At 34.9% G+C, this 71,492-nt stretch overlaps 7 protein-coding genes and 1 pseudogene across 7 annotated transcripts; 1 reads left to right on the top strand and 7 right to left on the bottom strand.

Moving 5' to 3' along the window:
- LOC114735945 (ABC transporter G family member 7-like) overlaps positions 1-33 on the bottom strand; it is a 5,826-nt pseudogene extending 5,793 nt beyond the window's left edge.
- A 1,481-nt stretch (positions 34-1,514) lies between these two features.
- On the bottom strand, positions 1,515-3,585 carry LOC114735942 (pentatricopeptide repeat-containing protein At1g71060, mitochondrial-like). Its single transcript, XM_028923727.1, is given in 2 exon segments — positions 1,515-3,476; positions 3,479-3,585. Coding segments are annotated over 2 exon segments (1,410 nt in total). The 5' UTR covers positions 3,564-3,585; the 3' UTR covers positions 1,515-2,151.
- A 5,638-nt stretch (positions 3,586-9,223) lies between these two features.
- LOC114735939 (pentatricopeptide repeat-containing protein At3g56550-like) lies at positions 9,224-12,929 on the bottom strand. Its single transcript, XM_028923724.1, has 2 exons — positions 12,773-12,929; positions 9,224-11,155 (listed from the first exon to the last, which is right to left on the bottom strand). The coding sequence occupies exon 2, from the start codon at positions 11,073-11,075 to the stop codon at positions 9,318-9,320; it is 1,758 nt and encodes a 585-aa protein (XP_028779557.1). The 5' UTR covers positions 11,076-11,155; positions 12,773-12,929; the 3' UTR covers positions 9,224-9,317.
- Positions 12,507-25,839, bottom strand: LOC114735941 (heavy metal-associated isoprenylated plant protein 21-like). Its single transcript, XM_028923726.1, has 4 exons — positions 25,653-25,839; positions 25,440-25,515; positions 23,856-23,965; positions 12,507-12,524 (listed from the first exon to the last, which is right to left on the bottom strand). Exons 1-4 carry the CDS (start codon positions 25,725-25,727, stop codon positions 12,507-12,509), a joined length of 279 nt encoding a protein of 92 aa, XP_028779559.1. The 5' UTR covers positions 25,728-25,839.
- Positions 25,840-27,916: 2,077 nt separating this feature from the next.
- LOC114735943 (mediator of RNA polymerase II transcription subunit 21-like) lies at positions 27,917-30,903 on the bottom strand. The gene is made up of 5 exons (XM_028923728.1): positions 30,604-30,903; positions 29,586-29,837; positions 28,807-28,884; positions 28,563-28,614; positions 27,917-28,217 (listed from the first exon to the last, which is right to left on the bottom strand). The coding sequence occupies exons 2-5, from the start codon at positions 29,790-29,792 to the stop codon at positions 28,141-28,143; spliced, it is 414 nt and encodes a 137-aa protein (XP_028779561.1). The 5' UTR covers positions 29,793-29,837; positions 30,604-30,903; the 3' UTR covers positions 27,917-28,140.
- A 7,263-nt stretch (positions 30,904-38,166) lies between these two features.
- LOC114735940 (CWF19-like protein 2) lies at positions 38,167-45,014 on the bottom strand. The gene is made up of 11 exons (XM_028923725.1): positions 44,936-45,014; positions 44,252-44,818; positions 43,537-43,740; positions 43,285-43,449; positions 42,837-43,110; positions 42,231-42,274; positions 42,064-42,147; positions 41,010-41,089; positions 40,108-40,471; positions 39,293-39,505; positions 38,167-38,740 (listed from the first exon to the last, which is right to left on the bottom strand). The coding sequence occupies exons 1-11, from the start codon at positions 44,978-44,980 to the stop codon at positions 38,405-38,407; spliced, it is 2,376 nt and encodes a 791-aa protein (XP_028779558.1). The 5' UTR covers positions 44,981-45,014; the 3' UTR covers positions 38,167-38,404.
- Positions 45,015-48,037: 3,023 nt separating this feature from the next.
- LOC114735946 (uncharacterized) lies at positions 48,038-51,784 on the bottom strand. The gene is made up of 6 exons (XM_028923729.1): positions 51,196-51,784; positions 50,757-50,902; positions 50,145-50,313; positions 49,211-49,309; positions 48,667-48,749; positions 48,038-48,570 (listed from the first exon to the last, which is right to left on the bottom strand). Exons 1-6 carry the CDS (start codon positions 51,583-51,585, stop codon positions 48,450-48,452), a joined length of 1,008 nt encoding a protein of 335 aa, XP_028779562.1. The 5' UTR covers positions 51,586-51,784; the 3' UTR covers positions 48,038-48,449.
- Positions 51,785-66,535: 14,751 nt separating this feature from the next.
- LOC114735947 (heavy metal-associated isoprenylated plant protein 21-like) lies at positions 66,536-68,229 on the top strand. Its single transcript, XM_028923730.1, has 3 exons — positions 66,536-66,758; positions 66,842-66,917; positions 67,760-68,229. Exons 1-3 carry the CDS (start codon positions 66,687-66,689, stop codon positions 68,050-68,052), a joined length of 441 nt encoding a protein of 146 aa, XP_028779563.1. The 5' UTR covers positions 66,536-66,686; the 3' UTR covers positions 68,053-68,229.
- Positions 68,230-71,492: the final 3,263 nt, after the last annotated feature.

Here is a 71,492-nt window from a genome sequence, read left to right as displayed (position 1 = left end):
GAAAGGAGTACAGGGAAGGACGGAAACGACATCGTTTCGTCGGAGCCTTGTTCGGCTTTTCAAGACGGCATCTAAGCTAAGCGGCCATTAAGTGACGCGTGTCGATTTCCAGATAAGATATTATGATGGGTAAAAGTGGAATTTGAGTGCCGTAAAATGCACAATTTGATGCTTTTCTTTGCTTATATTCCATATTTTGGATTTCCTTTGCCTCGATCAGGTTTTAGGAGATTGGTAATGGTTTGGCGTTATGAACTGAAGATCGATCCTCAAATGGCTTAAGTGATGGATCTCTAATTAGTTTTAATTTGAATTATCAAATTTTGACTTAAAGGTTCAAAATTACACTAAAAATATAATACTACCTCCAATTTTTGATATACGAGTTCATTTTACTTTTATTTTATTTAAATATAAAACCCCAATTTATTTTATTATTTATATTTATTTATTTTTTAAGTAGTCTTATAATAAGAGATAATTAATATACAAATCCTTATAGTTTTGACCTATTTGTAATCAGGTCCTTATGATTTCTTTTTCTTTTTATTAAGTCTTTATAATTTCATATGTTTTTAATCATGTGTCTTATAATTTTTTTCTTTTTATCAGATCCTTATTGTTTTATCTTTTTTTTAATTAGGTCTTTATAATTTTTATTCTTTATTTTATAAATAATAAATTATTATAATAATCTTATATTAATATTTTTTTAAAATTTTTAGTTAAAAGTATATATTATTTATTTTTCAATTTTCATTTTTATTACTATAAAATTCAAATTATAGTAGTAAAATTTTCTAAAATTAGAATATAATTATAAATAATTTATAGTTAAGTATAATTGATTATTCCGATTAATTATTAATTACTAGATGATTATATTAATTATTTAATCTAATTATCTAATTATTAATTTAAAAATAAAATCAAGTTTAAAGAATAAAGTTAATAAATAATTTGTTTAAAACTAAAAAAGACTAATTAAAAAATAAGTGAAATTATAAGAACTTGATAAAAAAAATAAAGAGACATAATTAAATACACGTGTAAGTAAAAGAATCTGATAAGAAGAAATTTTTTTTATAGAAACCTAATTAAAAATCATATGAAACTATAAGGACCTGGAGATTAATTATTCCTTATAATAATAATAGTTCTATCCAATATATTTTATTAGCAATAATATTTTAACAGAAACATATATTTATTACACATAACCAATTTAACTAATTTTTTTTAATCTACTCAAATTAGTCAATTATCTCTTATATTAAGAATCGAAAGTAATACTATCTCTGGTTCTAAATATAAAATTTAATTGACTAATTTGAATAGATTAAGAAAATAAGTTAAATTAGCTATTTGTAATAAATATGTATTGTGTTTCCTAAAATATTCCTAATAATCAAATTTGTTTGTTAGAACTATCATTATTAGAATGATTATTTGGAAAAAAAATGAATAAATATGAGAGATAAAATGGATTAGGATCTTATATTTAGGATTAAAACAAAAATTAAATAAGGTCTTTTATTAAGAACCGGAGGTAGTAACGGAGAAGAGATTTTGCCAACCAGTCCGTGTGCAGGAGCTGACTTCACTGCTATAAGTCAGATCTGAACATGCCAATCAGCCTCTAATTTCATTTATCAGCCGCCGGAAAGGGTCTTACTGAACTATAGTCCCTACCGATTTGCCATATATCTACCGAAGATATCAATGGAGATCAGAGCCTTTATGGAACCTTCATTCCATGCAGAATGCAAACAGTGATAATAACCCGCAGTTCAGCTGTTGTCAACAGAAGAGAAACCACAAAAGCTGATATTTTCCGGAGAAAACATGTAATGCAATGGTGATTGGAGATGGGAAACAATGGAAGAGAACTCATCTCTAGGGTGACCAACTTGGAGGTTAGAACGGCTGAAGTATTCAGTGGAAAGGCAAATGTAAGAGAAGGGTCAGTTGTTTGGCAAGATACAACGGATCAAATTTCCGAAAAGCTTCTTCCTTTGGCCCTCCTCAGAGGCCGCCCACCTAGGCAATGATCCTTAGTGGATCACACACCAAAAATAGCTCAATGACTGGTACAGATGGATGAGATGACCTTAGGCGTCCCTTGGGATTCTTGTGATGTATATTCCAGCGTCATCCAATGATAGGAGTTTTCCTAATTTTATCAATCTGTTGAGACAATAGTTTAGCTGTATTCTCCCTGCCTCCATCAAGAAGAGCGTGTTTCAAGTTACTAAACATTGGGCCAGGAGGTCGAATGCCTACATCCAACATCTCTTGAAAGTATCTGCAAGCGTCGTCTAATCTGTTGTCAAGGCGTAATGCATTGATTAAGGTGGAAAACATATGCATTCCGGGAAGAATACCCTTAATCTTCATCTGATCCCAAACTCTGATTGCCATATCAACTCGTTCTTCATTACAAAACATCCTCACTATGATCTCGTAAGTGCTCACAGTAGGCTCACAACTGGAGTCACTACTCATTCTCTGGAAAACTAAGAAAGCTTCCTTTGTTTTTCGAGCCTTTATCAAGTGATGTAGAATTATGTCAAATGTTCGAGAATTTGGACCAACCCCACATTTTTTCATTTCATCAATCATCCTGTATGCCTCATACATCTTCATTGACCAGCAATAAGCCCCAACGACAGCATTATAGGTTGGTACTTCTGGGGCAAAACCACTAGCCTTGAATTTTTCAAAAAAATTGAGAGCCTCATCCAATCTCTTATCAGAACCCAACCCATTAATCAAAGTACAGAATATATGGGGAGTAGGCCTCAAATTTTTGGCTTCCAACTCATGATAGAACTCAATAGCTGCATCATATTTTCTAGCCTTACAATATGCACTGATGATAATGCCATAGCTAACAATATCTGGCTCAAAACCTTCATCCTTCATCTCCCGATAGACCTCATTGAGCCTCAGCAAATTTTGTTGCTGACCCCACCCTTCTAGCAATATTGTGTAGGACTTGACATCAGGTGCAAACCTGTTTTTCTTCATTTTGTCAAATAACTCTTGCGCTTTCTCAATACACCTTGACTTGCTCAAAACATCAATCAATCTATTAAAATCTGAAACTTCCAGCTTCATCCCAAACTGCTCCATCTTCTCAAATGTCTCCACTGCTTCTTTGACTTTTCTAGCCCTTGCATATCTCCGTGCAACCAATGCAAAAGTGTCTTTAGTCAACAACTTTTTATGTTTCATGTCATTAACCATATTCCATACCATCTTGAACTGTTTAATCTTACCCAATGCCTCAATCAAAGCGTTGTAGCTCTCTGTACTGTATTTGAACCCTTTTTGCTTCTCTGCCCAACGAAAGAACAATAGTGCAAGAATACCAGCATTGCTTAGCTTCTTTAAGACCTCAACTACCAGTTCTGGTGAAACCTCCACTGAAATATTACTGAGAGACTCCTCAACACTAGAACTAGTCTGCTTGATAAAATTTTACATATCGATTCAGCTGTGAGACCTTTAACATTATCTGGGTTCATGTCTTTGGCTTCAGAAAATGCTTCTGCTTGCATTATGCTATCACTAATGGAGGTGTGGTAGCCCTGTGAAGGATGATTTCTTACAGATCCAAATGTGTTTTGCTCCAGGGTTTCACATATTGATAGAAAATTGAACTTCCTACAGAAAGTAGGGAACTAGGAATGGATGGAATAGAACAACAATGAGAACTAGGAGCAGGGAAAAGATTTGGAGAGTTGACGAAGCTGGTAATGGTGAATCTTCTGGATACTCGTGCTAGCTGGATGAGGCCCATTTGAGAGGAGTTGCAGATTGACCCACTTGCTCCAGAGTTCAAGCTATGCTACAATCTTGCACACCAAAGCTGCTTCAAATGAAAACAAGAATGTAGAGACCAGGTTAATTTGATTTAACAAAAGGAAGTGAGCAAAATCATGTGAAACCCATCCATGCTTCCATTTCCCCCACTCCCAATAGACCTGTACACAATTATGCCACCAATTTCATTTAAATGTAGGTGTAAGAAGTATCAAGTACTGGTTAACAAATCATATATACCAACCCTAAGATCCAAATGGAAGACCATAATGAAAAACAATTCATGGAAGATAGAATGGCAATGGTAACAAGTTAAAAACAGGAAAGATGTGAACAAAGTGTCTGCATTTTGCTCTCAAGAAGAACCATCAAGAAAGGAGGAAAAAAACTATCTGAAAGCAATGATTTGTGCAATTCATAATTGGGGGAGAAACAAAAAGTCCGGGAAGAAAAAGGATAAAAACAACTTTTAGCGGTTTTGTATGTTGCATTCCCAACGTCATTACTAAAACTTTCGTAGATTTTACCAAACAGAAGGAGGAATAAGATACAGGAAGGTTCCAACTCAACTACTTCCTCCTCATTTCCCAGGTTCAGTTTTTAGGTTCTGTTGATGTTTTGATGTAGAGCACCCAAAAGTCGCGAATTTGAGCTATACATCGGAAAGCTACGCCATCAAAACTCACTATTGCCAATGGCGAATCCAGAAGTTCAATTATTACAACATGAAAAAACAATTGGATTGTCGTGTTATACTGAGGAGTCACGGCATCGAAGTACCCGGATAAAGGACGAGAGAAACACGCAAACACATGTTCTCGCACACTGAGGAGACGGAACCCTGGGGATTAGGGGCTAGCAGTGGCTCCTTGGAAAGGGAAGACTGAAAGAGTAGCGTCGACGTGAGAGGGTGGGCGCGCGCGAGGCCAAGAGCTGGAGGGGCGTGTCCGCGTGGGCGTTGTTCCAGTACAGAATCGATAATGGTTGGGACATAGAAGACAGAGAGAAGCATCACGATGGCATATTGGTAAAATCACTCAATTCCAGAATCTTTGAATTGGGTTGATTGGCCTTTTGGGCTTTTGGCCCATGAAATATTAGGCTTAGGATTTTACCATCCCTTTCACTATATATTTCATGTACCCCACATCTTTCACCCGGCCGCCGGCTCCTCAGTTACCACACGGCATTTTGCCATTTTCACAGTCTCACGTCTTCTTCTTTCCTTCAGATCTCTGATCCATTCCTATCTTCTTAATCAAGGAAATCACAGCCGAGAATCGGGATCCAACCCTAGAAAAGCCGTATCTCTACTGTGTTTCCTTGGTTAAGGAGATATACTGGATCATCCATTGTCATCCTCAACGACAACTCGTTGATCCCTATTCATCAGATTTGCTTGGTTTTCGTCTTCATCTGTTGTTACTTTCTGCAGAAATAGGGTTCTTATAAGAACATCAAATCATTGCGTGAACTTGCCTTTCCACTCTTTTTCTTCTAATCGCTGCAAAGAGAGAGAGGTCCGACGATGAGATCAGACTTGTCTTCTGAGCCGGGATACTGAGTCTATTACACTGAAACGGGTTCCAGATATGTCCCATTCCCATATCTATTTATTCGTTTGCGATGGATACTGTCTTTTTTCAATAGGTTTGGCATCTGAGTTATTGACTTCGAATAGAAGAGCCTGAAATAGCTGGGTTCTTAACACTGTCAAGCTCTTGCTAAGTACTCAGTTTCCAATTAACAATTAACAGATCTTACAATAGCAAAAAAAGTTAACGAATACGCAATCACAAGGTGAAGTCCCACTGGAGGTAGTCGCGTGATGGGTGTCGGAGTTGACAATCACGCCGACATCGGAGAACACAAAGGAGGGGATCGATGGTTTGTATTTCTAATTCTTCCGATTTCCAGGCGTCTTCGTTCATGATTCCTGCTATCCTCGGGGGTATTGAAATATTAAAAAAATGATTTATTATTTCAGGATATATTATTCTTATGTAAATTAAAATTTAACTGATAAACAACTTGTGACAATACCTCATTTTACAACAAATAAATATCAGTGAATCAAGTTAAAGCGGACATTGCTGAATGCTAGTAGATAGTATGCCAGGTTCAACGACCATGCAATTTCAACAAGTTGAAAGAGAAACAAGAAGTTCTAACCTGGATGATAACAATTTTGCTGCGAAATCTAAACCAGCATACCTCAGGTCATGTACAATCCGCATTAGGTGCTTATTGAGATCATCTGGCAAACAAGTTTTTTAAACATGATTTATGAAATACAAGATAAGTATATGAAGAGTTTTGTCTCAATTTATGTGAAAATGCTTATAAGCACTTTTACAACATTGATCCAAACAAAGCCAACGTTCTCCTCATTCCTCCTTGCGTCTTCATAGACTTTTGGCTCTTTTATTTTTTTTAAAATTTTAAATCTATTTATCAGTGACAAAATTAAACATTGCAATTAAGGGTTGAATCAAGCAAATTTTTTTAAAAGTAAAATCAAAGATTTAAATGTATTAAACAAAAATAAAAGGACCAAGCTGGGAAGACGGTGCTTGGTGCTCTGGTGGGATGGAGGAAAAAATTGGAAATGTTGAAGGGAAAATTACAATAGAGTCCCACTCAAAAAAATTAAATACAAAAAAAATCTCTTAAAATTATTAAATTATTCTGAAATTTTAAAAAACCTCATTGCAAGAGAATTTGTTTGTTCAATTACCAAATTATTTTTTTTTTTAAGGTACCTCCTATAAAAGTTATTAATCATTACATTTTAAGTTGTCAACAACTGTTCTTTAAGTTGTCAATGCAAACGTAAAAAAAATAATTTGATAATTAAATAAATAAATTTTTTTACAATAAGGTCTATTAAGACTTGAAAATAATTTGATGATTTTAAAGAATTTTTTGTATTTAATTTTCCTGTGTGGGTGGGATTTTATTATAATTTTCGCAATGTTGAGCGTGGTATGATAGATCGCAGGTCATGTACTCTAACCCTTTTTTTGGTTTTTAGGACTGAAGTACTCTAACCCATTTATTTGGAAGGCTTCGGCCTGCATTTGGGGTTCAAGAAGACAAGCTCATGCTTTTTCTTAAAATTCACCTCAATTCCTCTAGAAGTAGGATTATGTCCCGTTGCTGTTGCTGTCCTAGTCCTGGTCGGGACAGTCCCATTTTCCTTTTGCTTTTTTTTTTTTTGAAAAACATTTTTGGCTCATGATTAGCTTATTGCAATGGATTTTCATTTTTTTTTTAATCTTTCTATTTCTAGTTCTTTGGGTTTTGCTTTTTTGAAAGTATCTTTTTATTTTTTTAGGCTTAGCAATCTTAAACAAAAACCCAAATAATAATAATTGGTAACACAATAACTCTAAAATTCATTTTCACCATTCCAAAAATCATAAGCAATTATAAGAGCTCTAAATAAATAATAGCCATTCAACTACATATGTGCTAAAAGCTACAAATATAAACATTTTATATTACATATACCTTAAACATTGTGTTTTTAACATTTAATAATTATAATAAGATAAAAAAATAAAAAAATTACTACCACGATAAGACCAGGACAGAAAGACCTCGTCTCATGTCCTGTCTATCCTGGTCCTATTTTTTGTCCTGCTCTGGTTTGTCCCGCTCTAAAAAATTTCAAGACGGGTTCATTCCATCCCAATATGATCAGGATTGGGACAGGCTAGTCAGGACAGGACTATTTTGAACACCCTATCTAGAAGCATCCAAAACAAAAAGAAATTGCTCCAGTGCTTCCTTCTTACTAATATGCAAGTGAATGTTGCATCAGCCATAGGATAAATGAAAAGAGGTCTCTGCTATGTCACTAAATTAGAAAAAAAATCATGATGTTTTATTTTATATATATATTTATATATATAGAAAGCTAAGAAGGAGAGGAAAAAAATACAAAAGAATTCAAAAGGAGAGTTAATGTGGTACTCTTCCTTTCAAAGTAGGACCTATTGGGAAGTTGATGTTAGCCTCAAGACATATTTAACATTTTTATTAATTTTTTTTTTTCAAATCAACCATATTGATATTCTCTCAACAATAATTAAATAAGAGAGGAAGGAAAAGAATTAATGAAAATGCTCAGTGTGTTTTAGGGGGAAAAATCATATTTAATAATTTAATTAATATTCTTAATATATCCAAATTAGTTAATTAAGTCTTACATTAAAAACCAGAGGAGTATTTAGCTTACCAATTAAAAAGGCTAACTACATAGCTCAATGATCTCTGCTGTGATGTTCATACTTCACATAAAGTGGATTGGTTTGGGCTTAAAGAATATACTCCTCCAATATATTTCAGACATGCTAATAAAAATCTTAAATTGCATTAACTCTTTTTTAAAATATAACAACTAAGGATAAAATAGTACATTCATATTAAAAATTTAATGAGATGACTTATAAATATGACCAAGAAAAAACCTTCTCTCTCTCCCTAGGACTAGAAGAGTACTTCCAAGTAAAACTCCACGATGGATAGGGATACCAATAAGGCAACCTGATCAATGATGCTTGGATTACATCAAAAGGTGCTAAGTACTCAGAACACCATTATCTGTTTGATTTCATATTCTTCCTTCAGCTATTTGGTTTAGAGTGTTAAAGTGAGTGGGACAGATGTAATAGGTAGCAATGTAATGGGAGAATGACTAAAACTTCAGAATAAGAGGAGAAATACACAGGGAGAGAGTAAGAGGAGAAATACACAGGGGGAGAGTAAGAAATCACCAATGAAATAACTAACCAATTGTGCAGATACAGTAAAATGCATTTCAATCTACATTTTGTGATATCACCATTCATGCATACGTAAAGGAAACACAAATGAGTATTCATAGTTATAACCTGGCTCTAAAGTCACAAGACCCTCGGATTCAAAAGCAAGAAATCAAGCTCCAGGGTCTCCAGTACCTAGTTTGATTCAATAGTAGCTGTCCTGAGGATGAACCTGTTAGTGGATTTTTCCAGAGGTGCGAGTTCAACCTCCAAGAATGCTCCTTTGACTTCTAGTGAGGGTGATAATCGGAAAGCAGCCTCTTCCAGTATGATGACCTTCGATAATTTGGCTACTTCTGAGCATGGATCACCAAAACAAACATCACTTCATCCAATCCCAGAGGCAGCCTAATATAGGTCCTAACATGAAGTTACAAGCTCAACCACCAAGGGACAACCTTCCCGTCCAAAGTAAAACTAGCTAATCATGGGAATGATTCTCATAATAAGACACTTTATAGTCTCCTTCGAACAAGAATCAAATGTGGAAATTATAAGCCTGTCATAATCTTGGGTTCTATCATAGTAATCTCTAAAATAATCAATAGTAGGAAGGATAATGATTCGTGCAAAGCTGAAGTTCAGCATCTCAGTAATTATAAAACCATGTCATAAAAGTGGATAAAATAATTAAGAGGCTTTGAAGATAAATATGACTTTTCACCAATAGTCTCCACATGAACATGATCCATTACTGAAGTGATGAAACCTGACTCTATCCCTAACAATAATTTCCCGATCAAATGCTTTAGAAATATATTTTATAAACGTATGACAATCATTACAAACCCTCAAATTCTTCATTATTCGTAAACATGATTTGGCTGGTGTTTTTATCAACCCAAAGGCAATTGCCAACTTCTCACTATGTTTAGAACTTGAACTCCCCAAACTCATTTCAGTACTAAATAAAGGATATGTGCCCATAACCTCTTCCTCTTGTACATAGCCAAATAAGGCAGCCTGATGAATAATGTCCTCTAGTTTGGCATAAATGTTGTCAGACTCAGGGTGTGAATTATCATTCACAAGAAACTTGTAAATTTGATCTTCAACCTCAATCCAGCTCCAGGCCACGGTGGTCTTTATTCCTTGGCTTTGCATAAGTTTTCTCATCCGTGCGATCCCTTCTGTATCCTTAGCTCCAGCGTATAATGTGGCCATTAGCAGATAATCACCAGCATTTGACATCCCAAGTCGGACCAGATTGTTCATGGCAATTTCACCAATCATCACATTTCTATGAATTTTGCAAGAGCTGAGTAATGTGCGCCAAAGCACCGGAGCATCAAAGAAAGAAGATTTTATAAGCTTAAGTGCCTCATCAAGTTTTCCCGCTCGTCCAAAAAGATCCACCATGCAACCGTAATGCTTGACTTCGGGTTTCAGCTTGAAGTCGGAGCTCATCAAGTGGAAATATCGAATACCCTCCTGGACTAAACCCTGGTGACTACATCCACATAATAAACCAAGAAATGTGATAGAGTTCGGCTGGATTCCAGCCATCAACATCTGCTTAAAAAGTGATATTGCTTTATCTCCGTGACCATGAACTCCGTAGCCAACAATCATCGAGTTCCAAGTAAACACATCCTTCTTCTTCATCTTGTTGAAGATAGAAAGTGCATTGTCTAAGCTTCCACATTTTGCGTACATATCAATAAGAGCGTTGGCAACATAAATGTCATACATAAAACCCTTTTTACGAGCAATTTTGTGCATTTGAATCCCAACATTTAAAGCTCCAATATGAGCACATGATGCAGCCAAGCCAACAAGTGTAAACCCATCCAAGCCAACATTTTTTTCCCGCATTTGATTGTACAATGTCAAAGCATCTTGATGAAAACCTGCTTGAGAATAGCACGATATCATACAATTCCAAGAAACCAAATCTCTGTCAGACATATCATCAAAAACTCTTCGTGCCCCCTCAATCAATTCATTCCCTGCGTATGATCTCATCAGATTAGTACAAACAACAATATCTCTCTCATACCCTCGTCGGATTATAGATCCATGAACTTCTCTACATTTCTTTTCATCCTTAGTCTTCTCACAAGCCTTGAGAACAAATGAGAAAATATAGCCGTTAGGTTGAGAAACTGAAGCAGAAATCATGGCGTTGTAGTAAAGAAGTGCTTGGTGAGGTGACGAGCCCTGTGCAAAGCCTCTGATAATGGAGTTCCATGCTTCAGTTGAAGGGTTGTCCATATGATGGAACAGATGTTGAGCATAAGACATGGAACCTGTGACTGAGACAGCACAGAAGTTCAAGAGTCTGTTGGAAATAGTAACATGGTGCTGGAGTCCACTAATGATGACATGGGCATGGATCTTTTTAAGCCTTTTGATATTATTGCACCCTTGTAAGATGGTAAGGATTGTGCTTGGTTTTGGGCCAAGACATTTCAGCATATTGTAGTCAAGACCCAGTTGCTGCAATCATAGAAAATCTTCATACTTCATTAAATAACGCAGCCAATTTTGATTTTCAACTGCATTCAGCCAGACAATGCAATTAATAACAACAGAGCGTGCGTGTGCCCTAAACTGAATTAATATCTCATCTCAGAAAATATAATAAAAGATGATATCCTAGTTTTTTCCATTAGTAAATATACATTTCAAAGGTTTTCAACTATATATAAGAAAATAACAATATCATAAGAGTAACATTAATTACTGGATAAATCAATGCCACATTAAGCAAATCAGTAACATTAATTACTGGATAAATAGGTTCAAGTAAATGCTAAAAGATTTCCGCCAAATTATTAACAAAGCACGACATTTAAAAATGACATTGACCCTAAGCAAGCAACATTCAACATAAAAATTGACAGCCCAAATATTCAATTTTTATTCTGAAGGGTCTAGGAAGAGAGTTGGATGATAGGGAGACTGTGGAGTAGTCCTTATATGGTAGTTTTGCACTCTTGTGGCCAGCATACAAGTACTTCCCTCATAATGAGTGGGTTTTGGAAATTCTATAGTTCAGTTACATATTGATTTGAAAAGCAGACAGAATCAGAGAGAAAAGTGGTGTGAAATTCGGGACAGGCTAGCATCTTAAATAGATAGAAATTTTTTTACACAGATGGTTTTTCTTGTGTTCCAACTCAAATTTTTTTGAAAAAAAAATTACTTGTCAAAACTGACCAAACAAACAAAAGAAAAGGGCATGTATATCATGGAAATAGAGAGAAATTTATCGGTCATGACAGAGACAGTTGGGGATAGACATGGTCAAAGGAATGGTATTAAAAGGTTACATTTCCCAAGGTCTATGAACCCCTTGAACTATCAGCTCACAAATTCTAAAATTTGCTATTATAACCAGCAATCGTTCAATTCAATCACAAGAAGAGCACACAATATACAAATAGTTAGAATACGAATATGCTAACAGTGCGATGCTAAGTTCAAAGCACTCTGTATGTTGCATTCAGAACCCATCATACTCCAAACATCTCTCCTTAAACTGGAAAAGAGAAATGCATCGTTATACTCCCACAGTACACGGGAACAATGATGGCGTTGCAAATGAGGATACAAGGGCGTGTGCTGAAGAAAACAGAATTACGCTTGACTGTAAAAGGGTAGCTCGAAGAATGGACAACGGTTAAGACGGAAGCGGGGCGCTCTTCCGCTGAGGAAAACGTAAATGAATGGCATTGTGAGTGTTGGCCGGTCATGCCACCGTTCTCATTCGAGAGATATAAGAAGCTAAGCTCTGGTTTGAGAAGTCAGGTTTTATCTTCAGGCCAAAGAAAATAGAGTCAGTCCAGAGCCTAACATCACCACTTAAACAACCTGAAATTTTATGCAGTGTTTTAACACTGGACCTTACAACCCAATCTTGCTCTGAAAAGATCAAACATTAAGAATATAGTGTTTTAACAGCATTTCGAACCAGAAACAATTTAATCAGAACTAATACACAAGAATCATATACAACCTGAAATTCTGAGCAGCCATTTGAAACCAACAACATTTTTCACAGGGACACGCCGTGACAATAGACGAAGCCGAAAGGCGGGAAAGCTTACCTGAGGCCACACACGAGCTCAAATCTGCCAGAATCCAACAACAGAGGCGGGCACGAAGCTTACCCGAACACGAGGCATACAGCACACACGAAGAACAGAAAGCAACGCGCAGACTGGAGAGATGAAAGGAGCAGACCGAGGCCGTGCGGTGGAGACTGGAGAGGACGAGCGGTGCTGCGGCGGCCACTACTTAGAGCTCAGGCAAGGCGGAGAGAGAGCGCGAACGAGTATGAACTCTGGAAGCTAGGAGCCGAGATGGCAATGCGATGTAAACGTGCCGAGAGACGGCCGGAAACCTTGGACTACCGTCTGCTGAAATGGGAAAACAGTTTAAATGTTTATAATTAATAAACTTAGTTAAATATATTATAAAAAAATTTTCACAAATTATTAAAATTATTTTTTAATTGCAAAATAGTTTTTTTTCGGAGAACGATATGACAAAAACAACCATTAATTATGCTAAGAATATTAAAAAAATGATTTAAAAAAAAAAAAGAGACAGAATATTTTATTAATTTTTGCAACAATTTTCTTAAGTCTTCTAAATTGAAACAAGACATTAGTGTCAAACTCCCCCCAAGTCTTGTAAATGAAAGTAGAGGGAATATCTGGAAATACTCATTTTTATTTTTATTTTCTTGCAGTGGTAACGGACAAACGGAGACCCTAGGCGTTGATTCAATTTGGTTCGGTCATTCTTTTAGGCCAATTGGGCTGAACCCAAACCGTGAGCCCCGATGCATGCCCTTTAGTCGCCTCCATCGGCTAATCATGGACAGAGAAAGAATTAGTCCTTCAGAACATTACGGACAAAAATTTAAATTCCCATTGAAAGAAATATTTATATTTAGTGCCTGATCATTATATCTTTCAGGATCACCGGCATCCCACAACATCTCTTTTTATCATCAAATTTGCAGATTTTGATTAGATTGGAGTTGACATATACTACCTCCGGTTCTAATTATAAGACCCAGTTGACTAATTTGAGGAGATTAAGAAAGTAAGTTAAATTAGTTATTTGTAATAAATAAGTATTGTCATTCCTAAAATATCCTTGTTAATTAAGTGTATTAGTTAGAACTATCATTATTAGAAGGGCTATCTTGGAAAAAAATGCATAAATATGAGAGACAAAATGGATTGGGGTCTTATAATTAGGATCAAACTAAAAGTCAAACAGGGTTTTATATTAAGGACCGGAGGTAGTACAAAGCTTTATGTGCTTCTCCTATTCTCTCCTATTCTCTCTTTCTTGTTTTATTGTTTGTATTATTCATCTTCATGCTTTCTCTATGTCTACTACTACCTTTAATCCTTGTAAAAACTTGTTTGAGTTTTATGTTGATCCTAAATATAAAACACAAATCCATTTTATTTCTCATATTTATCTATTTTTTCCTCAAAGTATTCTTTATAATAATAGTAGTTCTAGATAATACACTTAATTAACAAGGATATTTTAAGAAAGATAACACATATTTATTACAAATACTAGTTTAACTAATTTTCTTAATATATTCAAATTAGTCAATTAGCTTTTATATTAAGAACTATTTCACAACTTCTATTATTCATAATAATACAAACTAAATAAAAAAAGTATACTATATATTTAAGGATAAATATCAATGTTGTTCACTCTGTGAGAAATTAGGGGTCTAGTTTTGCATAATTAATTATCGTTTATGAGAAATTATACCTTGCACATTTTTTTTTGAATTCTAATTAAAGTGACATTCATATGTATCTAGATTTTGTTTTTGCATTTTGGGCGAATACTTATTGATATCAGCATAAAATTTACAATAATAACACTTTCTACAAACTACGCAAATAAAGTCTCATCTTATCTTCCATACAATACATAATTAAGAAACATATCTAGTTACTATCTCATGTTCTTAATATAAGATATAGTTTATAGTTCAAATTGAATTACAAACTATATGTTATATTAAGGGTCGAGGAGGCAGTATAATTTTACATGATAGAACATGCATTAGGGTTATCATCATTGAAGAGTACCATAAGCTTCATCTCAGGAGTCTTAGGGTCTCCAAGTGCTTGAGGCACATTTCTGACAAAACCAATAGGAGCTTTGATGTCATAAACTCCAACTTCATAAGGGAAAGTGACTAACTCATGCACTACAAGAAATTGTAAAAGTAGCAGCGGAACCTTTCTAGCGGTTAAAGAAAACCGCTAGAAATTTCAGATATTTCTAGCGGTTCCTACAAAAACCGCTGCAAAATACAGACGGTTTGACCATTAAACGCACATTTCTAGCGGTTACCCCTAACCGCTAGAAAATTAGAGCTAGAAAACTCCCCGGGCTTTGGCGGGAACTTGGCGCCAAATTTGTAGCGTTTACTTTCTAGCGGTTCAGGCTAATAAACCGCTAGACACTGAAAAATTCTAGCGGTTGATGCATGAAGCGCTAGAAATTTTTTTCATTCCCCGAGGAGTTTAGAAATTTCTAGCGGTTCACGGCCGAACCGCTAGAGATTTCTAGCGGTTCGGCCGCGAACCGCTAGAAAGTCTGGCGGTTCACGGCCGAACCGCCAGACTTTCTAGCGGTTCGCGGCCGAACCGCTAGAAATCTCTAGCGGTTCGGCCGTGAACCGCTAGAAATTCCCAACGGTCATATGACCGTTGGGAATTTCTAGCGGTTAGGCACAAAACCGCTAGAAATTTCTAGCGGTTTTGTGCCTAACCGCTAGAAAGTTTCGGTCTATATATACCCCCCCACACTCTCACTTCTTCAATCGTTCTGGAAGCGAAGCTCTGCTGAATTTTCTTCACAAACATATTTGAGTTCTGATTCAGTTGCAGATCCTTATTTTCAGGTAAAAATAGTAATTTATTGATAAATAATTTTTATTTTATGTTTTATTTTATTAATTTTATTATGTTATAGCTTATAAATTAATTTTTTTTATTTCATTTATAAATAATTACTATTTGTTGTTATTAGGATGCCTCGTCGACATGGGAAAGACCCAGTTGATCCTGAGAGAGCTGGACCCAGTGAGGTTCATCATGATGCTGATGAGCCATTTCCCAGCATTCATGACTACGATTTGAGCGAGGAGGATATCCTCAGTTTTATGGAGCAGGATGGTATTGAGCGGACTGAGGAGGCTCATTTTACTGGGGATGAGCAACCCCATGCTGATGCTGCTGACGAGGAGGAGGAGGAGGAGGAGCAGCAGGATCAGGGGAATGAGTATCCCCAGGCTGCACAGCGTCCTGCTCCGAGACGTCAGGCTGGTTATGAGGTGGAATTTGTCGGTAAGTATTTATTTTAACTTTTTAAAGTTTTGATCAGTATTTAATTTATATAGAAATTATATTAATTTATTGATATATAATTTATTTCTTAATTAAATTTTGTAGACACTGAGGGGAACAGGTCCTATCGGAGGCTGACAGCCAGAGAGCTGTCTATGATGACGGGCGGACGAGTGGTTGTGCCGCTCAATGAGTTGGGCCAACCGACGAAGAAAGGTGGCCAGTTGTACAACAAGTACGTGCGCCTCCTTGGTCAGCAGTGGACGCTGTTCCCCATCTACGTGCAGGACTGGAAGAAGATCACCTCAGACAAGAAGCAGCAAGGCTGGGAAATAATGAAGGTAATATAAAATTGTTATTTATAATTTTTTTTAATTTAAATAAATGATTATATATTTTGTTTTCAAATAATTTAATTGTTTGATTATAATTTTTTATTTATTTAATTTGTTTGTTATTTATAATATTTTTAAAAGTAGTTAAATGAATATATATTTTTAATTTAAATTATTTAAAAGTAGTTAAATGAAAATAATTTGTTATTGATTTCATTAATTTATTACTTATAATAATTTTAAATTTAGTTGAGTAAAAATATTTTTTTATTTAAATTACTTAATTGTTTAATTATTATTAAACTTTGATTAATTTATATTTTATTTATAATATTGTTAAATTAGTTAAAAACTAATTATTTGTTTTTAATTATTGAAATTGCTTAATTATTTGTTTATAATTTGTTATTTAGTTAATTTATTATTTTAATCATAGAGTAAATTTATTCTGGGGGAGGAGTTGAGGGCTGACACGATCAAGAGGCTGGGGATGGCATGGAAGAACAGGAGGGCCGACCTGTGGAGGGAGAAGAAAGGTGACGGGACGAGGCCCCTCCAGGAGATACTGGCAGATGTACCTGGTGGAGTCCCGGACCAAGACTGGTCTACTTACGTCTATTTTAGGATGACGGCTGACCAGATGGTATGATAATATTGTATTAATTATAATTTCTTTATTTTTTATCCGACTTGACTCATTTAATTTAATTTTTTTACATTTTGCTTCAGGCTCTTTCTAGGAGAAATGCTAGGAGCGTCAGGCATCAGACGATACGTCATAGGGCTGGATCCAGGAGCTTTGCGATCACTTATGACGAGATTGTGAGTACTTGAAATAAATTTATTAAATATGTAGATGTATTTAATTTGTAACTAATTATTTCTTTGATTTCATTTACAGATAGAAAAGACGCAGCAGGAGCGGGGATACACGCCCACTTATGGCGAGATGTGGCCGATGGTGTATAGACCCCGAGACGGGCGTGCGTCGGATGAGGTTGAGGAGATAGCGGTAAGTAATAAATTAAATATTAATATAATATCACAGTGTAGATATCATTATATTATAATTAACTTCTTTATATTAATTTTGGTAGGCACGGATGACTCAGGTCGATTCCGAGTTGCGTGAGTCTCAGGGGTCTGCCTTGGATCCCACCGCCTCACTTTTAGCGGGTCTTGGCCGGCCGCAGCACCCTGGTCGAGTTAGCGGGCTTGGACTTGGACCTACACCGACTAGGCTGCCCCGCTCAAGTGGCGCTGGCCCTTCATATACTGCTGGGAGCTCTCATGCGAGTGCGAAGCGGCCGGGTTCCTCATCTTCAGAGGAATTGCGAGAGGAGCTCAGACAAGAGTTCGAGGCCAGGATCGTGGAGCGTGATCGTCAGTTCCAGGAGCGTGATCGTCAGCTCCAGACGCAGCTTGACCAGCTCTTGGCAGCTGCTACGGCTCTGCGTCATGTGGTGGTCAGTATAGCTCCAAACATCTCGGTTCCTGACATCCCCGACCTACACATGCCACCAGTCCCGCCCCTACCCCGCCATCCGCCAGTCCAGTCCCAGCAGGTTGAGCGGCCTGCCCACCGTCAGCCGGAGGATTCAGCAGAGGATGATCCCGATGATGCTGCTTCTGCCCCCCACCCATGATTTGCTTTCATTGTATCGGATTTTATTAGAATCTTAATTTTACGGTTTTATATATTATTTAGATATTTATCTAAATTTTATATTTATTTGTTTCCTTTATTGATTTATTTCTATAATTTTATTTATGTCAAGTACTAATTAATATTGAAATATTTATTTATTTATTACAACATCAACATTACAATTTATTAAACACGTTAAACATATTAATTACTCGAAATAATTCTATAATCATTTATTAATTTAATAAATATTTTTAAAACTGTAGAATTTTCTAGCGGTTCTGGTGAACCGCTAGAAAATTTAGAATTTTCTAGCGGTTCACCAGAACCGCTAGAAAATTCTCAAATTTGACCGAATTTTCTAGCGGTTATAAAACCGCTAGAAAATTCAAAACAGATGGAGAGAAAATTCCCGTTAAACCGCTAGAAATTTCTATCGGTTTGTAACCGATATTTAGAATTTCTAGCGGTTAATAACCGCTGGAAATTGAAATTTTCCGTTAAAACCGCTACAAATTTGTAGCGGTTTTGTAACCGCTACAAAAAAATGACCGTTCCTCCACCCTCCTTTATAAGCTGAAGCACTTCAACTGAATTTCATTTTAACTTCTCTTTGAGCTCTGTGGCATATTTTCACGAAATTTGAGCATTATTAGTCATGGATAGGTCGTGGATCAACTTGCACCGGTCGACTCCGCAATACTTGGCTGGTCTAAACTATTTCTTGGATTTTGCTTTCGCCAATGCTGCCGTAAATGGTAAGATTCAGTGTCCCTGTCCTAAATGTAATTTCAAAAAGTGGCATCCCAAAGATATTGTTAGGGAACATTTAATCTTTAAGCCTTTTCCGCGAGAGTACGTATTTTGGCAACTACATGGGGAACGGCTAGATATGGGTGCTGAGTCAGTGCCAGTAGTTTCACGGATGGGAGTTCGAGTGGATGAGGCCGATGCCGTGAATGATGCTGTGCGTGATGCTTTTGGTGTTCACGAAAGCTCGAATCCCAACGAAGATGAAGTAGAGGGACCTCAACCGGAGTTTCTAAGAAACGAAACTGCTCGGGAATTTTTTGACCTCATGACCGAAGCTGACAAGCCTCTTTATTCTGGGTGTACAAAGTATTCGAAGTTGTCATTCTTGGTGAGGCTGTATCACATCAAATGCTTGTGCGGTATGACTGACAAGGCGATGTCTATGTTGCTGGAGTTACTGGGAGATGCTTTCCCCCAAGCTGAATTCCCTCCGTCTTTTTACGAAGCAAAAAAGATTATTAACAAGCTTGGCTTGAACTATAAGAAGATAGATGCATGCCCAAACGACTGTATGCTATACTGGGGAGATGATGCCAACAAAGAGATTTGTACGAGATGCAAGACGTCACGCTATAAGTCGGTACGAAAGGGCAAGAAGCAAAAGAAGAAACCGGCCAAAATTCTCAGGTACAAATTATTACAGCGTGTTACTTGTTCCGTCTCTAAAAATATTCGGTATTTTAAATTTTTAATATATTATTTTCTTAGATACTTTCCTTTGAAACCACGGTTGCAAAGAATGTATATGTCATCAAAAATGGCTCAGCACATGAGGTGGCACGCGACTGAGGAAAACCTAGATGGTAGGTTAAGGCACCCACGAGACTCGGAGGCGTGGAAAGCGTTTGATGCGAAATTTCCAGACTTTGCCAATGATCCTAGAAATGTACGTCTTGCATTGGCAACCGATGGTTTTAATCCCTTCGGAAACATGAGCACAAGTTACAGTATCTGGCCGGTGGTGTTAATTCCATACAATCTACCACCTTGGATGTGCATGAAGCAGAGCTCCTTTTTGCTTTCCATGATCATTCCTGGCAAGAAAGCACCAGGAAATGATATTGACGTATACCTGCAACCGTTGATACACGAATTGCTCGACCTATGGACGAATGGTGTTGAGGCATATGACTCACATGACAAGCAACTATTCAATCTCCGTGCAGCCTTGATGTGGACAATAAGTGATTTTCCCGGTTTGGGAACTTTGTCTGGCTGGAATGTGCATACTGGGTTGGCCTGTCCTGAGTGCAATTTTGATTCTGTGCCATGTCGCCTTCCACACAGTCGCAAGTGGTGCTTCATAGGACATCGACGGTTCCTTGATTCCAAGCACAGACTTAGATTGCAACGGATTCGCTTCGATGGGAAACAGGAGAAGAGAGATCCTCCTGTTACTTTGTCTGGTATGGATATTTTGCGGCAGTTAGAAGATGTTCATATCGAGTTTGGTAAGAGTGTGGATCCCGAACGATTGGGACGACGATCTCGTGGGACATCTGATACGCAACCTATGCAATGGCGGAAGAGAAGCATATTTTTCACTCTTCCTTATTGGGAATCTAATTTGCTACGACACAGTTTGGATGTTATGCACATTGAAAAAAATGTGTGCGATAATGTGCTATATACGTTGCTCAATGAAGCTGGAAAGTCCAAAGACCATCTCGCAGCTAGAAAAGATTTACGGGCCTGGGGAATTCGTGAAGAGGCTTGGCCTGATGAAAACGACAAGTTTCAGCCAGCTAAATTCACCTTGACAAAGCAGAACAAGGATATCTTCCTCTCGACGTTGAAGAACATAAAAGTACCAGATGGATATTCTAGCAACATCTCAAGGTGTATCGATCTGCAGGCTCGAAAGGTTACTGGGTTGAAAAGTCATGACTCTCATGTTCTTATGCAACAGTTACTTCCATTGGCCTTGAAAAACACACTTCCTTCTGATGTATCGGTGGTTTTGGTAGAATTATGTTCATTTTTCAAGAAGTTGTGTGCGAAGGTCTTGGTAGCGGAAGAGCTTGATCAGCTGCAAAATAAAATTATTCTTACACTTTGTCACTTGGAGATGATATTTCCTCCATCATTCTTTACTGTTATGGTTCACTTGACTGTCCACCTTGTTCGAGAAGCAAAGGTTGCTGGCCCAGTTCACTATCGATGGATGTACCCTATAGAGAGGTACTAGATTATCTTTTATTCCCGCCTCTTTAAATTTCACATTGTTCTTTCATTTACTCGTAATTATTAATGCAATTTTAACTTACAGGTACTTGGGAAAATTAAAATCATATGTTAGGAATAAGGCATGGCCTGAGGGGTCAATAGCAGAAGGTTATTCCGGAGATGAGGTCCTAACTTTCTGTTCGAGGTACTTTGATGACATGGAGACATCTTTTAACCGCCCGCGTCGCGTAGATGATTCTCCTCCCGGTCCTTCCACGTCAACTTTATTTCCTCCTGTTGGGAAACCAGTTGGAGGATATGAATTCTTCAGACTCACTCCTACAGAGAAACTCCAGGCACACAGACACGTTTTGATAAATTGCAGCCAAGTTGAACCCTTCATGCAGTAAGTATATATATCATATAAGCTCACTAGCTTTTACACTTTATATTTGTTTCTTATTGACTCTTCTAACAAATTACACTTTACTATAGTGAGTTTAGGAGTTATCTCAGGCGTCAGCTACGGGGCCGTGCGCGTTCTGCTGACATTGATAAAAGAGTCCACAAAGAGTTTCCCAGTTGGTTTACACGTCGAATACGTAATGACAACAGCCCATACACAGATGAATTCAGAGCTCTTTCTCTCGGTCCGTTAGACCATGCACGGAGGTTTACCGCGTACAATGTCAACGGCTTCAAGTTCTGTACGGTTGCACGTGATCAGGGATTGCTCACACAAAACTCTGGAGTTTGCGGGACATTCGGAACGAGATGTTATGCTAGCAGTAGTGATGGCGATATGCGCTTTGGAGGCGTCACTTACTATGGAAAGCTAATTGACATTATTGAGTTGACTTACCAGCTTTTCACCGTGACACTGTTCAAATGCTCCTGGGCAAATACGACAACTTCACGGGGACTCGCTACTGACCATTTGGGCATCACCTCAGTCAATTTCTCAAGACTTATTCATACGGGGGCATCTGAAGATGATGAGCCATATATCCTTGCTTCTGAGGCACACCAAATTTACTATGTCGAGGACGAGAAACATAAAGACTGGAATATGGTCGTTCACCTCAAGCCACGGGATCTTTACGATATGGGTGATGGTGACATTATTTACGACAGTGAACCCTTCCAACCCTCGAATTTTGAAGACTTCTTTCCTCAAGGAGATGATAATTTGCCACTTATCAGGTACACGTCTTTTCTTAAATTATTTAAATAATTAACTACTAATTACTAATTTTTTCCAAATACAACATAAATTTAACAAATTTTTTTAAAATATGTCCTTTCAGGCCGGATGATGATGGAGAGTAGCAGCATCCAAAATAAATTATTTAACAAATTTTTCGTCCATAAATACATATGTATAAATTAAAATTCGTAAAATTTTTTTAAAAATAAAAAAATTTTCATTTGTAGCGGTTCATAACCGCTACAAAGTTTTTCACGAAATTGTAATTTGTAGCGGTTATTAACCGCTACAAATTACAATTTCGTGAAAATTGTAATTTGTAGCGGTTAATAACCGCTACAAATACAATTCGTGAAAAAATTTGTAGCGGTTATGAACCGCTACAAAATACATACCTGTAAATTAAAATTCGTTCAGATTTTAAAAATAAAAATACTAACTTTCTAGCGGTTAATAACCGCTACATATGTAACCGCTACTAATTACTAGCGCTTTTATATACGCTAGAAAATGAATAACAGCTACAAAATGTTATAAAACGCTACAAAAACACCGCTACAAATGTGTCGCTGATCTCTATAAATACCATATCTTCTCTACATTCATTTACTCCATCTCTTTCCTTCCTCTCCTATTCTTCTTCATAATTCTCTCTTTTTTTCTTACTATCTCATATTGTGATTTTTTTCTCTTTACTCTATGGTAAGTGAATTTTATTTTATAATTCATTGTATCTTTTATTTGTTTTTATTTAAAATTTACTAACATATTTATTTCTCCTTTCCTTTCAGATTTTTCTTCTCCACATTTGTCATGCCCTCCTCAACTGATTCAAATACTCATCAACTTAATACTATAGGTTCAATATTCCAAATATATCATCTTCAATTCAACTATCTTATTAAATATTCAATTAAATTATCTTGTTAGATTAAATTCACTTCTTTTAACACATTCATAATTTAATTACATATTTTTTATTACAAAATTTGAATATATAAAATGTAACATATAACTAATTATACAAATTAACAAAAATTCTTCAAAATAATTTATTTAATGGTTTTTAAAATTATAATATGAAAAACCATAAATTTTTTTTTCTGGCACGGTAAACATTTCTAGCGGTTCAGAACCGCTAGAAATATTTCGTCAAATTTAAATTTCGCGCCAAACTTTCTAGCGGTTAAGAACCGCTAGAAAATTTTCCCGCCATTCTAAAAATTCAATTGGTGTGAAAATTTAATTTCCCAAAGATTTCTAGCGGTTCTATAACCGCTAGTAATTTTCGCGCGCTACTGAAATTATTTAATTCCCGTTTAGCAGGTTTCTAGCGGTTACAAAACCGCTAGAAATTTTTTCCGGGGAAACTTTTCTAGCGGTTATAAAACCGCTAGAAACGTTTCCCCGGAAAAAATTTCTAGCGGTTTTGTAACCGCTAGTAATGTGTCTCCTTCAGATAATTTCTAGCGGTTCGTAACCGCTAGAAATGTTCTATCGTTTTGACCATGATGTGTAGCGGTTGAGATAACCGCTAGAAATTTTTTCTAACACTGTTTTTCTAGCGGTTTCGTTAACCGCTACAAATGTTATTTGTAGCGGTTAAAACCGCTAGAAATGTAACACCATAACCGCTAGAATTAACATATTTTTGTAGTGATGATCCACAAATGGCCATACTTCTACTCTCTTCCCTGTGCTCTTCACTTCCTCTATTACTTCTTCTGCATCCACATGCCCCTTCACTGTCACCCTTTGTTGCTTCTGGTTTATATCCACTGATTCCACCCCTTCATTTCCACAGTTTCCCCCATTTTAAAACATAATACCCAAAAAAAATCATTATGAATTAAAAACATTCATATTATATGTATGATCCCATATTATTTTGTTTATATAATATAATAGGCTAATAGCCAGTTGTTTTCAAAGTAAACGTAGATGTTATCTTGACTTCCATACATATCTCAAAATATCATCTTTTCATTTCACCCAAAAAAATCATCTTCTCAAATAAATTAAAAAATTGATATTTGTATTATTTTAATAGCAAGAAGGATTGATTATTGAAAAGTAAAATTAAAAGAAAGTTTCAAAGGTCAAACATGGCTTGAGTGCATAAACAAACTAATGCGATTCCTTTGAACAAAATGAGAAGCTATCTGTTCACCAAATAAAATAAAATAAAGACACGATAAGCTAAGAAGCTAGCTACATGACGCTTTTTAGTTCATTAATTATTATGACTGAGATAGCATTAAAAGATTTTTAGATGATATATCTTTTTCATCTGTGATTTTTTATTTGTGTTCATATTTGGCTTCTCTTTCATTAAAAATTGTCTTTCCTTCACCTGTTTAGAAATTGATATGTTGACTTAATCCAACGGCTAAAGTAGGAGTCTGACACAATGACACATGTAATATAATACACAGCTTTCAAATCAAACCACTCTCTGAATCTTTAGATGAAATTAGCTGGTTAAATTTCAGAGAAATAGAAATGATGACAGCTTGTGGCAAAAGAAGTGTGCATGCATGTGTGGATGTAACTCAAAACACTCAGACCCAAATCCTAAATGTGTTAGCAATCAAAACAAAATCGATTTTTTTTTTTTTAAATTTTGGTCAAAAACTAGTAACCCAAAAAAAATCTAATGAAACACTGATAGTTATCTGTGGAAGCTGATCTGGGGATTGAAAGTGGTCCAAAAAATTAAACATAATATGTGGTGAGCAGTATTTGGTAGTTTGGTCACTAGGGAAGCATTATGCAGAATGCAGTATGTCTTGTGGATGAGTATTTGGAAGCAAATGGCTTATTGAAAGAGGGGATAGCTGGGAAGAAGACAAAGTGAGGTGGTTAGAAAAAAACCTGAGAAGAATCAATTGAAAATCAACATTGATTGTTCTTATCAGCCTAAAACAAGCATGGCTGATGACCTTATAGCCTAGTGGTATAAATACTCCCCTGTAAAGTGAGAGATCACAAATCCAATCCCGTTTGTAATCTCATACTATTAGTGCATGCCCCCCTAATTGAAACAAATAAGAAGAATCTATGAACTTTAGGACCGTTTAGTAGTGAGTAGCTCAAAGGAGGTGTGTCTTAACAATGGGGTTCAAGTTCCCCCACCCTCTTCTTATTTTGTGATTAATGGAAGTGACTCTTTTGGCCCAAAAAAAAAAAACTGTAAAGTATGAAAATAAACTCTTGTTATGGAACAGATGCATATATTGAAGAAGAAAAAGGTTGAAGAGAGACCTTTCAAGCCTTCCACAGCATTCCTAACTTTCCTGACACAACCTTGGCAGTCCATTTTCACCCTCAGATTTACTGTCTAATATATCCTCATCATCAACACAAAGAGAAATGATTTTAATTAGTTACCTATATATACGGTATTATATTGAAAAACCTCGTGAATACATAAAGTTTAAAGATGTAAAAAGGAAAGAAAGATGTATAGGTCAAAACCTGCAAAGGAAAGCGTTTATGAAGGGGGGAAGGGGGACAAGAAAAGCATTGAGGAAGATGGTCTAGAAAGCCCATTTTTGAGAATGCGATCTTCCTTCTCAATCACAATGCTGATTCTCTGTAGGAAACCCCATCATGTTTGAATGGTCTTTTATAGTACTAAAGTCTTGTTCTATAGCAATATTCTAGGGTTTTCCATTTTGTTTATGCTAGTACTTCATCCGGTTCTAAATATAAGAATTAGTTGGAGATTCAATTTGGTCATAAACATATGAGCTTAATTTGTTTTGTTTTTGATATTTATTCATTTTTTTCAAAGCAGTCCCCATAATGATTATACATGTTAAATAATTTTTATTCTAATGCATATGATTAATAAGGATATTTTAGGAAAGACAATACCAATTTATTTATTACAAATAATTAACTTAACTAACTTCTTTAATATTCAAAAATTAATTATCTAACTCTTATATTAAGTACAAGAAGTGGTAATATCTATTATTTGTCGCCGTTGAATACCAATTAATAAATTCAAATGTGAAAAAGTGACATATCAGATTACATACAAATAGGTACTTATCCATTTTATGACGTTTTAGGCTGTCGTCACCAAATTTAAATATGTTATTGTTTATGACTAATGATTGGACGCAAGCTTTCCTTGTAACTTCCCTTGATGGGGGAACCTATGACTTCCATAGCATGAAGTAATTTGATTAATTCCACCATGCAGTCTTTCACGTCAGCCCATTTTATGAAGTTAATCTTATTAATGTTAAAAAAGTATTTAAAATAATCAAATAGAAGTTGCTAGGAAACAATCATCTAAATAAATGGACACGCAGCTTCAGTCTCTATTATATTAACTCCGGTCCTTAATATAAAATCTTGTTTTATTTTTATTTTGGTTCTAAATATAAAATCTCAATCTACTTTATCTTTCATATTTATACTTTTTTTTTCCAAGATAGTCTTCCTAACAATTGTAGTTATAGCCAATACACTTAATTAGCAAGGATATGTCAAGAAAGACAACACATATTTATTATAAATAACTAACTTAACTTCTTGTTTTAATCTTCTCAAATTAGTCAACTAACTCTTATAATTAGGACCTGAGGTAGTATTTGGCAGGATAGAACTTTCAGCCAAAAAGAAAAAAATATCGGGTAACACACAATGGATAATTTAATAATGATGGGAAGAGTCAAAAGACGTGTTTGGTTGGATGAATAAAACGCCTATGGAAATTTTCCCTTCTTGCCATGAAGAAACAGAAATTCTCGCCATACCTAAAATCTGTGGAATGTATAATAACAATTTTTAAGTTAAATATGTATGTTACTTCTATTTCTTTTTCACCTTATCATACATGCATCCTCCCTATTACACCGAAGCACAGCATAAATACATGATTCCTGTGAAGCAATGGAATGGGGTTTACTCTGCAATATGGTCTGCCACGTGGCAAATCTGCCAACAAGCCATTTAACAGAAGATTTTAATAGAGGGAATGGTCGGAAAAATGGGGGAACGGATTCTAATGCAAGCCGCTCAAGTCTGTATTTGCGTATGTATGTATTTAAATTGCATAAAATTAAGAAAAAAAATTATTAACAAAGAAATAATGGATGAAACTAACTAAGAGCAGAGTCTCTCCATTACCCCTTCTTTTTAGGAGATTAAAGCTGTCAAATATCTCCCCGACTCGTTTGGGAGGTTGAGGCAAATGAATAGTTCTAATTAAGTTTTGGGAGGTTGAGGCAAATGAATAGTTCTAATTAAGTTTTTCTTTCTTTTGATCAAGATCAACCTCCACCCCAGTGGCCCGAGGTGATGGATGATGATAAGAGAAGATTAATAAGTCTTACTTTCATGTAATATTTTGCTGGTTTCCGCCTTGGAATTAGAAAAACAAAGTTCTTACATTCATATATGAGAGAAAATGAGATACTCAATGGCACAGTCCAGAATTTACATCTCATTTTACACGCATCATTAAAAGACTTCTTTTTTTTTTTTCCAAAAAAAAGAACACACAACAACTTACACATTTGTATATGTCAAAAATTGGAATCAATATGGTCACTCTGGGTGTTCTTGAGGGCCGGACATTCTTGTTCTTGTTCTTGTTCATATAAACATAATAAGACATTTTAGAAGATAATAAGATGAAAGAAATAATTATAAGCCTTTTTCTTTATGGTAAAAGATGAAGAGGTAGATGTTATCACATTTAAAAAACAAAAAAAACAAAAAGATGAAGAGGTAGAAATATTCAACATATCTGACCACTGCTAACTCAGTTTCTAGCACAAATACCATCTTCATAGCATGTACAGATCACATCAGAGAACGAAGGTCAAGCTATTTTCGGCAGATTTGATGTTTCATGTCAAGAGAAAAGATAAAGTTCGCGCCTCCATATACAAAGTGCTAATCTCCTAGCCTTCTGCAAAATAACACGAAGAATTGAATGGACGCTTTAATCTGGTTTCTTCAAGTTCAGGCAGTTATCTGATGCTTGCCTATACAACTCCTGCACTTGATTTAATTCCTTCTCTGACATCAACAACATACGAAGAATGTTAGGCAGTCACAGATCATATTCGCCAAGAAACTAAAGTATCATCCTATCTTTGTTGTAATTCTATTAAGAACTGATATATGTGGATCACATATACACAGCATTATTCGACTACAAATGGGGGGGAAAAAGTGCAATGCCATCTATAGATCCATGAGACAATTTATTATTTGTTTGGCTTTCTTATACCAACTCCTTGAATATGCTGTTTGCTACATAGAAGTATTTCATATTCTCGTTTGGCTATTTAGAATTAATATACCTTCTAAATAGCAGAGAAGGCAAATACTAGAGAGATAAAGTGAAGAAGGAAAACAGACCTGCGGCTTCCAACTGCTTCTGAAGTTCTTGGCCTATTACATCATTTTCAGCCTGTGAAGATTAAAGAACAGTGTAGGAATATGGATTAGATTTAGCAGCATCGCACTCTCGCAAGGCATGGAAATTATCAGACAACAATATATTCCCGTGGGTTTTTCAAGGACAAATGCCCACATAAGATTACTCTTACAAGCCAGGAAACAATAAATGCTATATGATTAACAAATAACTTGAGCTCCATACCTGTAATTCTGCAATCCTCTTAAGTTGTTCTTCTTCCCCTCCCTCAGATATGGGAAGCGCAGCAACCAATGCATCAAACTGGACAAGAAACAGATGACATACTCAGAGAATCACTAGGAAGTCATGAAATAAAGTCACTTCGGACCCTTTAAGGAGGGACACACAATAAGAAACAAAGGTTGCAAGCCTGCAGGGAAGAAAAGATGCCATCTTATACAGCCTTGTGAGCCTTGACAGACAATCAATCAACTATTTTACAGAATAAACAATAAGTAGAACTTATTTTCACTCAAATGCTCATATAAGCATGAAGGACAAACACTTGAAGAGCAGAGTCATGTCTTCCTAGCAAGGATACCATAACATACATCTTAAGTCTGAACTGCGTTATTTTTTATGTGCATAATCTCAATACTATTCTTCATACCAAAATACATGAGATTCATGTAGTCAACCCCACCTAGTAAGATAAAGCTTGTTGTTATTGCTGCAATTTCTTCAGTACTCAACACATAAACATATATTTGACACACTTCCATATATCAGTTGAAGTTACCTAACTTATATCCATCAATAGTGATGTATTAATATGATTTTTCAAGTCCATTGCATTACATGCCCTTAAGCTTTGAATTCTACTGTACACCACCGCTTACGTCATGTTCTGTTGTGTTTGATGTGCTTCAAACTCTTAAATTCCCATTCCTACTGCATATGAGAGAAATCTGGTCCTATATACTGGCCTTATTCTTTTATACTTTGACTAAAAATGTACATACCTGCTTTGCAGCCTTTACCAATGCAGCACTCATAAGCTTGGGTTGTTCTGCAAAATTTGCAGCATCCTCTGTAGGATGCGCAGGTGGTTCTGGATAATTTGGTGACAGCCGATTAGGAGGAGCATCCCTTTGCAATGTCCCAATGGTATTAAAAGCAAGATGGGCAAGTAAATTAACTTGTTCTTGAAGTTGAGAGATTATATCCATTACGTAGACCACTTGTAGAAGAAAAATGTCTCAAGTAAAGTTTAACTGCAGAAGAACACAAAGCAGTTATATGTATATTAAGTATAAATAAACACTTTTATCTCAGATATGGCAATTTATCCCAAAGTTACTGGAAACATTGACACTTAGAAACTGCATCCATTTGAACCTAACCCATGCTTACACAGTTACAAGACCCTTCTGCATATTAATCCAGAGATTACTGTTAAAAATTGTCCGGCTTCTCTAGACACTACACCAAGCCTAATCACAAGTCATATACCGAATGAAAATAACTGCTTCAACTAAAGTCAATCTGTCTCATGTATACTACCGATACAGCCAAAACCACCAACCCAAGATAAGTGATGCCAATTACAAGATTTGACATTCCCTGAATCACATAGTGAAGACTTGGTAGTTAATTGATGTTCAATTACTGTCCAACATTCTTATAGTTATCTCATCATGGCTTCAAGGAGTTTATGTTATGGTTAATTAAATTCCCAAGCAATACAAGTATACCATATAAATTAAAAAAAAAAGGTGCTAACACTGCATTTGTAACTCTTCCCAGTTACCAATAACATATATATAGCAGAGCAATCGCAGAGAGTGAGTTTGTGTATGAGTGAGACTTCGCAGTACCAACCAATCCCTACCAAACAGGCGCCAAATCATGTACATTCGAGCAAAGAACCAAACAGAAGCCAAAAAAATAGGAGGCAGATCACTCGAAGAGGGGGATTTGGGGATTTTGGAAGGATATGGCAGAGTAGTGTGAAAGTTCGAGAGAGAAATTGAAGCTTACCCCGGCGATGTTGAGCAGCGAAAGCAGCGTAGAGAGGGGATGCGGCGGCCAGCAACCTTGGAAAGGGAAGAATGGAGGAGTAGCGTCGACGTGAGGGCGTGGACGCGGGCGAGGCCAAGAGCTGGATGGGAGTCGTAATTGGGACCACCTTTGATCCTAACTCGAGTTCGCGAGAGTGTCAGCGTCCGCGTTGTTCCAGAATCGATTCGATAATAGCCGAGAGATATCAGCTTCAAGAGGTCCGAATCGAACTCGAAGCAGAATCACACGGGAGCGAAGGGGAGAACCGAGAAGCATCAAGAGGACATATGGGTAAATTTAAAAGCGTGATCTGTTATTTTCTTTGCTTTTCGTTGTTGATTTCTACCTCGTATTGCTCCTGTTAAAGTAATAATATCCGGTATTTATTCAAAAAAAAAATAACAGCCTTTGGGTTCCATAGACATGGAAAAAAAAAAATTTGCACAGTACTTCCATCAATTTATTTATATTTATTATATTAATTTTTTAATGACATATGATTATATATCCTATTTTTTAAATATTAGTATTTAATAGCATTTAATTATAAATTTACACAAAACAAAAAAATAACACATAATCATGCGTGATTAGAGAATTTGATATACTCCTAATGGATATTGATATAAGCTTTTTCCCAAAAAAAAAAACTACAAGATAAATATATATAACTATCAAAAACCTCAATTGACAAATAAGTAGCATAAACTTGTTATTTTTTATTCTGTGACTTCTTATTAAACTTTTTAGTAATCATAATTTTTTTTTCTTAAAAGCCCATAATAAATTTACCCAAAAAAAGGAAATTTTTGGATGGATTAAGAAGGTGACTTATTATATAAAAACTGTATTAAGGAAAACTCAAATAATTGGTAAAATGAAAAAAAATATCTTTGAAATTAGTAAATAACAAATCAATAATCCTAATTTGCAAAATGTCAAATTAAACCCTTTGTGCTAATTTAAATTTTTTTTTTTTGAGTTATAAGAAGGCAGGTTCAAACTCGCAACATGTACCCCACACATGCACACATACCACTTGGCCAAGCGGCCAATGGTGCTAATTTAAAATTTTGTAACGCTGCTTTTGATTTCCAAAGTTTAACACCATGCAAATATGCCCCAACACATATTTAGTTGTATATTTGATGCTACCTCTGATTCTTAATATAAAAATTCATTTGACTTTTATTTTAATCCTAAATATAAGATCCCATTACATATTTTATTCTAATAATAAGTGACCAGTATGAACTTGTTCTCATTTCCTTTTCCTATCCTAAAACCTGTCATTACATACTTTTTAATTGTCGATAGACTCTAGGTTAATTAAATCCGTTCCTTAAGACCTAATTGTAATTCCCCTAAAAAAACATAAAACCTTCGCAATTATTTTTATTTGCTACAATAAATGTTACTTGGCAATATCAACAATAAGCGCTTGATCAAAGATGGTAGATGGTTTTTGCTTTGTAATGCCTTACTGCCTTTTGTTGAGTAATTGATATACAGTTGCTATTGGAAAAATATTACATAACAAGAAGTCAAGAAGTATTACCTCGAAACCTATACAATTTTACTTGCTACAATGAGTGTTACTTAGAAATATCTACAAGTCAAAAGTATGTTAGAAACAGAGGCGCAGAGGTGTGATCACCCTTCATGGACCTGTTTTGTCCAGTCGAAGGGCTCCCACTCTTTCAAGAATCTGGCAACAGCTTGTTTCTGCATGAGCATTGAACGAAATACTGCAGTTTCAGAGCTATCATTTCTTTAAACAGATCCCCTGCATTTCATGAAATAGCAAATAGATTTGCAGGGGTCACTAAAAGCAACGAAAAGCCAAAAGTAGAGAGTAAATGCATTGGAGACATTATGCAGAAAGCAATAAAATAATAATCAGATAAAAAAAAATGTGATCACAGCAAATAGAAACATAAAAATCAGTTTCTACCAGCATTAAAGGGCTCTTGATCACTGATAGCAATATCATCCCACTGCTAACACCGAATACCCCAAAGAATAAAGAAGCTACAAAGGAATAGCACTTTCTGCACTCTCCATGTAAAATGCCCAGCAAAGTGGAGCAAATATCATCTATGGTTAAGTCAGTCATGGTGTCAATATATAGTACTACCTCGTCTTTAATATAAGATCTTATTTGATTTTTATTTTAATCCTAAATATAAGACCCCAATCAACTTTATTTCTCATATTTATTCATTTTTTTTTAATGTAAACCTTCAAATAATAGTAGTTCTAGCCAATATACTTGATTAGCCAGGATATTTTAAGAAATACAATACATATTTATTAGAAATAACTAACTTAAGTTATTTTCTTAATCTACTCAAATTAGTCAACTAACTCTTATATTTAAGATCCAAGGTTGTACTAGACAAAGAAAGTGTTCGAGATCTAACCTTCTTGAAGTATGAAGGAGCCGTTCTGGCAACATCTTTGGGTACTGGTATGCACTCAATCATGCAATGACGGCGCTGTTGCGCTAATCCAATCACGGTTTCAAGAAAAATCAACTCCTTCTCTTGCTTTGCGAACATCATACTTGAGCATTGCTTGAAATTATGAACTTCAATCCACACATCATCATCCACAGCTCTTGTAGCTGATTCATGCTGTCAAGTATAGTAGGCAAATACACAATTTAGAGCTGAACGGTTACTAACATTATTAATAGTTATTACAACACTGTCTTATTTTACAGATCCAGAAACTCAACTTAGTTCACCATATTTCAATTAACAACAAATTTGCGATGAACAACAAACAAAAATTTAAGGTCAGGTTATAAAAATTGGCGTTGCTTTCACTTTTTTCCAAAGACAAGCAATAGGACAACCAACCATGACAACCATAATTTCTAGTCCTTGTGACTACAATCTCATCTAAGACTTTCATCCTTCCCCATAGTCTCAATAGAAAAAGATAGTTCAAATCTTTAAGGATAAGCATTTGCTTCAGATGCCTTTAAAGAAACATGTGACCAGATCATTATTGAGTATTAATACCATTGCTGCTTTAAACCAGTAGAAAAAGTGTGTTGTAAGGAAGTTAGTTAAAAAGACAAGAAGCATACCGACATCAAAGGTAAGCTCACCAGAATGGGTAAAATGCAACAATGAGCGGGCACCACCGGCTGCCAATTTGGTTAGATATGTGCAATTTGCAATTGAAATCACAAGATGCATTGGACGATCTGTATTTTCCAGGCAAAAGAAGCAACGCTCCTGCTGTGTTGAAATATGCTTTGCATGATCATCATTCTTTGGAAGGCCCTTTTTGCTGGGTCAGAATGGGAAATGTCAACAGCAATCTTAAGTGTTAATGGTAATTGAGATAGAATTCTAAAAATAGAAAAATACCTGCCTGAACTTCCTTCAGTTCTTGGACTGATTATGTATCCTTGATTCCCCTGCTTTGAGCTCATACCCTTTGCCCACATAAACAAGAGAAGATAAAAAAATGGAATCAGGTTATCTAGTTTAGAGATAACTTTTTCTCAACTCACCAATAATTTCTCAGCTTCGTCATGCTTTCCCTTCAAACGTAGCTGCAAAGCCTTAGCTGTTAATTGGTTTTCAGTCATCCCATCCTTTTCATTTTGCATAAAATAAGAAATCTTACCAGGGAGCAGAAAAGAAGGTAACAAAAAAATAGGGGAATAAGATATTGAACTTAGTAATGAAGAAAATAGAAAACAAACAAAAGTGACAAGGCCAGAGAACCCCGTAGAACTCACCACATTTTCCTGAATAACTCCGTGGAACTCTTTTTTCTTCTTGGAACCATTATCTGCTGCAAAGATCCTGGCATCCTCAGCTGCCACAGCTTGAGTTTTTCGTTTACCCCATAATAAAGAATCTTGAAGTTTAGGTGCCTGCATTCTACAGTGCCCGACTGATGCACCCTCTAGTTATGTCAAATTCAGTAACCTCTACAAGAATTTGTAAAATGAACTGCACATAAAGATAATATAACCATTGGTAAACCAAATAATCAAGATTTTATAGGAACTTTTCTGAATGTCTATCAAGTTTTGCACTTAAATAAAAACTCTAGATGATAACATTTAGGGCCTGTTTGGATGCTCTGAAACCGTGGTTTCAGAAGTACTTTTCCGCAAAACGAGGTAACCTCCTCCACATATTTACTTCGTAATCCGTAAAAGCACTTCTGAAACCATGGTTTTGTTTTTATCCAAACACTCCCTTAGATAACTTGCGCCTGAAAATATGATTTTGTAATTGAATTCCAACTTCAATACAGATTTACAGAATTAAACTAGCAAGTGCCTTCTCCAAGCTCAACATGATTGTCTTATAAGATGCAAGAAACACCATCCTAACTGCAGAATCCCATCATACTCCTTCAAAGGAGAAATACATATGAGATATAGATTGATTCCATGCTATACTTGGAACGATATTTCAAAAAATTTTACCACTTAATGTATTATGATTCTTAGAACAGTATTTCATAACTTAGTTTAATTTAATGCTAAGTTTGCCTCTGATTGCTTTCCAGGGAGAAACATCAGTTTAGATAACTTTAACAGCAAGTATAACCTTATTTTCCACTAAAACCCAGTCGCTAAACAAGCACAGTAACATGAGCGTGACAGAAGGTGAAAAGTGGAATGAAAACATAAAGTTAAATTAAATATTAAGTAATATAAAAAAATAAATATTAAATAATATTAAATATTTAATAAGTACTACTATAAAATTCATTATGCTATTTGGTTTATTTAAAACCATTATTTTATATGCTGGTTAAAAAATTATTATTTGATATCAAGATATTTTTTTATATTTTATTTTAATCAAAATTGTATTTTTTTATCCTAAGGTCAAATTTTTATTAACGAGAAAAAAGAAAACAATACACTACTTTTTTTTATGAAAAAAACAAACACTATCCATGTTAATTACGTTGTAATTTAATATGGTTATCAAGATGACTTTGTCTTTCCATTAAACAAACAAAAACAATACGCCCCTGAATCAGGGAAACAAAGGGCCTAACCCCTTTGATTCACCTCAAAAAAAAAAAAAAAAAACAGAAATAGAGAAACAAAAAGACACGCACACTCACATTTAGGGCCTCATAAGTTATACTACCTCCGGTTCTAATTATAAGATCTTATTTGTAAACTATAAATGAGATTTTATAATTAGGACCAGCCATAATAACAAATACCCTCATAATAGACTTTGGGCCCACAATGTAGCTAAAACATAACAAGCACAAAAAATATTACTCTTCTGGTCCTTAATATAAGAATCAATTCTTGAGTTGGTTTTGATCATAAATATAAGATCCATTTCTCATATTTATCAATTTTCTCTAAATTACCCTTATGGATACCCCCTCAACCATAGTCAAGTAGAAGAGGAAGAGGAGGTATTAAGAAAGATGATTATGGTGTTTTAGGAAAAATGTGTCACTTTTCTTATAATTAACTAACTTACCTAACTTCTTTAATCTAATCAAATTAGTTAAATGGGTTTTATATTAAGGATAAGAGGAGTATTCTAGTCCACACATCCAATTTTGGCCCAAAAAAGAAGTCGTTATTTCCAATTTTAGGCCCCATTTAGAATGTTGTCTCCCAACCCTTCTTAAGTGTGGCCCAAAACTACATCTTGGGCTAGAACGAAAAGTCCTTACATCCAATTGGGGCCCTACTTAGAAAAATATGATTCCAGTCCACACATCCAATTTCAGCCCAAAAAGAAAAGACCTTAAATCCAATTTTGGGCCCTATTTAGAATGTCGTCTCCTAACACTTCTCAAGTGTGGACGGCACTGGAAAAATGATGTGGAGTCCCATGGAGAGGGATCGAGTTGCTGACTTTCCTGCTAAAGAGGGCATGAGTAAATATTTTCTCTCAAGGCGCTTGTCCTCCATAGGTTAGGCGCCTTAGTTACTTCTCCGTTCTGAGTGTATAGATCTAATTTCTCCTTTGACTAGTTTGTATTTTACTGAGCAACTCACTCTCTTGTATTGGAAAAAAAAAGAAAAAGGAATCACTCCACCTTCTCATTTATTGTTTCAATTGTCAAAATCTAAATTTAATGTTTTATAAGATAATTTTTTTATATATTCTTTATTATGATCCTTAATATAAGAGCTAGTTGACTAATTTGAGTATATTAAAAAAATTAGTTTGAGTTAGTTATTTGTAATAAATAGGTATTGTCTTCCCTAAAACACCTTTGCTAATCATGTGTGCTGGCTAAAATTACTATTTGATAAAACATTTAATATGTACAGCTATTACAAAGACTGCCTTGAAAAAGAATGGATAAATATGCTAAACAAAGTGAATTGGAATATTATATTTAAAGCCAAATTGAATATCAAACTATTGTATTAAATACTAGAGATAGTATCATGTTGAACTGTCCTAACTAAAACTTAGGAGTTTGAATTTATTTATTTGTTTTTAATAATTTAAAATTTTATTAATAATTTTGCAAAGGGTGAAGGTGCATTTGATCACTGATATTATTTCTCATGTGCACTTAATACCTTAATCTTGATACAATTTGCTGGTAAAAAAAAATCTTGATACAATTTTACCCATGATTTTTTTTATTTTAGTGTATTTGAAAAATAAGATCATAAATAAAATTATACATAAAGAAAAGATCATGGGGCATGGAGGTAATTTGCAGTATGTATGGGCATCCTTATAACCTGGAGGAATACGAAAAAGCCAATATTAATATTTTTTAAAAAAAACATAATTTCTAGTATATTTCTTAAAATTTATTATAATAAAAACAATAATATTGAGCCCTATTCCTTAAGCCATGTCATAATATTCACCATAAAATTTGTTCATATTTGTTTGTAAAAAAACATATTTTCTAGTACATTAATCTTTTTTAAGGGAAAAAATTCCCTAAAAATCAATATCTAATTGTGAATCATGAAGTCAGCTTCCTAAACATCTGCTGCTTAGCCTTCGGAGGCTTCATTTCAACCCATGACAGCATATCTAATCTAACCATACGATGAATTTGAAATCAAACACTTCGGGTCATTAAGGTATTTCTGGGGTATGGACACACACCCCAAACTTATTAAAGGAGACTGAGCTGCTGATAGCTAGGCTTGCAAATATTCCAATGGAACCATTAAACCCAATCGTACAATTGGAAAGCTAATTTTCTCACCCCCACACACAACTGTCAACAGAATTCTTAGGTATCTACAGAAAAACCAAGACAAGGTTTAGAGCCGATGGCTTATAAGTAACTTTTTAATGGTGATTTACAAAATACGAGATAAGTATGTGAGATGAGTTTTGTCTTAGTTTACATAAAACATGCTTATAACTGATTTCTATCGCTTTGCCAAACAGGACCTTAGTTAATTGCAAAAGGCGACGCTAGAGGCATTGCATTTTTAAAAGATCCTAACTGAGGCGGCTCAACGTTTGAAAGATATTATTGGCTATTGCTCCTATGTATGGGGCATCCTTATAACCTGGAGAAATAAGAAACAGCAAGTGGTCTCAAAGTTGTGCTGCATCTGAGTATAGAATGTTATTTCTAAACTGCACCGAAATAATACAAACAAAATATGCCTTTCTCTAATACATAAAATCTAAAAGAAGATTTCTCACCCCAAAAAAAAAAAAATCTGAAAGACAAAAATGCTAGTGTTATTTTTACTCGCTACAATGAGTATCTTTTTACAAATATCTACAAGTCAAATTAAGTTGGAAACACCAAATGATAGGTAAAATCACCCTTCATGAAGCTGCTTTGTCCAGTCAAAGGGGCCCCACTCTTTTAAGAAGCTGGCAACTGCTTGTTTTTGCACATCCACTGCCTCATAACGCCGGCGCCGGTACATGTCCTCCTCAGCCAGATGCAGCATTCCCCTGATGACATTAAGGCCAAGGTTGCTATTGAACTGCTTCTCATCATCTATAACATGGACAAAACCTTTGTTCAGTCCAAACTCAACGTGGAAGTAAGGGAAATGCTTGGGAATAGAATTCCGCAATCCCTTTTGACTTGTATCGATGAGCTTTTTGGCATTGTGCTGGCTCCACTCATCTTCAGCTTCATCAATTGCCTGTGATGCCATCAATTTGAGAAGCGACAATGAGTTGAAAATTTTGAAAATAAAGATGAATCGAATCACATAGTGAGCACAAAATGAAAGAGCATGAATATAGTATATCAGCATTGCACCGAATACGGCTGCTTTTGAGGGGTCATTTCTTCAAAAACAGTATCTTGTTTTATTTCATGAGATAGAATTCGGTGTCAGTGATAGCAGGGAAAAGCCAAAGGTACAGACCAAATGCAGGGACATTTAGCAGAAAGCAATAAAATAATAATGTCAAGTATAATCCAAATCAAGATAACAACAAACTATATCACAGCATGTAGAAACATTAAAAATCAGATTCTACCACTATCACGGGGCCTTTGACCACAGATACCAGCATCAATCCCACTTCTAACAACAAATACCATAAAGAATAAAGCCAATTGTCAATGGAATAGCAATTTTTGCAAGCTTAATGTAAATGGCAGCAGAGTGAAGTATGACTCATCAATGATACAGTTAGTCCTGGTGTCAACAGATGATACTAAACAAAGATGATATTTGAAATCTAACCTTCTTAAAGTACAAAGGAGCCTCTTTGGCAATATCCTGGGGCAAGGGAATGCATTCAATCATACAATGGCGACGCTGTTGTGCCAATCCCATCACAGTTTCAAGAAACACCACCTCCTTCTCTTGCTTTGCAAACATCATAATGAGGCATTTCTTGAAGTTCCGAATTTCAGTCCACACATTGTCATCCACAGTTCTTGTAGCTGATTCATGCTGTAAAGTAACAAGTAGCAGATAAATACAAAATTTTAGAGCTGAAAGGTAAATAATAATATTAATAGTAATTACAACACTATTGCCTTATTGTAAAGATACACAAAGCTCAACTCAGTCACTATATTTCAATTAATGCCACACATATGATAGCCAAAAAAGAAAAATTAACGTCCGCCTTATACTTCTATGTTGCTTTCCATTTTCCAAAGACAAGCAGTGGTACCGCATAAAATCAGGACAGTTTAAGCAAATGCCAAAAAAATTATAGTCCCCGTCACCAAATGTTGTCCAAGACTTTCCTCTTTCCTCATTGTCTCTATGAAGATACTTCAAAACCTTAAGCATGACCATTTTGCTTCAGATGCCTTTTTCATAGTTAAATAATTTCTTTCATCATACATAGAAAATTGTGTCCCGGTCATTATTGAGAGATATGCAGCAAAGGTCATTATTAGAGTATTAAGACATTCGCTGCTTACTAAAAAAAAGTACTATGACATTCAGTCATATTTTAGAATTTTGTTTCTGGTAGAGAAAATCATGATGCTTTAGGTTAGTTTGAACACCAATTAGTATATTGACAATAAAAATAAGCTCACCTGAATGGGTAAAATGCAACAATGGCCAGGCACCACAGGCTGCCACTTTGGCAACATCAGATATGTGTGATTTGCTATCGAAACGACGAGATGCATGGGACGATTAGGATTCTCTAGACAAAAGAGGCAACGCTCTTGCTGGGTCAAAATCCGCTTAGCAAGAGTGTTCTTTTGAGCCGTTTTATGGTCATTGCTATCTCTCTTCTTTCGGCTCTTTCTGCTTTCACCATCTTCATAGTCATACTCATCATCTGCCCGACTAGAAATTTTAAACTGCTTGTTCTGCATAATCTTCTGAGCAAGATGCATATCAGCATCATCCTCTCCTTTTTTCTGCTGAAAGGATATGCTCTGCTTGGCATATCTTACAAAGAGTGGAAGTGTCAAAATAGCTATTACAATGGCAATTTACAAGAAACAAACAGCTACTACGCAGTTTTCAGAACAAGGACAAGCACGTAGAGCAATTTTTAGTTACTTAAATAGAAGAAAGTACAAAGAAACGAAAACAAACTATTATATAAGAAGAATTAGCATTTTTTCTGGAACTATTGAAGAAACTGCACCTTAGTCACAAGGCACATCAGAAGTAGCTATATCAAACATATCCAGAATTAAGGGACTTAGAAGATAGAGTGGTAAGTCCCACTATTTGAATATATTTCTATCCCTAAACTTAGTCTCTTGTCACCACTAATTGATTAACAGGGCCTAATTAGTGGTTACCGTGCATCACGGGCATGTAGGTAATGTTAGGGAGTTCTATGTGTTAATTGATAGATTTCATGTCTAACTCCTAAATAATTTTGCACCTTGGTCTATTTGATTTCTTTGGTTGCATAGAGATAGACTCAACCAAAAATAAAAAAGATCGAGATAGAGTTCCAAAAAGAGGGAAGTACCTGCTAGCACTTCCGTCGGTTCTTGGCCTGATTATTTGATCTTGATTGCTTGGTTTTGTGGTCATGCTCTTAGACTTTTGCTGCCCATAAGAGAAAAGGAAACCAGAAAACGGGTTCAAATATTCAAATTATCACTGAACCTAAAGGATATGTTGCAGATGACAACATGACAATAGATATTCCAAGCAAGACAAAAAATAATAAACAGCAAAAAGAAAGAGCAACACAACTACTCCCATTCTCTCACAACCGCCAACAGACAACAAAAATTGTTAAAGAAAATTATCCCAATGAAAAACTCACATAAATAACATGGTAAGTTGTACAAGAAGACTGACAACAGAGAAAGGCTGACTGTTAAAAAAACTAGACTAAATCGTAGAGAGTAAGGGGTAATGTCAAAGAATTGGGAGTCTTGGAGCTTCATTGTCTGGCAGTCTTATAGAAATAAAACCTTATCAGCAATAAGAGAGTCATATGAATAAAAGAAGCTACAAAGGCTGGTCTGTGTTGAATTTTCTTCAGTACCTAAGTTCCACTGAGCATAATTTTGTTATCACCCTAAATTTCACGAACAAATAAAAATGTTCATCCGTGCAGTGAATACTGAATGAATTCAAGTCTAGTTTTGTGAATAAAATTCTAAACATGCCTAACATGCGTCTAGTTCCAGCCTAAATAAAAGAAAATCAAGACGATCAACATTCCAGAAAATTTAAGGCTTAGGCCCCAGTTTGTTCTCATTCTCAGGGGACAGAATACCAAAAATTCAGCAGAGCATCTAGAAGTCATATTCTCTTAATATTAGAAATATGCTTCCACATAAACAACTGGAATGTTCGCTGAAAACAAAACTGTTAGCAATGACTGTCACCTCACTATTTGATAACTTTAAAAGAAATGAATTGATGAATTAACTAGAATTAAAGCCAATGCAGAATATATACACTCTACAAACCCTATAGAATGAGTGCGCCAGAATAAGTAAGAAAGCATAGAACTTAAACTGCAATATAAACAAAGTGTAGATTAGAGGAACATTTTCTCATCTTACCAATAATTTCTCAGCTTCTTCATGCTTTCCCTTTAAACGCAGCTGCATAGCCTTAGCTGCCAACTGGTTCGCACTCATCCCATCCTTACATTTTTAGCATAAAAAGAAGAAATCTTATTAGAGACCAGAAGAAAAGGTAACAAAAAAGAGGGGGACAAGAGATTGACCTTAGCAAAGAAGCAGAAGAAACAAAAACAACTAACAAAACAAGCTAGACATCAATACCCAAAAAAAAAAGAAAAAACAAAAAGATATGGTTACTCCCGCCCCTTTGGATGTCTATTACAAGGACATCCTTGAACATAATATGAGCTGAAAACCAAAGAAATGCCAAAAATTGCCATGCTGTCCCAAATTAGATCTAAGGGCCTGGCGACAGTCTATGAATAAAAACATTTCCTTTCCTCATCACAGCTTCACAAGAATCTATTATCCATGAAAAATTTTCTTAGTTATCGAAAATTCTAAATATTGTCAGAAACCAAAACAAACCATCATTACCTAACACAAAGGTAAAGAGAAAACTTTCCAAACTCAACACAATAGAGGCACAAAAAACAGACTCATTCCAGCTAGGGGATATAATATCAAAGATGTTTAATCCTCCATCACAGTAATACTATTACATTCATAAGCATTCATCAATTCCAAACTACAGAGTTACGAATAAGAGTTGCATTGGGGAAAAGTGAATCCAAGAAGAATGTGATTTTTTTTTATTGTATTACCCCAAGGCCTGGTGTATGTGGATCTTGCTCTTTAATATTAGGCACTCATCTGGGCAGGTCTGTCAGCATCTGATGGAGAGCTTTCCACCTTGATATCTTCCTGAACATGCCCATCAAAATCATTCTTCTTCTCGGAAAGGAACTCATCCATAAAGTTACCATCGTTAGCAAACTTGTTTATGCTAGATGCTGCTGCAGAAATAATCCTTGCATCCTCAGCTGCAACAGCTTGACTTTTACGCTTACCCCAGGATAAAGAATCTCGAATTTTAGGCGCCCTCATTTCACGGTGTCGGACAGATACGTCCTTCAAGTAATCCTGCCAGAATTTTATCAAGCAAATTCAGTAACCTCTACAAGAATTGACAAATGAATTTCATAAAATATAATGTTAATTCATCAATAAACTGGATTCATTTCATTAAAAATTAAAAAAAAAAAAGGGGAAAAATATAGCAACAGAAAATTTTTTTCTCAATGAAATCCAACTTACCCTTTTAGTGTCCTTTCCATGATTATCTGAATCTAGTGTTTCTTCTTCGGTCAGTCCTCTCTTCCTGCTTTTAATGGCACGCAAATGAGAACGAGATGGGGCTGCTGCATGAGATGCCAAAGATGCAGTCAAACCACCAAGTGAACCCCATCTTTCTCCCACAACCTATACTTATTCAAATGCATAAAAGTAATTAGGAGCAAAAATCTCAAAGATGGACTCAAAGCATATAAGAGAGGCAGCACACAATACCTCCTCCAGCCTTCGTCCCTCTCGAGCTGCTTGCTCTTGTGCCCGCTTCAATGCTTTAAGTCTCCAGCTGGCTCCGCCATCCCCAACAAGGGAAGAAGATAAGAGTTGGTCTGCACCAGCTTTAACCCCATCACTATCTTCTGGGTAACCACTTCCATCATCTCTCAGGTATGGATTCAATTCCTTGGGATTCACAGTCTCTGTCTATGGGAGGAAAAGCGTATGGTAAGCAAACACTGTCTACTTTGAATAAAAAAAACAAGAAAAAAGCAAACACTGTCTACCATATGGGTTGAAAGATTAAGACAAATTTCAAAACAAAGGCACATTTCAGACTGATAGAATATGGAAACACATTCTAATTGGAGCATCAACAACGGAAAATAAAACATGACTCACTCCTACATCACTTGGGCCAACAACATACGGTAGTAAACAGGCCAGTTAGAGTGTAGACAAGCACAATAGTTATCAATTTCCAATAAGATATCAATGGTCCAAAACTCTCCTCCACTGAGGAATATCATTAGACAGCAAAAATTTCTCAAGCAAAATCAGGTCAAGAGTCCTAGATGTACAGTACAAAATTATTAAGAGCCAATAAGATATCAAAGATCTATATGCATGCATTATCCTTTCTTTCGTTACAACTATATTGGATATAGCAGTGTTTTAACGACTGAAATTAGAAAAATTTTCTCCAACTAAAACATACCTCCTCAACTGAAGGTTGCTCTGCTATTTTTTCAATTGGTTCTGCAGGCCTCTTATTTTCAGACCGAAGCATCCACTCTAATCCCATTTCTTTTCTTGCGATCTCCTTCTCACTTAATGAATTTGGTGCAATATTTATACCTTCCTCTTTTATCTTGTTCTTTTGACTCCCATCGTTTCTTTGGGTCTTTTTAGGCTTTGCTTGTCCATCCAAAAAGCTATCACTATCATCAAAAGTTGATGAAGAACCTTCTTCAGATGTATATTCTTTTTTACCGCTCCTCGACCTTAATCTTCTTTTGGACCTTTCTCCAGAGTCATCAGACCAATTATCATAAGTTCTCTTTCGTGTCCTTTTCTTACGCTTCTTTTTGTCCTGTGAACTTTCACTTGATGAAGAATCTTCTTCCGAGGAGTACCACTTCTTCTTTCCAGAAGCCCTTTTGATCTTTTCAAGACTCTCATCATCTGAAGAGTCATATCTAGAGCTCTTCCTTTTACTCTTACTCTTTTTCTTTCTAGCATCAGATTTGTTCCTCTCTTTCAAGGAAGAATCTAAGTTCTCATCCTGTCATAGCACCGATATAACAATGAAAGTTTTCAGTTCAGCCTAGCTTATCATGATCGTAAACATATATGTGTGTGTGTGTGTATGAACATCTGATTATGGCAGAAATACGCTAACCTTATTGATCTGATCACGAGGGATGAATTTCAATCCAGAAAACATTCCCTAATTAGGTATAGTATACCAATGCCTGTACAATAAAAATTTCGTGTATTATTTTACCAAAAGAAATTTGCATAACATGAAGCGACAGCATAACTTTCCAAATGAGACTACACTCTGAAGCATGGACAGGAATATGCATTTATAAACTAGAAATATCGTTTAAGTGAAATGCAAACAGAACGTAAAATTTTCAACTTTGCACTGAATTAAGATAAAACAGAACACTCCAGAATAATAAAAGTGAAATTTCACTTAAAAGAGCAACAACTACTACATATGAATACATGAAAACAACAAAAAGAAACTTACAGGCGATAAATTTCAAATTCTGAGGCCGAGCACAGTATCAAGGTCGACGGAAGAATAAGGGTGAGAGCTGAGAGCAGAGAGATCCGATTTGACGCGGCCGGATTGCGATTGGTGAACCTGCTCTGGTTCTCACGTTATAGGATTTAAGGGGAGAGACGTCTATTATTTTGGGCGCTGGGGTGGGAAGTGATGCCGATGCTGCGGGAGAATATGAATTGTGGGGATTGCAAAGAAAATAATTTGTTTTTAAATTGCATTTGCTTAAATAGCAATGTTTAGCATATATTTGGTCAAGGATTTTTTTTTTGGGCCAAAATTTGGTCAAAGATGTTTTTTGGGAGGAAAGAAAAAAAGCACACACCCATTTACTATATTTTATATTTGTTATCACCTTTTTTTTTTTAATTTATTATATAATGAGATATTTTTAAATAATCATCAAATATATATTTTATTTTCGTTAAGACATGCTTTATGCTGGGTAGATGGTAAAAAGTCTTACTTATGATAACAAATAGGAAAAAATACGTAAAATTAATACTCTTTCTGGTCTTTTTTTACAAAAATCTAATAACTAAATTATACGATTTAAGTTAAAAGTAATAAATATGTAAAAAATTATTTTTTTTACAAACATGCCCTTATTTATAAAGGGCAAGTAAAAGAAAAAAATATGAAAAGGAATGTAGCAAACATTTTAATTAATGCAATCAATAAAATTAATTAGGAAAAAAATAGTAAAAACACATTAATTGTTTAGATAACTAGAAGTGGAATTTTATAAAAAAGACCAAAGCAATTCAATTTTTAAGCTCTTATAAAAAAAAATCGGAAGGAGTAGTATTTAATACTTTGATGGGTAAATATGCAATTTCACACTTAGGGGGTGTTTGGCAAAACCAAAACCTAGGTTTCAGAATCACTTTTCCGCAAAACGAGATAACCTCCTCCACATATTTACTTCGTAATCCGTAAAAGCACTTCTGAAACCATGGTTTGGTTTCTATCCAAACACCCCTTAAGTCTTATTTCTAAAGTGCAACCAACACTTCATCTTTTTAGTGATACAATTTTATTCATGATATTTTTATTTTAGTGCATCTAAAATATAAAATCAAGGGTAATATTGCAATAAAAAAAATCATGGGTAAAATTGCACTTTTAAAAAATTAAGAATGCTAGATGCACAGAAAAAATAAGATCAGAAATAAAATTGCACGTTTATCCTTTTTTATTTCATGCTAAAGTATATTATTAGTCTTTTAATTTTATGCAACATTTTAAATTTAGTCACTTAATTTTAAAAAGCTTATTTTTAGTCTTTTAATTCCTAAAACAGATGACAAAAAATGATGATAATTATATAATTTCAAGACCAAAATGGATTTAGGATAAGATCATTTATTGAGATATTACATATTAATAAAATATTCTCAAATGTTAATATATTAAATTTAATTTTCAAAATAAACATGATTGTTATAAAAAATTATCATTTAAGATTAATGATTTTAAATTTAAAGAATTAAAAATAAGTTACAGGACCAAATGAAGCCCTATATAAAATTAAAAGATCAAAAATGGTATACTTTAACCATTATTTTATAAAGGTATAAAACTCATGCCGTTTTGAGCATTTCTATATTTCACCTACATACATGGTATTAACTGGAATAATGAAGCCCAATCTTGCTAACTCCAATCCAAAAATAAATACAATATATTTCAAGTTGTCCCCAGAAGAAAAACGCTTAGCTCTAAACACGGGCCACAATCACACAAATATTTAAAATTGGAAAAAAAAAATCCATTTGTCCCCTGTAATTTATTAATTTTCAGTTTGATCCTTGTACATCAAATATTTAAAACTGAATCCAAATCAATCATCAATCATTATCCTAATTTGATGGTTATTGTAATTCCCAAAAGGGATCTTGTAATTCTATTCCCTTGGAGTTTCGTTTACTGATCACGGCTCTCCTTTTCAATTGTCCATAGTACTACATTCAATCCTTAATATGAGACTTAGTTAATTGATTTGAAAAAATTAACCACCGGCCTATTGGCCTAGTGGCGTGGATGTGTGCATGGGTGTGTGTGTGATGCGGGTTCGATCCCGCTCCCTTGTAACTCAAAAAAAAAATTAAAGAAATTAATTAGGTTAGTTATTTGTAATAAATAAATATTTTCTTTTCTGAAATACCCTTGCTAATCACATGTATTAGCTAAAACTACTATTTGATTGAATATTTAACATGTGCAACTACTACAGAGACTACTTTAAAAAAATAAATATAAAAAACAGAATAGATTAAAATGTTATATTTAAGACCAAATTTAAAGTCAAAATAATTCTTATATTAAAAACTGGCATTGAGTTTATCAAACCAATGGCACTATTTGATGGGTTATTGCATGTACGTATCATTGTTAAACTACTAACATATTGAATTCGAAATTTCTTTACGTTGACCTCTTTCTTGCGCTTATTTTCCTTATCATCCAACATAATTTTTTTTTTTAAGCCTTTCCTGTGTATGCACAATAATTTACTTTTCCCGAAGTTATAACCTCATGCATATGTATAACAAAACAAACAACAAGCCTTATCCCACTAGGTGGGGTCGGCTACATGAATCACACGACACCATCGTGCTCTGTCAACAATCCAATCGTGCTCATGCATATGTATAATAAAAAAAAAATGCAACAGTCACGTGTCGAAACTATTAAGTTCTAATTTTAAAAAATAGAAGAAAATAAATATTTTATCTTTTAGGGATAGTGGGTAAATTTGGTTTGAGAAAAATGCTCTTCATAGAAGCAAAACTTGCACTTCATCTATATATGACTTGCTTCTGGTTTTATTCTCTATCATGATGAAAAGATTACGAGAGGAGGTCTTGACTTGATCAATTTGATTCTCAAAGAACTGAACAAAACCAGGCAAGCCCGCTGCTTCTATTTGATCAGAGATTAGCATTGAATCTCATCAGGTGGTGTAAGCTGCTGGAACTCTGTTGTGTGCTGTGTAGAAAGACACTGGCTTTTCTGAATCATGCTTCACAGAATCACCATCATCTTCAATTCTTGCAGCATGAAAAATGAGTAATCCCTTCCATTGGCAGTAACCACACAGACTTGTGACAAGTCGACTTTACTCTGCCTCAGCTGTAGGACTGGCGATTTCTGACAGCGACGGCCTAAGGAAAACGTATAAAGCAGGACCCAGAAATGGTACCAGCGACAGAGGAAGAAGCCAAGAACCTTTGTCAAACCTGCAAATTGAACCTACCATTAATGCTTATGCTTGATAAACCATCTTTTAATTGCCTTCTTGGTATGTAAAAATGAAAACATGCAAAGCAACATACCATTTCCGAGCAGTCATATCATTGTAAACCCAAAATGGAGCAAATGAAGAAAGCAGAATAAAATCAATGGACATGATATGGATCTGCAACAAGAAATCCCAGTGTTACTTGTAGTTAAAAAACTAAAAGGAATGTTGAAACATAAATGAAGCGAAAATTTTCAAATGAAAGTATACTGATTATGAACTGCGTTCAGTTTAACCATAAATTTGGCATATAATGACCAGGTTCCAAAAAGCTAGTAACCATAAATTTTCAAATGAAAATATACTGATTATGAACTGTGTTCAGTTTAACCATAAATTTGGCATATCATGACCAGGTTCCAAAAGACTAGTAACCATTGATCAAAGTGCACGATTTTAGAATGAATCAAAGAAACAAGCATTGAAAGATTGGGAAGCCCATGGCAGCAGGTCCTGTGATTAATGTGACTGACCCATAGAGTTAAATGGTAATTTATGGAAATAACCCACCGTTATCCATTTCATACTTAGTTGCAGGGAAGCTAATTTCTGTTGACAGAAAAAGAACATAAACTTACAAATTTGCTTCCCCTGAAGTACTGAAAAAATTCTTTCCAGAGTGCCCCACCAGCTAAACCCGCATATGCGATGATGGCTAGTCCTGCAGCAAGTAAGATCTGAAGTGTAATTGAGTTAAGTCACATACTCAAGAACAAAAATAAAATCAAGACTTTAAAATGATGGTGCCGTATAACATGCCAATCTTTCAACCATAAGTTGAAATCACAAGTGCGTCAAAAGACCATTGGTGCTTAACAAGGGCATGCTGGTCATATGTCCAGGCTTTCAGACTTAAACTACTCAAAGCCAGCGTGGATTGTTTGGTTCAACAAAGGCAATTGATTAGTTGCACTAACAACTGTTGAATATTTTTGACATGATCAGTAGGTCACCTGAGAATTTTCACTTAGAACATACAATTGTAATTGTTATAGCATGCAACAGGAAATTTGTGACCACAATTTGATGCTCATTTCCCCTTTAAGTATCCCTATAGAAGCAAGAAAAACCAACACTGTGATTATTTTTGGGCAACCTATTATCATCACCTCTAGTCATGTAGAGGTTAACAATCTAGACATAAAATGTGGAATATGGGTCACGATGAAGGTTGCGGCATCTAGGTCATCTGCTCAAAACACTAACCATCAATTGAATGATCTTGCATTTTGTTGTGTGTCTCTAAATGAATGATAAATAGTGCTTTAGGTCAAAACCACCCATCCACGCAGCACGGAGGCTTGCATTATATGTATATAAGGGCTCTTTGAACATAACTATTATGTCTTCACCCAAATTAAGCATGCAACAACAACTGGGTGAGTGGGTTTGGCTTAGGCTGGAACCGGAACTGAATGCATAGCCATGGGCACAATTAATCAGATTATAACTATGCCCACTTGTCGCACTGGATAAATTAGATTGCAAGCTCAAGTGAAGATTTGCACTCACCCCAGCAGTTACTTTTGATTCCAGAACATTCAATGGCAAGGTTCTAAGCTCACTTTCTTCAACACGAGGCGATGGTGGTTTCCAAAGTACAAAATAGGGGAGAAGAGCATATGCGCCACCAAAACATGAAAGTAGTAGGAAGGGCCAAACAGGAATATTGCTTTTCGAGCTGCAAAAACAACAGATTTAAGAGCTTAAATCAGCTCCAGAATTGTCGAACAGTATAGAAAAGATATGAAATAAAAGATGTATCACTTGTCAGATGAAGTTGCTACATTATAAGATCTGTTGTTAAAGTGCCACTGCTGCTTATGGTAGCGCGCAAACTTAATATAAATATAAAAAGAGAAAATCTTACTGAATTGCCCTTAAACAAGAAAGGAAATAGGAATATGGAGTTGAAACCCACTGGTGGCTACCAGTGTATTCTTTTTGCTAAAAAATTAGAACAGAAAAGTGAGCAGACGAAAAATCCATCATTTGAAAAGGGATTCAACAAATAGAATCAGACAAATCATATAACATCCAATTATCTAATAAGTTTCGCCAGAGCACAAGAACATGGATGCATTATACCCAAACTTCATCAGTGATAGAAAGAAATAGAGTTACCTTCTTCCCGTAGGAAGCAGCATCATGGCATACACCAAGGGCCACAAGCCCATTACGTACCACAATGATACAATCACTTCATTCATTCTAAAACCGTCATCTCCTATCAAGTTCAGGAGCTTTTTCAAGAAGTACATATCCAGTGTCTGGGGGAGAAATGATAAAGATAAGTTTGAGATATAAAACCTCAACATTCAATAAACATGAGAAATTGGAATTTAAACTACATATCTCATCGAAAAATCTTATAAATGATTCTAAAAAATACCTATATAACTAAAGCTCCCCAAAAAGATAGAATGAGTAACAAAGAATTGGTATTCGAATTATACGCATTAAAGACATCGGAAATTTCTAGATTTTCATCCAACATGTAATTGTACAAAACACCTGGGTAATTGTAATTGTAAGTAGCAAACATAATTACAGTTAAATTTACCGGGGTTTGGTTTGGAGCGAGAAAGGAAACATAGTATATGAGTCCACCCCACAACATGAAAAGCAAAATGGACGTCGTCCAATCCCTTCCGTCCCCGCCATTTCCATTCCCGCCAAGCTCACTTTCTTTCCTCAAGTCGGGATCTTCCAAATTCTGCCGGTTCAAGGAACTCTGACAGATGAAGAGACGACTCTTACTTTGAAACGAACATAGCGAGGTTTTAACATCAAGAGGTTTGAATACGTTAACCGATGCTGCTGTTGATTTAAATGCAAGAATTCGGAGTTGAGAATAGTGGGTTTGAAGTGGAATTTTCGATTTTGGTTTGTTGAGAGCAAGAGATGGTAAAGTGGAGAAGTTACAGGAGATGAGATTGGCTTTAGCTATCATAGTCGTAAAACTGGAAGAGGCTAAATGATTGTCTTCTGGCTCAAGAGAGGCCCTCCACTTGTTGTTAGAACGCTGCAATGCCCTATGTCATTCTAGTAAGCTAGTTGGCAACGAAGACTGCGAGAGATGACACACAGAGCTCAGAAGACCCGACCGAAGGCTGGAGAGTGGAAGACTGGAAGTGGATTAGGCTCCGCTTGGCTGCCAACCGCAGACTGAACGCAAAGCATTGTGAAGGTTTTCGGGAAAATGTCACTTAAGGATCACAGTAGCAAGTTATTTTTCAAATGCCCCAAAACAAAGTGAAATAGCACTAGACTTCTATGGGGTAAATTGAAATTAATTGATACAGGGAAAGACAGAAATGCCCTGCAAAGAAAGAAGAAATACTTGCTGAAAAAAGCGAGAAGAAGTTGGTGCCATTTTCAAATCCACCGTTATACTACCTCCAGTTCTTAATATAAGATTTTATTTGACTTTTATTTTGATCTTAAATATAAGACTCCAATCCACTTTATCTCTCATATTTATGCATTTTTTTCCAAGATATGGTAGTTTTAAATAACAAACTTGATTAGCAAGGATATTTTAGGAAAAATAACACCTATTCATTACAAATAACGAACTTAACTAAGTTTCTTAGTCTCTCCAAATTAGTCAATTGAGTTTTATAATTAAGACTGGAGTTAGTACAATAATAAAGGGAGACTATCCACCACCGTAAGCTGAGAAAAAATGCAATGGCCGATTATCAATCTGAAGTTTCGTTCCTCCGCCATCCCTCAAAGTCACTATTGGTATTGGTGAAAGTATGAAAAATCGTTACTTTGTCTTATGGCATTGCGTCGTCATCATTACTGACACTTGGTGTGTGAGGTAAAGTTTTCTTTTAAAATTTTTCATGTCCTCCATCTAACTTGGTGAGTACCTGTGGATTGTAATAGGTGAATAGTATAGAATTGGGTATTTAAATGACTGGATAAGTAGTTAGTCAATGAGGAAAAATCTGATGGTGCTTTTGTTTTTAAAAAGAAATTGTCATCTTCTGTTTATTTTAAGTTGTTAAACATGAAATGTTTGTGATTTTTAAAAAGTGAGTAAAAAATGATGAAGATTAACTGTCATGCATTATTAAAAGAAATTGGGAAGGCAAAGAGGCAAAGGGATTGTGGCAGTCAAAGTTGACATGAAAAAAAAGCCTATGATAGGCTTGATTGGGGCTTCCTGAAATTTACTTTGTAGTCTCTAGGACTAAATGACCACTTGGTGAACCTACTTATGTGTTGTGTTACTACAACAGCTATGAAAGTGTCGTGGAATGGTACACTGTCGGATCCTTTTAGACCTTCAAGAGGTGTGAGGCAAGGCGACCCACTTAGCCCATATCTATTTGTGCTCAGCATGGAACAGCTAGGACAACTTATTGATTATGAAGTGGAAAACGGGCGATGGATACCGGTGAGATTGAAACGGGGAGGGCCCAAGATATCTCACATATTCTTTGCAGATGACTTAATTCTCTTGGGAGAGGCTTTGCATGAACAAATAGAGGAAACTCGAAGGGTTATGCAATTCTTCTACGAGGTATCTGGCCATAAAGTTAACTTGCTCACGTCCAAAGTCTTTGTCTCTTGAAATGTCCATGCAAGTCGGGGACTCGGTTTCAGTCAAGCGTTAGGAATCAATCTAACAGTAGATTTGGGGAAATACTTGGGGGTCCTTCTGTTGCACAAAAGAGCGGTCAAATTGATGTTTGCACCAATCATTCAGAAAGTAACGAAGAAGCTGGCTAATTGGAAAGGAAAATTTCTGAGCATCGCAGGGAGAACTGTGCTCATCAAGTTAGTTTTGACTTCCCTACCGGCCTACCAAATGCAAACTCTCCTTCTACCAAAAGGAATCCTACAAGAAGTCAAGAAAATTAGTAGAAACTTCTTCTGGAATCACTCTCAAGAAGGAAAAAACTTCATCTAATAGCTTGGGATAGAATTAAAGAAGGAAAAAAACAAGGTGGTCTAGGAATAAAAGATTTGCAAGCCCAAAATGAGGCGTTCATTTGGAAACGATGATGGGGCCTGCTCACAAAATCGAATCAGCTTTAGGTGAGGTGTTTGAAGCACAAATATGGCTGTGGTGAAGAGAAGTATCCCAAAGTTAGCAAGAAGCACACCCTGTCTGATGTTTGGAGGGCCATCACTAAGGTGTGGGACAGCTTTTTAGAAGGTGTAGGTAGCAAGCTGAATAACGGCGGGAACACAAATGCCTGGAAGGAGAGATGGGCACACACCACTGATTAACTTAGTGGAGAAGAATCAATATCTCCTCATCCAAAGCGAAGGTGAATCACTTTAAGTCAAATAACGGTGAGTGGGATGTAGAGAAGTGGAGCAAATTCTTGTCGAGATGGGTGGTAAATAAAATCATCACAATGCAACCTCCCAATCAAACAACTGGGGACAAGATCTACTGGAGGTTTTTCTCAGATAGTAATTTCAGCATCAAATTATCTTGTAAAAAAATATGTGAGAGGGGACCTCAAAAACAGAATGTAAACTGGTGTAACTTCTGGAAATGGGGAATACCGGAGAAAGTGAAGCTTTTCATGAGGCAGTTTTTTCAAGAGAGCTAGCCTACGAACTCCATCAGAGCAAAATGAGCGAACTCACCCCAAATAGAGTGCCCTTTTGAGTGTCATAGTGAGGAATCTATTATACATACTCTGCAAGATTGTGAGAATGCAAGAAGAGTTTGACTTTTGTTGATTAACCCAATATATACACCAATGTTTGTTAGTGGTAATTTGTAGGATTGGCTAGAATGGAATGGAAGGAATGAAGCTGGTTCCAATAAATTTGGAAGATGGCCATGGCAAAGAGTGTTTGCTCTTGCTTGCTGGCTCATATGGAAAAATAGATGCAAACAAGCTTTTGAAGGTAGCTACGAGCCGGCAAGAACTATAGTACAACAATGTGCTTTTCAATTTATAGAAGGGGTAGAAAACAATAGATACAAGCATCAGATCTTCCAAATGTAAGACAGATTCACAATACAAATAAATAAAACAATAAAGAGATGTGAATTTTCTCATAAAATAATACAGCGGAAGAATCTTTGTGTACCTCTTGTCATTTGTCTTATCTTTAATTATCTCGGGATCTGAGATAAGGGAATAGAGCTGCAAAAGAGAACAACAGTTAGAAGAAAAGAATTGTTCAGGTCTCTGCTGGCTGGAATAGGGCACAGTGATGGCAACTGGATTAGCCGTCACCAGTCAGGGAACCTCAAGGGAGCAGATAGGTATTTCACTCGCTCACAAATATTCAGCCGTCAACTCAATTGTTGTGTGTCTCACCATCAGAGAGTTAACAACACATATATAGACTGAAAAGCTTAACCCTACTGGGCTTGGGCTTTGTTTGACTAAAAGGGCCACACTCAGAGTATTTTATTAATTTCCTAATATATATCTAAATAATAATTATAATAAAATATCTAACATTCTCCCACTTGGCCCTTATACGTATGTCAATTGCCGTGCCTCAGTAAGCTAAGGCTATACTGCAAGAATCATGGCGACAAGTCCCCTTAAGTCGGGTATTATCTTCCATGCATCACAGGCAGCATCCTTACTTAATGGGTATACCTTTATGAACAAACTCAATTTTGTTCGGTTCCTACTTTATGTTTATCAACCTCAAAACACAAATGTATATACAATCATAACAAGAGATGACAAACCATAAATTTCATTGCTCATACCTCAACTAATCAATTGGAGGACGAAGTCCCATGTGAGGTACGTGTGAAACAAAGTCATTCAGTTTCAACCCTTTAGTCAAAGGATCAGCTAGCATTTCCTTTGTACCGATGTATTCAACCGAAATTTGGCCATCCATAACCCTTTCTTTCAAGCATAGGAATTTCAGTTCGACAAACTTACTTCGACTCTTATTCCTCTTGTTGTTGGCTATGGCCACTGCAGCGGTGTTATCACAGTACATTCTGATCGGCCTAGAGATCGAATCAACAATCTTAAGCCCAGCAATGAAATTCTTTATCCAGATTGCTTGTGAACTTGCCTCAAAACACGCAATGTACTCAGCATCACCAGTAGAAGGAGCTGTTAGAGTTTGTTTTGTACTCTTCCATGATATGGCTCCTTTTGCTAGTAGGAAGATATAACCAGTCGTAGACTTATTTGTGTCCAAACATCCTCCCAAATCAGAGTCTGAGTAACCAGTCACTTCTAGATTCTCTGTCCTCTTATATGTAAGCATGTAGTGTTTAGTCCCTTGTAGGTATCTAAACACTTTCTTTGCAGCTGTCCAATGCGCCTCACCAGGATTACTTTGGTACCTTCCCAGCATGCCCACAGCAAAAGCTATATCAGGTCTAGTGCAAACCTGTGCATACATTAAACTTCCTACTGCTGAGGCATATGGGATCCTTTCCATTTGCTTTTTCTTGAGCTCGGTTTTAGGACACTGATCTAGACTGAATTTGTCTCCTTTCTCTAAAGGAGTCACGTTGGTTGAACAGTTCTTCATCCGGAATCGTTCAAGAACTTTGTTTATATAGGTTTCTTGAGACAGGCCTAAAAGACCTTGAGTCCTATCCCTATGGATCTTAATGCCAATGACATAAGATGCCTCACCCATATCTTTCATATCAAAGTTCTTAAACAGAAACTGTTTCACCTCGTGCAATAGTCCCAGATCGTTGGTTGCAAGTAATATGTCATCGACATATAAAATCAAAAATATGATATTGCTCCCACTAACCTTGTGGTATATGCATTCATCCATGATGTTCTCATCGAAACCAAATGATGTGATCACCTCATGGAACTTCAAGTACCACTGTCGTGAGGCTTGCTTTAAACCATATATTGATTTCTTTAGCTTGCATACCAAGTTTTCTTTGCCTTTCGCAATGAATCCCTCAGGCTGCTTCATATAGACCTCTTCGTCAAGATCACCATTGAGAAATGCAGTTTTAACATCCATTTGATGCAATTCCATATCAAAATGTGCAACTAATGCCATGATAATGCGGAATGAATCCTTCTTTGATACAGGAGAAAATGTTTCTCTGTAGTCGATTCCTTCCACTTGCGTAAAACCCTTGGCAACCAACCTTGCTTTGTAATGATCAATGTTACCTTGTGAGTCTCTTTTGGTTTTGAAAACCCACTTACAGCCAATGGCTTTAGACCCACTAGGTAACTCTACAAGCTCCCATACATGGTTGTTTGCCATAGAGTTCATTTCATCGACCATGGCATCATGCCACAACTTGCAATTCTCATTCTTCATGGCTTGAGTAAAGGTCAAAGGATCACTTTCAATACTAACATCACAGTCAATTTCAGTGAAGTACACAACGTAGTCACTAGGCAATGCCGGCTTTCTCTCTCTAGTTGACCTCCTCAGTTCAACTTCTTGAGTCGGCTGAGGTTGCTCATCAGGAACATCCTCTATCACATTCTGTGGTGGTTCTACTTCTGTGACAGGTTGGTCAGCTTGCATATGTTCCTGATGTCTAGCATCATCAACTTGAGTTATGGGATCCACATCATGTTGTATGACAGCTCTAACTAAAGAAGAGTCATTGACAATTGATGTTCCCTCACCATTTGTGCTAGTGGTCTCTCCTATGTGATCAATTCCTATCTGATCACTCCCACTAATCACATCATTCTCAAGAAACTTAGCATTCCTAGATTCCACAAATCGTTTTGAAGGAGGCGGACAGTAAAACTTATAACCCTTAGACTTTTCTGCATAGCCTACAAAGTAGGCCCTAATAGTCTTAGGGTCCAATTTCTTTTCCTGTGGGTTGTACACTCTTACTTCTGCAGGACAGCCCCATACCCTTAAATGATTCAAACTGGGTTTCCAACCTTTCCAGATTTCAAAGGGTGTTTTAGGCACTGCCTTTGTTGGAACCCTGTTTAGAATGTATACAGCTGTCTTGAGTGCTTCTTTCCATAGAGAAATTGGAAGTTTGGAGCTACTCATCATGCTCCTAACCATGTCCAGCAAGGTCCTATTTCTTCTTTCAGCTACACCATTCATGTCTGGTGAGCCAGGCATGGTATATTGAGCAACTATACCTTGCTCTCGAAGAAATTCTGCAAAAGGACCAGGTGCTTGTCCTTCATTGGTGTACCTACCATAGTATTCACCACCTCTATCAGATCTTACAATCTTAATTGGTTTCCCAATTTGTTTTTCTACCTCTGCTTTATATTCCTTAAAGGCATCTAGTGCCTCGCTTTTATTATAAAGCAAATAGATATACGTGTAGCGCGAGTAATCATCGATAAAGGTGATAAAATACTTTTGACCGTGTGCGGTTAAATCAGGGCAGCAAATATCGGTATGTATAATCTCAAGCAATTCAGAACTTCTTTTAGCTCCCTTTTGTGACTTGCTGGTCTGCTTTCCCCTTATGCAGTCCACGCAAGAATCAAATTCCGAATGGTCTAAGGGTGGAAGAATTTCCTCCTTAGTTAACCTTTTGATTCTATCAATGGAGATATGTCCCAATCTCCTATGCCACAAGCTAATAGAATTCTCATTGATGACACTTCGTTTAATACCACGCGAAATATTAAAAGATTGAACAGGATCACGAATAATTTTAAATAAATTATCAATCATTGCAACGTCTGCAATCTTAACATGATGTCTGCTCAAAAACATAGAGCCCTTCTCAAGACATAAACCATAGTCCAACGGAATTAATTTTGAAATGGAAATTAAGTTCCTCATGTATGTCGGAATATAAAAAGTCTCAAAAAGGTCTACATGAGTATTATTCAAAAAAATGCGATAAGTCCCAACCAACTCCACACGGTCTGGGTTCCTGCTGCCTGATAGAACCCATTCCTCACTCGGATGTGGTGGCCTGCTTGTTAAGAAGCCCTGCATGGTTGTGGAAATGTGGATCATTGAACCAGTATCAATCCACCAAGTGTCATCATCAACATTAATAGCATGAGATTCTAAGGTAACATGAGAAGTAAACATACCTTTACGTTCAAGCCATGCCTTCCTCTTGGAGCACTCATTCTTCATGTGCCCTTTCTTCTTGCAGAAGAAGCATTTGGCATCCTTCTTATTTAAGGCAGTGGCAGGAGGGATTCTTCTCTTTCTTTTCTTCTTGTCATCCTTATTTCCCTTCTTACTGCCACCCCTATTGGAGCTTTCTCCCAGATGAGCTTCCTTAGGTGCACCCTTTCCACTCATCAACAGCCTAGTTTCTTCTTGCACACACATGGACAGCAATTCATCAACTGACCATTTCTCCCTATGTGTGTTGTAAGATACTTTAAAGGCATCAAACTGAGGAGAAAGGGAGTTCAGGATTAACTGCACCAGGAATTGCTCAGTAGGCTCCATATCGAAGGATTTCAGCTGAGAGGATAGATCTCTCATCTTCATTATATGCTGCCTAGTACCGCCTATACCTGTAAGCCTCATGGCACATAATTCCGACATAATGGTGCCCCCCATTGCTTGTCTGTCGGTTTGAACTGTTTGTCCACAGCTTCCAGGTATTCTTTAGCAGTTTCGCATTTAGGGATTGCTCCCCGAATGCTCCTAGCAATCCTTGTTTTGATCAGCAGGAGAGTAAGGCGATTGTTTTTCTCCCAGGATTCATAATACTCTTTGGCCTTTTGTCAGTCGAGCCATCAGCTGGTTTGGGAGGCCTTTCAGTTTCAGGACATAGTCCATGTTCAAACAACCGAGATGTAAAGCAATGTCTTCCCTCCAATCAGGGTAGTTAGTACCATCAAGTATAATTTTGTTACTAGCATCAGCAACAATGTTAGGGACAGTAAATGCAGCTGCAATATTAGAGGATCAGTCAAACTTCCAAATAAATAGAGACAATTCACAATAACTGTGCCATGTATGCTTAAAACATTAATAAAGCATACAATTATAAATACGTATCACTAAGTTCTCCCTGTGGGCAAAGAAATTAGCATAGCATGTATTTATCTCATATTGATGGAACTAGAACGCATTTATATTTCCTAATACCTGTGGGCTACTTAGAAAATACAAGGCAATTCTATCCCACCCTAATTAAATATACATTGATAATTATCTACCTGTGGGCAAAGATGAATTATGAATGCATATTTAATTACAATTGATATTTTATAAGTCCATTATGTGATTTAAATCGCATGCAATAGATAAAGGATGCTGTGGCTACTCCTTAAAGAAGCATGCTAATCACAAATATCATACAAGTGCATTTAAATCCAGTATATGCACATCTCAATGGAGAATTTAAGCAATCAATTTAATTAACAAGTAAATAACTGAACTAAATTCTCCCACTATTTTTATGCAGCCAAATAATTGTTTAAATATTATCCTCAGCATATCTCAGCCCAAAATAAACATTGCAAAAATTCTAGTAAATAACCAAATTGCCCAAAATTTAGTATCCAAACATTTAGGCAAACAAACAATTTTGCAAATTTACACAAGATGTGAAATAGCTAAGATTAACTTTTATCTTTATTTAAACAATTCAAATATTTGCATAGAATAAATTACATGTGAAAACTATTTTTCAAATAAATAAATAACTTGCAATTAATTATTTATTTAACATGAACTGATTCTGGAAAATAATAATAAATGGGCTAAACAGAGTTTAATCAAAATAGGCCCAAAAGGAACATTCTAAATAACAAAATAATTGTTCTGGCCCAAAACAAAAGCCCAGTAACCAAACAGTGGCCAAAACTGATTTCTGTGCAAAAACAGCAAGCCCAAGATGCACAGTGTAGCCCAGATAACAAACAGAGAGGAAAAAATTAATTCTGTACAAAAAAAAAAATCCTCGGCCCAGTTCGTAATTCAAAAACAAAAAACAAAAAAAAACAATTCGGCCCAAAACAAATCAAACAACAGTTTTTTTAAAAAAAAAAAAACTCGAAACGCGGCCCAAAATGCGTCGGCCCAAATTCTTTATAAGTGAAACAGTGAGTTTCACTTCAGGCCAAAACGATGCCGTTTTAAAAAAGAAACAGAGAAGGCTCCTGAATGCAAAACGGCAGCGTTTTGGCATAGGTCTCCTTCCACATGGAGTCGGGTTAGGTTAACCCGACTCCCGACCCGGTTTAGACCCGTTTCGCAGCCCCCTTGCAGCCGTCGGCGCCAGCCATGGTTTCCGGCGGCTCTGGTCCGTTTTCCAACGTTAAAAGAAGCCGTTTTTCTCTGTTTCTAAGGGCGCAATTCACAAAATACAATAATAAACAGAATTTTGAACAATAACAGTAGGGAAAAAGGGGCAAAACGGAATTAAAACTCAGACTTTCTTGAATGAAAAAGGAGAGTTTCGTTTTCGGCCCCTCCAATTCCGATGGAGGTGATGACGGTGGTCATCGGAGGGATGAACATTCTCCTTCCTTCCATCCCAGATGACCGAAGACATGCTCTCGCAAACATAGAAAGGAAAAGGTTTACGACAGGTTGCAAAACGAGAAGGAACCGGAATGTAAAATAAAAATTGAGCCTTTTGAGAAGATCACACGTACAGAACTCGAATAAAATCAAGAACCAAAATTGTTTAAAAATAACCGGTGAAAATAATAACAATTTCGATCTGGCCTTTGAAATTGATGAAGATATACGGTACAGATAAAGCCAAATCATCCCAGATAAAACAAAACGACCAAATTGAACAAAGTAGGCGGAGTAGAACCTAACCAGGCTCTGATGCCACGTGTAAGACAGATTCACAATACAAATAAATAAAACAATAAAGAGATGTGAATCTTCTCATAAAATAATACAGCGGAAGAATCTTTGTGTACCTCTTGCCATTTGTCTTATCTTTAATTATCTCGGGATCTGAGATAAGGGAATAGAGCTGCAAAAGAGAACAACAGTTAGAAGAAAAGAATTGTTCAGGTCTCTGCTGACTGGAATAGGGCACAGTGATGACAACTGGATTAGCCGTCACCAGTCAGGGAACCTCAAGGGAGCAGATAGGTATTTCACTCGCTCACAAAATATTCAGCCGTCAACTCAATTGTTGTGTGTCTCACCATCAGAGAGTTAACAACACATATATAGACTGAAAAGCTTAACCCTACTGGGCTTGGGCTTTGTTTGACTAAAAGGGCCACACTCAGAGTATTTTATTAATTTCCTAATATATATCTAAATAATAATTATAATAAAATATCTAACACCAAATCCCAAATAGAGCATGCTGTAAATGGAGTCTACCACGAGAGGGTTGTGTCCGCATCGATGTGGATGGATCAGTCCAACAACAGGGCCAGGCAGTGTGTGGAGGTGTGATTAGAGATGATAAGGGAAACTGGCTAACGGGCTTTACCAGAAACTTGGGCTATGCCTCATCAATAGTAGCAGTGGTAAAGGTGATCCATATTGGGCTCAAACTATGTAAAGGCTTGAATCTTTCCAGCATCAAGGTCCATACTGACTCCATGGAAGCTATCCAACTGCTGATGTTTGAATGTGGGACAGAGCACCCGTTGTATGAGGAAGTTATAGAGATGAGGTCCCTCATTACGGACCTTTGGGACATCAAAATAGTACATATGTACTGTGAAGCCTTGAAGTGTGCGGACGCGCTTGCTAAGAATACCCAAAAAGGACCGATGGAATTGCAGACTTTACCAGAACCTCCTGACTGGTGCTTGAGGATGTTACACCAAGATTTAGAGGAAGCTATTAGGAATGTTAACCCATACTAGCAGTTAGACGCTTTTCTTCTGTTTCAAGCTTAGCTTGCCTTGCTGTCCAAAAAAAAAAAAAGGAACTTGGGAAGGCAGGAATGAGAGGGAAATGGGTGATATGAAAGTTAATTGTGCAAGAAAATGATAATTTGATGTTGTCAAAATTTATATTTATATTGTCGATGGCGTTGCAAGTTTCCTCCTTTGTTGATCAATCTCTTCTCCTTCTCCTTCTTCTTGTTGTAGCTACTACCACACAACACCAGAACAAAGGTGATAGAACTCGTGTGTCAATTTTTGAGAGCGCCTTTGAGAGTTTTGGTAAAATGAGAGAGAGAAGAGTTTTAAATGAATTTTTTGCCCTTTTCTTTTCAAATTTCAGGGGGAATAGTTATTTGGGACAATAATTCTCAAATTTATTTCATTTGGCTTCTTTAGTCTTATAGTGAGATTTCAAAATTATAAAGATACTTTTAAAAATTCATTAACTATAGAGGTTTTTAAGTGAAATTTTTCCAACTTTTTTTCTTAAATGGGATTTGATCCGGCTCTTTTTAACCAATTAACTGCCAATTGGAAGATGTTAACCATCTGATCATAATTTGATGATGTTAAGGTAAATATTTTTATTTATTTTTGTGAATAAAATTCTTTTTTTTTGCCATCATCAATAAAATTCTATATTACTTCTCTTTTATATTAATATAATGTTTGGATTTGGATTTATATGGGTTCTATTGTGCACCAAAGCAAATTCATGTCTTGCAATAGGTTGGAAAATGACATAACTTGTATTGTTCATGATTATTTGTGAATTTATTAATAAATTTAATGTAAGAGTTGCTTAATTGATTTAGGTACGTTAAGAAAATCAAATTAATTAATTAATTAATTATAATAAATATGACATAATCTCTTTAAAATATCTTATACTATTATAACATAAATTAAATTTCTTTGACCCAAAACATTAAATTAAATATTAATTTATAAATTAGATAAATTAGTTATTTTTGTATAACATTAAATTAAAGAAGAGTTGTTTAATTAATTTATGTCCATTAAAGAAGTCAAATAAATAAATCAACTAATTATAACAAATGTGATATCATCTCTCTAAAATGTCTTTGTATAACATTAAATTAATATTAGTTTATATGTTATGTAAATTAATTTTGAAAAAAATGATCAATATGAAATATAAAATAAAATGAGATGTTGTGTACAAGGAATCAAAGGCAAATATAGTGATAAATGAATTTTATCATCCTATGGAAGATAATCTTATTTTGTTTGCCACCAAATGTTAATCTAATTAATAAAGAACCAGCTTATAACTTATAAAGTTGTGTGTTTAATCTTACTACTAATGTGAGAATATTATTAATAGGCAATTTGTGAAGCACTCTTTGAGCAGAGCCTTGGGAGTCAACTCATATAAATTTTTATATATTAAAAAAATCTTCTTTCTAAATTTGGAAGCATAATTTTTTCCTAGCAAGCTTCGAAATTTAGTTCACCTAAATTTTATGTACAAAATAAATTCAATTTTGTCTTGTATTTCGTAAGGATAAATAATATGCAGATGATCCGTAATTGAGATTGATGTGCACGTACTCCATAATAAAAAAAAAGAAAATGTAGCATTTATAAGTATTTAACATGAGCGTGACCCCAAACAAGTTGATTATAGCTGTTAAAGTTACGTGATTGCTATAATTCCCCTTCACTTAGGTCGCAAGATTGGCATTTCACTATCGTTTATCACATTTATGGAGGCCGAAAGAATGGTTGGAATAGTGAAATTAGTTATTATGAGTCCTTTTCGGGTTATCACTAAGGATTTGGACATGCCAAGTTAAATTTTGATTCACTGAAATGATAAGGTAATATTAAGGTGGAAGATTATGTGGCGGGTAAAATATAATATTTTATTTTATTTTATTTTTTATGATAAGTTTATGAAACTTATACTTCATTATCTTTTTCCAAACTCAACTATGAAGAATTTTTATTCATGAAAATTTCAATACAATAACAATAAGTCTTATAAACTTACTTATTGAGTCGACTACATGGGTCATATAATATTATTAGACTCTGTAGATAACAAAACTTTTAAATAAATTATTGATTAAGAGGTCCCGTTCAATAATTTTATCAAATATTGTCTTCAATTTTTTTATTTCTTTTTATTCAAATTTCAGTATGAAAACTAAATTGAACTATTTTTTTAAGGAGACTGAGACAAACTAGACTCATAATATGTAAACACATATTTTCAGTGCATTAAATTGAATTTAAGAAATGAGATTATATATATTATATTGTTGGCAATATATATATATATATATATATATATATAAGTAGTACAATTTAATAGTAGTATTTTATATTGTTTTTGGGCCAATCTGATGATAGTACGCAATTTCGAATGAGGACACAAAAAGCAAAAAAAAAAAACAAAAAGTATCCAATTTCAATACAAGTTTTTGAAGCTAATATTTGGAAATTACTATTAAAATTTATAATGCATCAAGCTTCTGTTTTATTACTCAAATAATATATATATGTGTAACAATAATATTTATAATGTAGCACATCATAAGACAGAATCACAGAAATTTCAAAGAAAAATAGAAAGCAACTTCACAATAATATAAGTTCCCCTTTCGTAAGGAAAAAGATATTTTAAGCCGCTTTCATGGTATTAAGTTGCCATTACAATCCTATATTACCATTTAAATTCTTAATAATTTAAATTTTATTTGTGTGAATGCATCTTAGAGATAAAATAATAAGCAGATCCAAAAATTTATTGGGGGATTAAGAGTGTTGAAGCTTCCAAAAAAAAAAACATTGTGATAATCGTTTTTTAAAAATTAGGATTATTCTCAACCAAGATTCAACAATACTGAAATTCAAAGTAATTCATAGTATCAAATACCATATATAGATCTTATCGTAAAAAATTGAAAGAAGAATATTTTCAATTGATTAAATACATATTACTATCATATATTATTTCCATAAATAATCAATAAAGAGATTTTGATTAAAATATATAAAATTTTGATGAAGGAATTGAATGTGGTCAGATGGAATAACTTTTGCATCTGTCTAATCTAAAGTCTGCGCTTTGAACCCAATCAATAATCGCCTACTTATCCTTATTCAGAGGGAGGGACCAAAATCAGTGTCACGAATCTATACATATACATATATATTAAAATTATATGATTTTTATACATATACATATACATATACATATACATGTACATATATATTATAAAATTTATTCATGGAATTTTGTTGACGAAATGGTACAAAACTCTTGTAAATTTAAATCGTGTACAAAAATTTTTTTCTTGACTTCTAAAACTTAATAATAAATCTTCATGAGCTTTAAAGTCTATTATATTCCTCTCGAAACTTTTCTTTGTGCATAATTCTTCTCAAATTTTGATTAATATGCGGATAATCCTCTTGAACTTAAGCTTTTATGCGGATAAGTAATGTATAAAATCAATTATAGAGAAGTTATATGTATAAATGAAAGAATTTATGTGCTTCATTGTAAAATTTCAAAGGTCATTGAGTGTATGTATAGCTGATCCAAATTTTAGAGAGATTATATACTCCTCCGATCTTTAATATAAAACCTAATTAACTAATTTGAGTAGATTAAGAATGTTAGTTAAATTAGTTAATATGTTATGTTTTCTTAAAACACTTTAAGCACTTTTCTTAATTTCCTTTCCTCCTTTCTCTACTTGATTATTGTTAAGGAAATATCAATAGAATTAATTTGAAAAAAATTGATAGACATTACATATAGAACCAATACTAACTTCCCAAATAGGTTCTACGTTAAGGATAGGGGGAGTATGATTTAACCAGTCTTGTTAAACTATGAAAGTCCCTCCATTAATTTTAAAACTCATAATATTTTTATATAAAAAATAAAATTACCCAAATTCTCATAAGCTTTCTTGAATTAGATAGTCATCCTCTTTATTTTAAGAGAGATTCTTTTTTTTTTAAAAAAAAAATGAATTGTGCTTTTCATATGTGTCGTTGGTTATAAATTTTATATTTTATATTAAATATTGATGATATGTATGCTAAAATGGAGCACAATTTGTTGAGAGACCAACTTTTTTTTATGCTTTATATAAAGGGAACCACTTGCGTTGTGAATCCATATTTTGATGAGCCGCCCAAAGTTCCTTTTCTCTTCACATCTTCCTCTTCCATCTTCTCTGTAAACTGCTTGTTTTGTCCATTTAAGTACTCTCTCCCTATCTTCATCCTCTGCTCCATTCCAACGACCCCAAACAAATATTAGAGACGACAGAAAATGGGAGTGCTTGCTTTTATTTCAGATTTCTTCATAGTTTATGGCAGGAAAAAGAGACGCAAACCATTGCAGGTCTAGTTTAATTCCCATGTCTCCATTTTCTTTCTGAACTCTGTTTTTCATTTTGATTTCTCGGTTTGAATGTGTTGTTACAGACTGTCGAACTCAAGGTGAAAATGGACTGTGATGGCTGTGAAAGAAGAGTCAGAAATGCTGTCACTCGCATGAAAGGTCCCTTCTTCTTCTTCTTCTTCTTTCTTCTCTCACCTTCTTCTTTTCAATCAGTTCAGTTCAGATTTTGACAAGAGTTAATCTGTTATCAGACAACCTAGTTTTACGAGGCATTCTGGGCTAGACTATGATCAGGTTCACTATACAGTTTCCAAAATCTCTGTTTTAAGTATAAGAAAATAAGGGGTGAAAACTTTCGCACTGTGATGATGTTTTAGTCTAAGAAGCATTCATTGTCAATAAATGCATAATGAAATGATATGTGGTGTTTAAGTGCAATTTAAATATGTTGTCTTGTCTCATGAATATCAGGTAAGACTCTACTTTTATGGCACTGGTGGTTTGTAATAACTTAACTGCCAGTCAAGAGACATTTTATTGTAACTCTTGAAGTTGGTCTTGTATTAACAGAAGAGTAATAAATATACATTTTTTTTTATATTTCTTTTTGTCAGTTTCAATTAAAAGTTAAAAACTAATGCAATCTCTCCTATTCTCTTTGCACAAAACATGGAAAAGTTGATTACAAAAGATAATTTTCCCAATATTAACACACACATTTTAACTACAAAATAACTCAAAAATATAAAACCCTGCGTATAAAATATCCTCGCCTCACATTTTCAGTACTAATATTATCCTCGTTAAATAAGAAGAGAAATAGAAAGATGCAACATATAAGTCCTACCACTCTCTTATATCTCTCTCCCCGTACTCTTTGTCGTGAGAGAGAGGTTTGAGTCTCGAATAAAGTTCACTTATTTCTTATGTTTTTCTCTTTCTCGCGGCATGATATAACATCTGAAAAAGTTAAAATTGCAAATGAATTACTATGTTATTAGGTGTGAAAGAAGTGGAGGTGATAAGGAAGCAAAGCAGAGTGAAAGTAACTGGCTATGTGGATGCAAACAAAGTGTTAAAGAGGGTGAAGAGAACAGGGAAGAGGGCAGAGTTTTGGCCATATGTGCCGGTGAACTTAGTGGCATATCCTTATGTACCTCAGGCTTATGACAAGAAGGCTCCTTCGGGTTTTGTCAGGAATGTTGCTCAAGCAGTTCCTGCTCCAAATGCTCCTGATGAAAAGTTCACCACCCTCTTCAGTGATGAAAACCCTAATTCTTGCTCCATCATGTGATTCCAACATCTAAATTAAATTACCTATTTAGGGTTTCTATATGTTCTAGACATGACGAGAATGTAAAGGATTTTCTGAATTAAGTTTGGAGGTTGCTTTGTTTTGTAACCTTTTATCATAAGGAACCAAATCTTTTTGGTTCCAGGTCATGTGAATGAAAATTGGCTTGTTTAATAAGTTTCATTGTCCATATATAATCAAACATATTCCTCTAGTCCTATTTATAAGGTAAAGAGAGAAGATATTTTTTATTCTATTTACAGGGCATTGAGAGAAATTTTTCATATAGATGTACAATTTTGCTTCCATTTATTATTGTATTGACTTTGTTTACATGAGATATAATGCATATTAGATAACGACAAAGTTAGAAAGTTGTTGAATTTTAAATAAGAGTTAATGAAGTTGAAAATTTTTGTTGATCTGTGTGAAACATTTTGGAAGTGACATATAAAGAAGACCAGAAGAGTACTTATTATTGATCGTAATTAGTTATAAGATCGAACAGTGGCATTATGGTTTAATCATAATCTTTTCTGGATTCTCACCAAATGTTGTAGGATATTATTTATTACTCATCAATTCGTGAGTATTATTTCACTTTTTTAAAAAAAGAAAACATTAATCACTTTGTAGTATATCTGATGAAAGCTATGCAAGAATTCCCTTTCTTTTTTACCAAGGCGAACCTGATCTTCTAATGACATGCGTCCCCTTTTCAACGTAAAGGTAATCACATAATTTAATTACTAAACAATTAATTAAGAAAAAATATAACTTTTGCTACCTAATTTTCCCCCTCAATTAAACTTTAATTCAAAACAATTCAGTTCTTAATAGTTCTTGATTCAGAACATACAACTCAATTTTTATAGTTTCTGGATTCAGTTCTTATAGTTCTTGATTCAGAACAAACAACTTATTTCCTAACTTAATAAACCACAGGAAAATAATATCAAGCTGACGAATATAACCTATTTGTATCATTAAGTTTAACAAATCAATAACAGTCAATTGTGTTTATATTATATATATATATATATATATAATATTATAGTTGAAGGAATATGGACACTGTAAGCAACTTTTTGCCAAACTTAATAAAAATTTTGTGCATGTTAAGAGTTACCCAATGTAATGCTGTTAATTATTCCCATGGCCATCATTTGTATCCACAAAAAAAGAAGATTATTACTTAATTAAATGCGATTTTTAAGGCACCTGAATCTATATATCCTAATCCTAATTCCTAACTAATGGAGCTCTAAAACATAGTTAAAACTTAAAAATAATGTGTATGATTTGTTTTATTCTGCAAATTAAAGCAATATATGTTGTGCACGTAGGTTATCCATGTATAGTAAATAGTAACAATACTACTCTAACATGCACTTTTTTCTTTTTACTAATATATTCTGAAACTAGAGTTTGAATTTCTTTTTCTCTTAATAATAGTTTTTTTTTTTTACCTTGCTTAACAATAGTTGTTCAAACCATTAAATTTGGCGAGTATAATAAACATACCAGCAAGGGTATATCCCAAATATTGACTAAACAGATTATTCAATGATATACTTTTTGAACAGAAGATATAGTTCTAAAATATATACGGCGATCATTTGATCTTCTCTTTAACATTGACTAAGACATAGCATATATATTTTATGATTATTTGAGAAAATAGTATACATATGTGAGAGTGTGCGTGTGCCTTTTTTTTTTGGAGACATTTGCTCATTCACTTTTACAATATAGATTATTCCAAGAATGTACGTTACTACCTTGTTATATCTTATATTTAGGACTTGAGATAGTATATATGCGCATGATGAACTGGCACGTGCACAATTTCAAATGAAAAATATTTGGCAAAAATGTACATTTAGTTTTTTAATTTTATGTAAGGTTTCAATTTGATCCCTTAATTTTAAAAAGTATATTTTTAATCATTTAACACTAAAATTATTAGTTTTAAATAATTTTTTTGGTAATTAATAATCATCGTTCTCTTGAAAATTAAACTTTAAATATAAGCATTTGAAAATGTTTTATCATTATTCAAGATCTCAATATTATCTTTTTTTTATTAATGATTTTAGGGTTAAATGATTAAAAATATACTAATACTTTTTGAAGTTAAAAGATTAAATTGAAACCTTACATATAAAGTTAAAGAAGTAAATGTATACTTCAGCAAAAATGTTTTATATACAAGTTTAAATTTTTGAATTACTTCATGATAATTGAAATCTTAATTAGCACCATTTTAGGGTACAAAATTTTAAGAGTAATACTTAGATTAAGTTCTTTATATCCATTATATCAAATTTTTCAATCATATGACCATAGATAATATATCCAGTTTTTGAAATATTATCATTTATATCTTAATTATGACCTTCTTAAATGATCATAGAATTATATATGAATGAGAAATTGGAAGTTCGCAAAAACATTATTTTTAGTGAAGAATAGAATCTTTTAAAAGAAAAAAGTAAGAAATAAAAATAAAAGAGGAATGTTCTTCTTGTTTATTGCTTTTCTTTTATTTGCCATGACATGGTGCCTGTGCTTAATCATTCATTCATATAATTGTGCAATGATTGCATAATGTTTTCATGCACTTTTTATTTTCATACATTTATTGAGTAACATAAGAGTAATATAATTTAATTAATTATATTGAATAGATACTCCTCCGGTTTTTAATATAAGACCCATTTAACTAATTTGATTAGATTAAGGAAGTTAGGTAAGTTAGCTAATGATAAGAAATGTGACACGTTTTTCCTAAAATACCATAATCATCTTTTTTTAATACACTCTCTCCCTCTTCTGTTTGATTATGGTTGAGGAAGTATATATAAGGGCAATTTAGAGAAAATTGATAAATATGAGAAATGGGTCTTATATTTAGGACCAAAACCAACTCAACAATTAGGTCCTATATTAAGAACTAGAAGAGTATATAAGTTTTGAGTGCTCATCCGGAGTAATAAGCACTCAAATTTATCATATCTGAACTGTTCAAATTAGATCTAGATAATTAAGTTTTGGATGCAGAATAAGCTCATTTAACTTTGAGTATATTTTACAACTGTTGACGGTAAAAATTAAAGTTGGGCTAAAAAATGTAAAAGTTTAAGAGGATTTGGGAGATTTATATGAATAAAATGTTTAGGTCAATTTTATGTCAAAGCTCATTAAGTCCAGAGAGAAATCGTACTACTAAAAAACCATTTACATAAATAATTCTCTATATACTAATTTTCATATTTTTCTTTTACAATAACCCTCTTTTTCCTGGTCAGAAAATTCTCCCCACCATCAAAAGAGCACAAGAACGTGTAAAAGGAAAAATATATATATATATATATATATATATAAATATCAATGAAAATGAACTTTATGGAGAAAAAAAGAAGTCCTACAAGGTATGT

Source organism: Neltuma alba, unplaced genomic scaffold (genome assembly GCF_004799145.2).
Source record: "Neltuma alba isolate B1F8T4 unplaced genomic scaffold, ASM479914v2 tig00013266_pilon, whole genome shotgun sequence".
NCBI lineage: Eukaryota > Viridiplantae > Streptophyta > Magnoliopsida > Fabales > Fabaceae > Neltuma > Neltuma alba.
This window is presented reverse-complemented; position numbering and strand designations above follow the sequence as displayed.

Bases quoted from the DNA above. Each gene is read 5' to 3' on its own strand.
- LOC114735939 (XM_028923724.1), bottom strand. From the start codon at position 11,075: ATGCTGAAATGTCTTGGCCCAAAACCAAGCACAATCCTTACCATCTTA.
- LOC114735946 (XM_028923729.1), bottom strand. From the start codon at position 51,585: ATGATAGCTAAAGCCAATCTCATCTCCTGTAACTTCTCCACTTTACCA. The intron at 48,750-49,210 runs GTAAGTTTATGT...TTCTTGTTGCAG, and splicing joins ACTTCAGGGGAAGCAAATTT to ATCCATATCATGTCCATTGA. The intron at 48,571-48,666 runs GTATGTTGCTTT...TTCAATTTGCAG, and splicing joins GATATGACTGCTCGGAAATG to GTTTGACAAAGGTTCTTGGC.
- LOC114735941 (XM_028923726.1), bottom strand. From the start codon at position 25,727: ATGGGCTTTCTAGACCATCTTCCTCAATGCTTTTCTTGTCCCCCTTCC. The intron at 25,516-25,652 runs GTTTTGACCTAT...AGGATATATTAG, and splicing joins ATAAACGCTTTCCTTTGCAG to ACAGTAAATCTGAGGGTGAA. The intron at 23,966-25,439 runs GTCTCTCTTCAA...GTGGAAATGAAG, and splicing joins TGCTGTGGAAGGCTTGAAAG to GGGTGGAATCAGTGGATATA.
- LOC114735943 (XM_028923728.1), bottom strand. From the start codon at position 29,792: ATGGATATAATCTCTCAACTTCAAGAACAAGTTAATTTACTTGCCCAT. The intron at 28,615-28,806 runs GTATGGAGCTCA...TAATCTTCACAG, and splicing joins AGAGGATTGCAGAATTACAG to GCTGAAAATGATGTAATAGG. The intron at 28,218-28,562 runs GTCTGTTTTCCT...TGTTGATGTCAG, and splicing joins GAAGCAGTTGGAAGCCGCAG to AGAAGGAATTAAATCAAGTG.
- LOC114735940 (XM_028923725.1), bottom strand. From the start codon at position 44,980: ATGTTTTCTGGATTGAAATTCATCCCTCGTGATCAGATCAATAAG. The intron at 43,111-43,284 runs GTAAGTTGGATT...AAATTCTGGCAG, and splicing joins ATGGAAAGGACACTAAAAGG to GATTACTTGAAGGACGTATC. The intron at 39,506-40,107 runs GTGAGCTTATTT...GTTACTTTACAG, and splicing joins GTTGCATTTTACCCATTCAG to CATGAATCAGCTACAAGAAC.
- LOC114735947 (XM_028923730.1), top strand. From the start codon at position 66,687: ATGGGAGTGCTTGCTTTTATTTCAGATTTCTTCATAGTTTATGGCAGG. The intron at 66,759-66,841 runs GTCTAGTTTAAT...GTGTTGTTACAG, and splicing joins AGAGACGCAAACCATTGCAG to ACTGTCGAACTCAAGGTGAA. The intron at 66,918-67,759 runs GTCCCTTCTTCT...CTATGTTATTAG, and splicing joins TGCTGTCACTCGCATGAAAG to GTGTGAAAGAAGTGGAGGTG.